Raw genomic sequence first — 71,903 nt, 5'->3', positions numbered from 1 at the left:
CAAGAACCACATGCAAATTACAAATTAATAAGGGGTGTTAAAAAATGAAATTTGTAATTTCTAAGTGTGTTAGAAAAATCTAGAGGAGAGTAAATGAGTTGTGGGGGTTTTCAAGATAGATGGGTCTAGAGAAGTTTGCCTAGAGATAAGTTTAGACTAGAGATAAGCTTAGACTATGACTTGTAAGTTCCAATGTGGAAGTTTCTAGGCTTTGCTAGATGAGCTAAATCCTCTACTATAAATAGAGGTGTTTTGTAATGTTGTTGATCAAGCAAAAAACAAGGTAGAAAAATGAGTAAAAAACTATTAAGTTATCTAGCAATCAAATATCTTGCTCAAGTTATATAAATCCATAATCTTCCTTAGCACCCAACAATGCACAGTAGCCTATAATTTTCTTGGGGATCTAGAGAACAAAGGATTTAGTACAAGGAGATTTGAGGAAAGAGGATGAAGAAACAAACATCTTCGGCGAAAGTTGCTCATTTTTTTCTCTTTCATCCAGGTCTATTAATTGAGTGGGTTGTTTATTTATACTTACATCGGCCGTTATTTCGTTTGATCCAGGTTAGATTATTCACATTAGTTTTCTGATTTGTGTATTAGTTTGACTGTTTTTTCTTTTCATTCAGTTAAAGTTGCTCTTTTTTTTTCCTCTTGCTTAGGAGTTAGATTTCTCTCTTGCTTAGGTGTAATAAAATCTTAAGTGAATGACTTCCGATTCTGAACAACTGAGTCCACTAACAGAAAGAAATGAAACACGTGCAAATATAAGTATAAACATCACTCTATCTCCCCCTCCCTCTTTCCCCCTTTCAGTCTCTCTCACTCACTCTTTAGCTATTAATATTTTAGTTATTGGTTTAACTGGTTAAATTTTGATTGTTGCCAGCTCTCAAATTTATTTGTTTGTACTACGTCTGGTCAAGTTCCTCAAGAAATTAGGAATGTTTGTACTATGTCTGGTCAAGTTCCACATAGAATTAAAAGATTTACACGAGAAGAGAAAGGAAAAAAGAAAAACAACAGATTCTGATGTAAGGATTAACTATAATGAATTTAATTTAATTTATTTTGTTTAATATTACACAATATATATGATGTGAGTTAATTTACATTCAAACATTTTGGTAGGATATTCTGTTATCACCGCACACATTATTCCAACGAAGACGACGTGAAAGAGAAATCTTACAAAGTAGAAACCATTTTCCTTGACAATTCGTGAACCAAACGAAGCATCTGTACTAACTTCCCGAACTTGTATCAACAACGAAACTTTTGAAGAGGTTTTAACTTAAAATTGAAAACACATATATCAATTTGTAACTTTGAATTATCACAATTTATGGCATGCACGTTAGTTACATGTAATTATAAACTTTGTCTTATTTCTTATAGATGATAACAGATTTTCATGTTAATAATGATATTCCTGAAGAGGTGCCGACTATGCATAATCTTCCAAATTCAGAACAAGGGAATGGAATTAACGAACTATCATCGGTCGCCCCTGAATTAAACTCAAGTCCAAATAGTGATGACAATTCAATACCTACTGTTACCCCAAACATCTCCCGAAACTCGAATGAACGTCATTTCCTCGGTGCAATGGACATAGTTTGTCCTCATTGTCAGTCTTTACATTGGATTGACGAAAGATTGGTGAGGTCATTTATTGTTAGACCAAAATTTGGAACATGTTGCTTGCAAGGTAAAAAGACGTCTTCAGAGTCTCTTAGAGCCACCTTTAGCTCTAAAAAGATTATACGAAGGAAATGATCATCTTTCGTCCTCATTCCGATCAAATATACGACGTTACAATGCGGCAAATACGTTTACAAGCCTTGGATGCTCATTGCAGCCGAGAATGCTCGAAAACACTTTACTCGTAAAATCAGGACGTAATAAAACCACAACGACGTTAGCCAAGAGGGATCTACCGCGCATGTAGGTAGCAGTGGGAACCTTGTGGGGTTACAATTAAAATCATTTATGCCAAAAAAAGAATCATTTTAACTCATTTGTTGCTTAAAAATAATAGTGGTAGTTAGCGGGATAAATGGGAAAAATATAAGATCCATAACAAAGTTGTCTCAATGAAGTCCATACATACATATATGTTGTTAGAGCATCTCCAATGCAAAACTCAAAAAAATTTCTATTCGTCCTATTTGTCAAGTTTCAATTAAGATTCTCACTCCTAGGTGTCGAAAATAGAGATCCTCAATTCTGATATGTCTCCAATGCAACACTCTAAACTCTTTTATTTTACTCACGTGTCATGGTTACTTTTGTAAAAAACTAATTAGTTATTTTAGAAATATACGAAGACTTGATTTCACTCTTGAGATATCACATCATCTTTGAGATCTTAGAGCATCTCCAATGCAACACTCAACAAAAACTCTAAAATTCCTAGGTGTCAAGTGCCAAAAATGGATCTCTAAAGTTTCTCTATCTCAGGTGGCTCTTAAGAGATCCTCAATTTAACAAGCTTCTCCAATGCAACACTCTAAATATAAAACTTTTACTTATGTGGCATTTATTTTTCCAATTTAAAATTATACTCACAAAATAATAATTAAAACCTATAAACTAATCCCGCCCAAAAAGAAAAAATCGAACAGTGCTTTGGCGGGGAGGACAACCCAATTTCTTTTGGCGGGAGAACAAAACTTTGTGAGAGGGAACAAAATCTGCAATAAAAGGCATTGATTTTGGTAAGTTTTCCTTGTGGATTCTTTGTAGATGTCTACAAGAAGATTATTCTAGGGTTTATTCAGACTTTTTGCTCTTATTTGCTTTTTATCAGAAGGGAGAATATCAAGTAGCTAGGGTTTTCTTGTTAAAGGAAGAAATTTGATTTTTATCTCAGTTTCTTGTTAATCTCTAAGTGCAAATCATCTCAGGTACTTTGATCTTCTTCCCTAATTTTGTTGACATTTTAATTTGGTTGGTTTTGTATTTAATTGTTCTTGTACTAGATATGTTCATCTTTTTGTTGAATTTTTTTGTCATTTGTAATTTCTCTCTTAGTACTTTGGAATACATGTTTAGTTTGAGATGAAAAATGAATATCAACAACCTTTTAGTTTTATTAATTTGTTCTTGATACAAAAAGTGGAGAGATATCAATGTTATTTATGCATAAAAAATGATAATTGAATATGTTTGACACCCTAAAATTCAATTAGGTTAGCCTTTTGCTTATAGTAATTAGATTCTACCAAAGTCAGGAGAAAGTGAAAACTGATTACTTGTAGAACTTGTCTAGTTGTCTTCATCTCTTCCATTGTCACTAATGGAGCAAGTATATTTTTCAGCAAACTCTATGTAACTTCTATACTTCTAATATCCTTTTCTTTTCTTGTTGCTTCTTTATCTTCCTCCATTAATACGAATATTGCTTCGATGGTATTCTCACAGTCTTGTTGCTTTGATGTTTCTGCATACCCAAGTTCTTAATCATGTAATATTTTGACTTATTATTCAATTATTTTAGAAGGCCATGGAGTCACAAGGCTACAACATCACGGAGTCTCAACTATCCGGTAAGGAGAATGAATGTTTAAATGTTAGCGATTATGCTCACGGAGAGAACCATAACACAAGTTTGAACCATCAACCACATCCTATCCTCTATAATCAGTTGCTTAATTCAAATCAATTGAACTCATCACAACATCAATTTCAACCACATTTTGCCTTGAATAGTGTAATTGCTCCATATTGTCCTCCTGCTGAAAAGTTATATGGTAATGGATGTTCGTTCCAAGGCCTTTTGAACGCTTCGTTACCTAATTTGAATCCTCAAACTTCTATTTCTTCTAAAGGATCCAAAAGAATTAATAATAATTCCAGTCGTCGTTGGACAATAGATGAAGATATTGCACTTACAAAGTCATATTTGTATGTCACCATGGATGCAATTGTCGGAAAGGATCAAACGAGTCAAACAATGTGGAATCGCATCTTTAATGTTTGGAAGGATAACATGGGTACATACGATGAGATAAGAAATGCAAAAGGCTTGCAATGTCGTTGGGGGACCATACAAGGAGCTGTCAACAAATTTCACGGGATATACGAATCACTTGAGAGGGCTCCACAAAGTGGAACCACCATTTCAGATATGGTACGACTGATTTCTTTTCTTTTTTAACTTGTGATTTTATTATTTATGTTAAATGCTATCACTTTAGAGAATGAAACCCCTGAGTACAAAGAAGATTCATATTGTCTTCAACATATCTTCCATTGTGTTTTGCATAAAGTTCATGCGTTTTATAGAAAATGGCAGCAATAGGATATGTGTACTTGTTAATAGTTCTTTGTTAAATTGGTACTTATAGAAACTTTAACTTATAGTATTTTTAATATTTTATTTTATTTTTGTAGGTTAAAAATGCAAAGCGTATGTACGAGGAAATAGGAGATAAGACGCCGTTTAAATTTGCTCATTGTTGGGAGATAATGAAAAATAGTCCTAAATGGTGTTCACAAAAGCTAACAAAGACGAGTTCTTTGAAGAAACAAAAGTCGACTCATGATAGCTTGACTATCTCCCCTCCATTGACGCCTAATACCTCGACGCCAAATATCTCGTCTTTTGTTACTTCAGATGGAAATGATATTATCGATTTGGATACACCAACAACAGAAAATAATGATGTTGATGTGGTTATCCGACCTCCAGGTCGAAAAGGTTGTAAAGAAAAGAAAAGACGATTAGTTGAGCAAAAGGATGTGGTAAACGTGTTTACGAGCCTCCAGTGCACTCTAGAAAAACAATTTGCTTTGAATCAACAAAATGTGGAGGCTCGAGAAATATTATTGAAGAAGGAGATAGAATTTAAAGAAATATACCAACAATTGAAGAAAGAAGCTCAAAAGCAAAGGGAAAAGAGAGAAAAGAGAAAAGAACAGGAACGGATCATGACAACAGATCTTACCAACCTTCAACCTTTGGTACGAACTGCTTATGAAAAAATGCAAGCTCAAGTATTGAAGGAATGGGAAGCGGAAGGTCTTCTTGGAGATATCTCTAAACTAAATTAAAAAATTTATTTTTTATGTTTTCATATTAGGTAGCTCGATCTTTTGAATGTGGGTTTCTATTTATTCTGAATATTATTTGAACGATTGCGTTATTAGGTAGTTTGATATCTTGAATGTGGATTTTGACACTTCTACTTTTTCTATCTTGAACTTCAATCCATATCTGCAGTTTTTCATATCCATACTTGTAACTATGTCTATGTTCTTTTTATTTGTAAGAGTGAGATTTAATAAGAAAGTAGAGTTATGATAGCATGCTCTCCTAATTGACTGATTCATGGAGATAAGGGGAAACATAATAAATGCCAGTCACATCCTTCCTGATCCATACACTAGCATATCTATACATCTTAACCAAATTTGAGTGCTAAAGTTGAAATATCAGAGACGAACTTTGGTACCCAAGAATCTGTTACAAACAGAGGTGAGGGATCAAATGTGTCTGGCACATACCAATCCTCAATACCATCACACCCCTTAACCCAAACACTGCAGCAGGCCTCATGAGCTCAAACACTGTGAGTAGGCCTCATGAACTCAAACATTACAATTAGGCTTCATACCAACATACATAAACTATATCAGAACTACTTAATAGTCCACCGATAAATAAACAAAAAGTAAGGATGATGGTCCAATAAAAAAAATTAATATAAATTCTACTTAAAAAATCAAGTGTAACAATAATACTCAATTAAGTCATTAAAAGTTATATGTCCTACTGAAAAATTAAATAACAAGATAAGCACTGCACTACATTTCTTCATCGCCATAGATTTTCCATAAGTGATTAATAATATCATTCTTCAACTTCTTATGTGTATATGTGTCTCGAATTCGAGTAATTCGATCAATCATATTTGAAACAAGAAACGAGTAATCATGTTCTAATTCAACATGGGTAACGTTTTCATTTGTAGGCGGCTCCCAATCTTCGGGGTCGATTCCTTGATGATGCTCACTTTCAATGATCATATTATGCAAAATGATACATGTCTTCATAATCTTTCCAAGATCCTCCGCCTTCCACATTCGACACGGTCCGTTGATAATATGCCACCTGCTTTGCAAGACCCCGAATGCACGTTCCACATCTTTTCTAACTGCTTCTTGTTGTTTAGCAAATAGTTTTTCTTTGACACCAGACGGCTGAGAATATAGTTTGAATTAGAGTAGCATATTCTGGATAAATTCCATCAGTCAGGTAATATCCCATATTATAACTATTGCCTTCTACCTTAAAATTACATGATGGAGCAACTCCGTGTACAATATCATCGAATAATGGAGATCTGTCAAGAACTGTGATGTCATTGTGTGTACCTGCCATGCCGAAGAATGCATGCCAAATCCATAAACTTTGTGATGCAACGGCCTCTAAAATAAGTGTAGGAACTTTTTTGAAACCATTTGTGTGTGTACCATGCCATGCCGTAGGACAATTCTTCCAATGCCAATGCATACAATCAAGACTACCAAGCATACCTGGGAAGCCTCGATCTTCTCCTTGTTTAAGCAACGTTTGAATATCGTCTTCATTCGGTTTTCTCAAATACTGTTCTTCAAAAATTTCAATCATAGAATCACAGAAATGTTGAAGACTTTCAATTGCAGTGCTTTCGCCAATTTGTACATATTCATCAAGAATATCAGCTGAACACCCATATGCAAGCATACGAATTGCTGCTATCATTTTTTGTAGTGGACTTAGCCCCTGCTTCCCAACTGCATCAACTTTTTGAGTAAAGTATTCATCATGTTTTCCAATCGCCTCTAAAACTTGATTCAAGAGACTGATATCCATTCGGAAACGACGACGAAAATGTTCAGCTGTGTATTTCGAATCCTCACCTTTGAAGTAGTCTTTAATTATTATTTTATGGCGAGACTCTCTATCACGGCGAATATAACGTCTGCCCATAGTAGATCCACCATGTGGACGTTTACTGGGTGTCATAGTAGTTGCCAATAACGGTTGCATATAGATTGCAATTGTTTCCGCCACACTTTGTGTAGTGTCAGTGGATCTTGCGCTATCACACATGTCATCTAACAAACGTTTTGTGTAAGAGAAAAAATCATCACTACAAGAAGAAATATCAGACGTCGACGTTGAATTAGATGAAGTCATTAGGGATACCCACGCGTACCTGTCAACAAAGTTATTCTTATTCATTACGTAGATATCTTATGAACAAATTGAAGATCGACATACTTATTTCTTACAAATCAAACCCAAGACATATGTACAAAATTATAAGTTTCTTATTTACTTTGAATCTTTGCCAGCATATCACAAGATCATACATCAAGACAACAAGAAAGTAGAACAAAACCCATATGGATTACTAAGATGCAACATGTGAATGCTGATATAACAAAATCCAAGTGGGCTTCACCATGGTCCTAAACTCTTGTAAGCTTGCTTTGGGAGCTAGTTCATGAATGGATAACATAAAAATCAAAATCTCACAGCTACCCACTGAAAGTTTGAGAAAATATTCAACAAATTTTTCTTCTTAATTGAGAAAGTCCATTGTCAAACACTAACTGTTCGCCATAAACCACTATTATCATTTGTAGAGTTTGAGTTTTAGAAATCAACAGCTTCAGAGATTGAGATAGGTACTTGATAGTATATACCAACTACATGGATGGGGTTTATTACTTGTCCAGTGTATAATAATATACTAGCCAAAATAAAATTCTGAAATGTAGAACAAACATCAAGACAACAACAAAGTAGAACAAATTTCATATGGATTACTAAGATCCAACAAGTGAATGATGATAAAGATAGGCCAAATTCTTTAATTTTCCTATGACTTCTGGTATTGTTCCAGTTAATTGATTGATAGGAAGATAAAAGATAAACCAAATTTCCAATATCCAAACACCCACCACATTAAGAACTAAACATTTCATTAATTCTACTTCTACTAACACAACATTAAGAAGAATCAAAACTAACTAAAAACCAAAAAACCAATTTAGGTTCTATAGAAATGGATTGAAACTTGAAAAAATCGATTAAGCTTTTGAAGAAATTACTTGTAAGAACATAAAAATCATATAATATTGAGAACATAAACAAATTGGACTGATTAGGGTTCCTAAAAAAATCTGACCTTATTTCTTCAATTGGGCGACTTGCTTCACAAATATCGTAAGAGAGAGAGAGAAATTTTTAATCAGAAGTTTTGTAGGAATGAATTGATGAAAAAGAAAGTGGGAGAATTGTTTTTCCAGACTTTTCATCAGAAGTTTACGATTTTTAATGGAGGGATGTTGGAGATGAAAGGGGATACGGTGAAGAGGTTTTTTATTTGCTTTCCCTAAAAAAAAGTTTGATTTTCTTAATTTTAATTCAAAAGAAATTATATTAAATTGCTGAGTTGGCACTTAGAGATCCTCAAGAGGGCACTCTAAATTTAGAGTGTCCTCCTAAGAGTCTTTAAAATAACCACCGCCACGTCATTTTAGAGATCATAGTTTTAAGTTTTGCATTGGAGAGGGTTTTTAAGCAAAAACTCTAAAACATCCTATGTGGCACTCTAAAATTTAGAGTTTGAGTGTTGCATTGGAGATGCTCTTAGTTGAGTTTTGCATTGGAGATGATTTTTTAAGAAAAACTCAAAAAAGAAAAAGAAAAAAATCGAAAACATGACAATATGGCCTTGTAACAGAATGAGAGGAGCTTTCATCAAAAAAAGAAACGAAAAACAGAATGAGAGGAGTGGTTCACTCACATGAGACACGACCATCGTGCTTTCTTAATAAAAGGTAACCCCCCCATCGTGTAGTTAAAACACTAAACCCTAATTTTCGTTGAAGTAGAAGAGATTAAGGTAAGAGGAAACTACTCCGAGAATAACTCCCCATCACTCCGATCGAGTGAAGGTATTTATCTTCTTCCTCACCTTCTAATTGAACCCTAATTTACTGTGTGTTGTATAAACACTTTTTAATTGAATAATATATGTAGTAAATCCTCTTATATATATATATAAACCCTAATTTTCATTAGAGTGGTTATTAATTTTGAAAAGAGTTATTGTAAGGGAATGCACACATTTCTGTATTTACAATTGGTGTAATACATAAACCCTAATTTTCATGGGATTTTTAATTGATGTTTAGGTTTAGGAATATGTGGAAAGTCATTATTTATTTGGATATAGAAACAAACTTGGAAAACATATAGAGTATTAAATTGATGTTTTTGGGTATTACAAAATTCTAATTTTTATGGGTTTTTTTCACAGAATTATTGCTTATCTTTTTGAATGGACGAGACAAGTATCAAGTTAAAACATGAGATGGGATTTGAAGAAGCTTTCATGAATTCTGTTAAAATAGAAGATGATGATATTAATATGGTTCTACCATTGAAGATACAAGAAGAAGAAAAAACAGAAGAAGAGTTGTTTGCAGAAGGAGTCTCTTTTGTTATCTCCAAATGGACTTTACTTCAGGAGTCAGGAGCAATTAGTGCTGGGATGGATTATGGATATGTAATGAAGTATGTTAGAACTCACCTTTGGTGGGTTGAATCTGAAAAAATGAACAACTATTACACTGATGTCTTCTATTGGTTCATGGATTCAAAAGGTTATGTTTCTCAATTCATTAATTGATGGCTATACTTTTGATTTAAACCATTGAGGTTTTAAAAAAACACTTGATCATACTGTGTTCTTAGAAAGATGCTAAGTTGTCGGTCTCGACTCGAGACTGACTAATGGTCGAGCCTGAGTGTTTTTTTTTTTCAAATAAAAGTGAAAAGTGACACTTCAACTTCTAAGTTAATCTCTACAAGAAAGAAATGTTTCTCTCTTTTTATTTCCTCTCATAGCTAGTTTAGGAATTGACTCTTGTTGAGGTTCATTTGGATGTAGATATCAGTGTTGCCAAGTTATCGACTTATCTCCAAGATAGAAACAGACATATCTTTAAGGGACGCACACCGGGTGGGATCCAGGTATGACTCAACTGCATGTATATGTTAACTCTATGCGTGTTACATGCATAACTTCATTGACGAGAACCATTTTCAAATCCATTTGGTATTTGTGTACATTTCATTGCTTTCGCTATTATAATTCTCGCGGTTTCTCTTTTTCAGATTGCAAAACAATTGATGATTCTATACGAAGTGTTCTTGGAGGGGAAACGTGAATCAAATATTGAAAAACTAAGGGAGTCGGTTAAAAAACTTAGGGAATCAGCCTACCATGGAGCAAGACTCGTGCCTCCAAGCGTTTGGGTAACTCAGTTTGATCATTATAATATCCTAATAATTGGAAAAATACATGTCTGTTACTCATAAAGTTTGTTAATGGTCTCATGTAAACTCGTTGGAAAGTACCTAACTTCAACTAGAATTCAAAAAAATTCCGAAACATGTGAATAAAACTGAAATAACCTATTTATAATGCTGGAAAATAAAGATAAATGTCAGTTTCACTCATTAGGGCTGAAGGTAACTCATCCTTCAACTTCTCTAACTTAAATTCGTCCTAGGAGCTCTTTATATAAATAACTTTATGCAAAACCAATGTATGAAAAGCCCCTGAATGCATGGATTTCCGGCCGAGTAGTCCTCAGTCCCAACTCAGCCGAGTCGACTAGTTCATAAGAAACTAGTCGGAAGGAATTCAGTCCAACTCTTTTTCTGTCTAGAATGAAGATGTTGTTTATTTTTTTTATTTAAAAACTCAAATAAATGTTATTTTTTAGTGTTCCATACTTCATTAATGTTGTAAAACTTGTTTATAATTATATGTATGCTTATTAGGGATGAATTTAGTGTCTATATGAACAGGTTTTGTTGTTTTTCTTGGCTGATTTGAGCCAATAAAACCCTAATTTGACATGTAAATCTTGTTATTTTAGTTTATTAATGTTTGAAGCAAGTTTGTAATTAGATTTATGCTTTAATGTCTATATGAACTGATTTTATTTTGTTTTTGACAGATTTGAGCCAATAAAACTCAAATTTGACATGTAAATCTTGTTTTTACGTATATTTATCAGGGTAAGCATTCTCTTCAGGGTATGTAAATATATCTGTATATATACACAAAATATATAATATATTTATCAGGGTATGCATTCTCTTCGCTAAACGTTCCCTAAAATGAGATTAGGTGCACGAAATAACACTTACAACTATTTCCTGCATAGTTTCAACCGAAATTGTTGGAAATATCGAAATTTCCACTGACATGAGGGCAACTTTGACCGACATAGTAGAAATCTAGCAAAAAAAACCGAAAAAACTAATTACTAGAAACATATCCCTTCCTTCATCATCTTCATTTCTCTTAGATCTCTCTTTATTATTATGTTATGTTTTTCATGGTTTCTAAATCTATTTGAATGATTTACGCTTTCACTTAACTGCCTAATAATATCTTAGTATCGCTCCTGATATAACTGTGTGATTGACGGTACCTTCTCAAACTATTTTGTTAACTATTAACTATTATCAGTAAGAATGTTATCTTTTGGGTGTTCTAGCCAGAAAGTTATTCAATTTACCCCCGGAAGTAACTGTGTAATTGTTAATACTCTTCAAACTAATAGATATTGTTAAACATCATTTTATGCTTCATTATTGTTTAATAATCTTGTTATACGTAATTGCATTATATTTCTATCATTTCTGTAGATCTATAAGATTTCCACACTGACCGAAACATTTCTACGAAATGTTTTCACTTTTGGGCCGACCAGAATTTGTACCGAAACCGAAATTTCATTCCTTGATTTATATTATCCGACTCGTCCCGTGTAAATATGATTAGTAGCGACTAAGCCTAGTCCCGTGTAAAAGATACTTAAAAACAACAATTTATGCCCTGTACATTCGAAAATCATGAGAAACAAAATAATAATTCATAATTCTAATTACATCTTAGTAAGGAAACTACCTAAAATTTATACCAAGTCATTGAGCAATTAAAGATGAAATTAAATTGACTTTCTAGATTCACATCATGGTCCCTTGGGTGTTTATTGATATATGTGATTGAGTTTTGCAGAAATCTGACTTGATCACGAAGAGAAGGGAGATGAAGAGAACTAAGAAGAAGAATTCCAACAAGGTTTTTTTTTGTCCCCTCTTGATGCATGACAGATATAGTTTTATGGGTTTAGTTCACTCTTCTAATTGTAGAACTATTCACCATCGAATTTACATTTACATATACACATACACACACACATATATAATATATATATATATATATATATATATATATATATATATATATATGGTGCTTATTGGAGAGTTATGGTCCTTTCCCGAAATCCACGGGAGGGTAGTCTCCATGGAATTATGAAGCCTAAGTCCATGAAAGTGATAAGGGGGAAAACACGAGAAAGTGGTCTCACTCTAGGCAAGTGAGTGAAAGAGGTGAAGATACCGAACAACTATCAAATTAGAGTTTGCTGTCCCCATCCATCAAAAAGGTATTTCTTTTCTTTTTTCCTTTTCGTTTTTTGTTAAAATAGCCATTTCATTTCTTACATAATGTTAATGTTAGTACAAAAAACAATAGTAGCGAAAAAGGACCAGCCCTTCTGATAAATAGTAAACTGCATGACTTATTTTTTGTATGACATATTTATATTTGTAGGGGAGTTCACTGTTAAAAGTTTATTGTAGATCTCATTTCACTGATTTGATAAAATAAAAATTAATGCCCTAATGAAGTAGTGCTTTCTGTTGTTCTTGTTTTAACGATAATGTGTCCCTTGTCTACTTCCCTGACGGATAGTTGTATTTTTTTCTTCTTTATTCTCTCTCCCTCCTTTCTACTCTCTCTCTAAAGTTTCGGGGAAGAGGAGGACCCCTTCGCCGGAGCACTGATTTCCAGACGAAAGAAGAGAGAGAAAGAAGAAGAAGAGAAAAAAAAGATGGTCGCCAGAATTTTTTCGGCCGGCGACCATCGCTGGAGAAGATGGTGAGATGGCAGGTGAGTGATGACGTGGGCAGATCGGTGATGAGATGGAGGTGAGAGAAGTGTGTTTAGTATTTTAAAAGAAATTCTATTTTGGTCCCAAATTTTTTCTAAACAAGTTAAGTTTATTTGGGAATCAACTCATATTTGTAAGGGGGTCAAATTTGAATTTCCAAAATCTCTTTTGTAAAAAGGGTAATAATGGAAACAAAAGAGTTAACCACTAAAGTTAAATGTTAACAAAAGGGGGGGTCATATTTGAATTTACGAAAACAAGGGGGCCATAAAGGAAGCTGATCAAAGTAGAGGGCAAATAGAAATTAACTCTAACATTTTTTGACTTGACAAATAATTAGGTGATAAACATGGTATTTGCAAGAATAGAAATGGTTATTTGGGATAAAGAATTACTCATAATAAGTGAAAAAACAAGTAAAATTTTATATTAATTGAAAATTGTCAAAATATTATGGGTATTAGTAATCAGGTGGCTTTCTAATATTTTTCTCTCTTGAAAATTGGGAAATTAGAGTTTCTCTCTTTAATATGAGTTTAATTTCCCTCTAAACAACTCCACAATTGGTTTGTTTTTCCGCAAATTTCTTTGTAAGCACAAAAAAGAAGAAGAAGAAAAAAATATACAGTATATATCTAGAACTCTTTTGATTAGCGGCTTTTATTATTATGCCACGAAGATAGAGTTCTGCTATTAGGTATATGTTTCAGTTTCTACTATTGGGTATATGCATATGAGGGTAAATAAGTGATTTTTTTTGCCACGAAGATAGAGTTCTGCTTAAAGATAGGATTTGAAAATTGAGAATAGATGCCATTTGAGATGCTTTAATGTATTAGCTAAATAAGAATAGTAATTTCATAAAAAAAAAAAATAATAATAGTAAAACCAATAATTAATAAACGTTGGTAAAGCAGTGATTCCACAAAAACACCTAACATGCATGAAAAGTTGAGGTATTACTAGAACTCTTTTGATTAGCTTAGAAGCTTTTATTAGTATATTATTAGAAAGTGTCACGTACCTAATTTTCTTTACAAAAAATAAAAAAAAGATAGTTAGACCAACGTAATTATAATTAGATAAGCCCAAAAAGAAAGGTTGATCCAACATGAAAACAATAAGTTTCTTGAAGATGCGATTTATCATTAGCTTCTCAACTCAATGTTATATTCGAATTACAATTAACATCTCACTTATATACTAAAATGTAAAATCAGTTTTTAGAGAGAGAAAGTAATCTTTAACAGAAAGTTAACTAACTAATCTTGAATTAGTTAAACCTAAACTTTGGTTATTAGCGCCCTCTTCATGCGTGCTGCCTTATATAAAACCGAGTGCCACAGACTAAGAGTGAGATCGCCCATATCGAATGTTAGTTAAAGTTGTTAACTTCATCTTCTTCCTTCTTCTCTGTTCAGCCATTAACCCTTCATCCTTCTTTACTGCTTACAGCCCCCCTCAAACGAATGATTCAGTGGAGGAAGAAACATGAGTTTGCTCCTAAAGAAATCAAACTGAGAAGAGAGAATACCCTTTGTAAAAATATCAGCAAGGTTAGCTTCAGATGCCACAAATTGAATCTCCAAAGTCGAACTAGTCACAAGATCTCTGAGAAAGTGATGGTCAATCTCAATGTGCTTGGTTCGAGCATGAAATACTGGATTTGAAGCAAGGTATTTTGCTCCCATGTTGTCACAAGAGAGTGTGAAGGGAACAGTGACCTTAATCCCAAGTTCCTCAAGTAGATAGGACAACCATAAGAGCTCGGATGTGGCCATAGAGAGGGCTCAATACTCAGCTTCAGTAGATGACCTGGAGACAGTAGCTTGCTTCTTAGAAGACCATGACACCAAAGAGGAACCAAGGAAGATGCAGTATCCACTGGTAGACCTTCGAGTATCAGGGCATCCTCCCCAGTCTGAGTCAGAAAACCCTCTTAAAACAGACACATCTGCTGAGTGAAGAGTTATACCAGCCCCAATTATACCTTTCAAGTATCTGAAAACCTTCTTGAGAAGAACCAGATGAGGTGTGCGTGGCTCATGCATAAATTGGGACAAATAGTTGACACTATAGGTCAAATCAGGCCTAGTCAATGTAACATACTGTAATCCCCCAACCATACTTCTATAAAAGATTGGATTATCTATAAGTGCTCCATCAAGCTTAGAGACTCTCTTCCCAACAGAAATAGGAACTAAACTAGGCTTAGAATCAGAAAGACCTGACTTACCCAAGAGCTCCATTGTGTACTTAGTTTGTGTAAGAAGTAAGGATGAATTAGTTCTCTTGACTTCTATACCCAAGAAATAATGGAGATTTCCAAGCTTTTTCATAGCAAACTCTTTAGCCAAAGCAGAAAGTAACCTATCAAGTAAGGCTGAGGATGAACCAGTAAGGATGATATCATCCACATAGAGAAGGAGAACCATCATATGACCAGAAGATTGAAAGACAAACATAGAGGTGTCAGATGCACTCTTTAGAAATCCCCAATTTTGAAGATACTTAGCAATTCTAGTAAACCAAGCTCTAGGAGCTTGTTTGAGCCCATAAAGAGCCTTGTGTAGGTGACACACAAACTCAGGATAATTGGGATTTGCAGACCTTGGGGGTTGCTTCATATATACTGTTTCACTTAGATGCCCATGAAGAAAGGCATTTGATACATCTAGTTGATGAATAGGCCAGTTTTTATAAATGGCTAAGGTAAGAACCACTCTAACAGTTTGAATTTTCACCACTGGGCTAAATGTCTCCATATAGTCAATACCCTCTTGTTGGTTATAGCCTTGAGCTACAAGCCTGGCCTTATATCTCTGTAAAGTACCATCTGAGTTGTATTTCACTTTGAAAACCCACTTACAGCCAAGAACATTCATGTCTGGGTGTTTGGGTATGAGAGACCATGTCTCATTCTTGAGCAAGGCTTGAAATTCTTCTTCCATTGCCTTTTTCCAATTTGGATCCTTAATAGCTACTTTATAACTAGATGGTTCTTCTATAGAGAGCATCATAGGGGTATGCACAGAACTAAAGGCATAAGGAGTAGAGAAATGTGCCACATGGTCTGGAATAGTTTTGGGTTTAAGAATACCACTCTTTAGTCTTGTTTGCATATGGTGTGAGTTAGGATAGGGTATAGGTTCATGTGGAGAGGACTCCACTTCTTCTGGTTGTGTGGTGGATGAGAGAATAGGTTCAAGGTTGGAAGTTGTGTTGGGTTCTGTTGTGGAATCACTAGAAGATGGATAGACCTGATCATCTAATGAATAGGTAGAATGATAGGATGGAGCAGACATATCCACATTAGCTGGAAGAGAGGGTAATTGAAAAACTTGATAGGGCAGAGAAGAGTCCCTCTCTGGACTTGTATGAAAAGAGAGATTGTCAATGGCATAGGGAAAAGTAAACTCATCAAATATGACATGCCTAGAAACATACTCCTTTCTAGTTTCAATGTCTAGACACTTATACCCTTTGTGAGTAGGGCTATAGCCAATGAATATACACTTTGATGATTTTGGACTGAGTTTATCATCCTTAGTGTTTCCTAAATAAGGGTAACAAAGAGACCCAAATACTCTAATCATAGTATAGTCAGGTGGCTTACCAAAAAGTAATTCATATGGGGTTTTGTAAGAAAGAAGCTTACTTGGTGTTCTGTTAATGATATATGTTGCTGTAGCATAAGCATGAAACCAAAACTCCTTAGGCATAGAAGCTTGAAACAATAGAGTATTACCCACAGATGTAATTTGCCTATTCTTTCTCTCTGCTCGACCATTTTGCTCAGGTGTATATGGACATGAGCTTCGAAAGATAATTCCACATTTTGTAAGATGAGAGTGAAACTCTCCTTTACTAAGTTCAGGTGCACCATCACTCTGAAATTGCTTAATTGGCAAAGAGAAAAGCCTTTCATTTTGATTTTGAAAATGCTGGAAGCATTTCAAACTTTCTGATCTAAGCTTCATAAGATAAACCCAAAAGAACCTGCTATAATTATCAAGGAACAGGATGTAATATCTAATACCTGTCTTTGTTGGTACAGGTGCTGGACCCCAGATATCACAGTGCACCAACTGAAGAGGAGCAGAAGTAGAGCTTTCTGATGTGGGAAAGGGTAATCTCTGACTCTTTCCCAATTGACATGAGGAGCAAACATCTTTGAAGTTTTTAGATGTAACCTTGATCCTCTTCTCTCTATCTAGCAACAAAATTATCTCTTGGGTTGTATGTCCCAACCTATTGTGCCAAGTTTCAGCAGTTCCTCTTGCTAAACAGACCATTTCTACATCTTCTCTAGGTATAGCATAGGGATCCATTTCAAAATTTATGCTATACAAGTTGTGTACCATTGGACCTTCTCCTAGTATCTCTTTGGACCATAGGTCTCTGATTAGAAATCCCCATGGAAGAAATTCTACACTACAAAAGTTATCTTTTGTGAATTTTGAGATGGACAGTAGGTTCTTCTGTATAGTTGGAACATGAAGAACCTTTTTGAGATGAAAGGTATTTGAACCAGTAGCTAGGTTTGCTGGACCTGTACTAACAATGTTTAGACATTTCCCATCTCCAATCATAACTCCATTTGTACCTTGATAGGGAGTGACATGATCCAAATTCTCTTGAGTATGTGTCATGTGGCTTGTTGCTCCTGTGTCAACTATCCAACTTTTATCCTTAGATTTTGAAGACAAATAAGCTTTCTCATTAGTTTGTGTGTGCTCTTCTATCTCAGCTCCATAATGAGCTTGTTCTTCTTCTATTTCTTGAGAGTCTAATTCTTCTTCTTCTTCTTCTTCTTCATCTTCAATTTCTTGAAGATGAAGATTAGCAAAGTTCCTGTTGGCTGACTTTGAAGCTTCTGAGGAGAAGTCTTTGAACCTCAATCTACACTGTCTAGCTGTATGACCCCACTTATAGCATATCCCACAAGGTACTGTGGTGAAATCAAAGAAAACATTTCTTGTTTGAGGAGAAGGCCTCACATTGGGTCTGAAAGATGTCTTACCATATTCAACATTCTGGGTTTGATTAGAAAACCTCATAGGTGATGATCTTGTAGTGTTCTTGTTTAATTTCTTCACAAAGTATGATTCACTTGGATCATCATTTAATTCTTGCGATTTCAACCATTGTTCATGGTGAGTTAGTCTGCTCCTTAATTCACCAAAGGTTAGAGCACCCTCTCTATTTTGTATAGTGATTACAAATTGAGAGTATTCTTTGCCTAATCCTTGAAGAACTATTCTTGTTAATTCAGACTCACTAACTTTATCATTCACAACTACAAGTGAATCAGCAAGATTTTTTATTTTACTCAAATATTCAGATATGGAAGATGACCCCTTTTTGAAATTTTGAAGCTTATTTCTTAGTGATGACTTTTGTGCCTCAAATTCTTGAAGAAACACCATTTCTAAATAACACCATATATCTCTAGAAGTCTTTAACCCTAGAATATCAGAAGCAATTGAATGTGTAATTGTTGCTTTTATGCAAGATTTGACAAAACTGTCAGTTTTCCGCCATTGGAGATAAGCTGGGTTTGCTACATCTCTTCCATCCACTACAGTTAACTGAGGGGGTTCACTATAGGTGCCATCAATGTAGCACACTAGATCATTTCCAATCAAGGCATTTTCTACCTGATCTTTCCAAACCAGAAAGTTCGAACCATCTAATCTAGCAGAAATCAAATTCGTGAGATTTGGATTATAAGCTACCTGATTTTGATTCGAATTCATCTTTCAATGGTTGAAGTTGTTTTGTTGATGATGATTATGAAGACTATATCTCTGATTCTTTGATTTGCAGAAGATCAGCTTCCTTCGTTGTTCTTGATTTCAATTTGATATTGAAAATCGATTTTAGGGTTTTGGCTCTGATACCATGAAAACAATAAGTTTCTTGAAGATGCGATTTATCATTAGCTTCTCAACTCAATGTTATATTCGAATTACAATTAACATCTCACTTATATACTAAAATGTAAAATCAGTTTTTAGAGAGAGAAAGTAATCTTTAACAGAAAGTTAACTAACTAATCTTGAATTAGTTAAACCTAAACTTTGGTTATTAGCGCCCTCTTCATGCGTGCTGCCTTATATAAAACCGAGTGCCACAGACTAAGAGTGAGAGCGCCCATATCGAATGTTAGTTAAAGTTGTTAACTTCATCTTCTTCCTTCTTCTCTGTTCAGCCATTAACCCTTCATCCTTCTTTACTGCTTACACAACATAAGGACCAAAATGAAACCACCCATCAAACAAGATGAAAGTCGAAGCTTGGTGGCCTTGAGAATTGGTTGAGGTCTTGAGGAGCAAGGAAGCCCATCTCAGAGTGAAATATATATATTTCGGTACTAATGGGTATAATATAATATGAAGGGATGATAGTGTGGTGGGCGAGGAAAGGTTCTTGATGGTTGGAAATAGTGTTATTAGTAGTGATGAAGAAGTAGATGAAGTTGCACTGGACATGGAAACAATAAACCCTAAGCCAACTGGTTATGCAGAACAAGAAGGAAACCATGCAAAGGGTATTATCTTTACAGCAGGAGCAGGTTCGGCAGGTAAAGCTATGACTAATAAACCTGGAGTTCGTCAAAAAGGCTCGGGAAAAAAGGTTCTGGCTGAAACTATTCGTACAACTCTGATGGCTGGTGCTCTTCGTAACCCATTAGTTGTAGAGTCATATCGCAATCAGCAAGGCAATGGAGAGTCCCGACCAGAAACCCAACCGGAATCCGTTCCTAGGGTTCCGGTAAGGAGGGATGAGACAACAGGAGTTGGCAGGAAGGAATTAGGGTTTACTGAATTGGGCAGGGACAAGGGGTTTCCTAACGGGCCTGTCCAACAACCGAATTGGGCTGCACTATTCAATAAAACAAATGACTCTAACAGCACCCCGACACTAAGTTATACTCCTCCTACTGAGGTGGATGGAGTACTAACAGCAACAATGGAACTTAGGGAGTTTGCTGATCGTATGGAGGAACTTGATAGAGTTCTAATAGGAAGTTTTGTGGGAGAGAGGCTTGGTTACGGTCTAGTTCAGAATTCGCTTAGACGAAAATGGGCTCCTAAAGGAGAAATGAAAATCACAGTACATGGAGAGTCGGCTTTCATCATCAAGTTTGCATCTATGGAAGATCGAAAAAGAGCTTTAGATGAACCAGTATTCATTGCAGGTCGTTACTTTGTGGTTCGACCATGGCGATTATCTATTGAGAATGAATTAAAAGATATGAAGACACTACCAATCTGGGTTAATTTGAGAAATATCCCTATGGTGTTCTGGAACGCGAAGGGCATATCACAAATTGCAAGTGTTTTGGGTAAACCATTGGTTCTTGATTCCCATACACAGACGCAAGAGCATATGTCTTATGCTAGAATATGTGTTGAAGTTAAAGCTGATAGGAAGTTACCAGATGAAATTATTGTGTTAGTAAAAGGAGGGCAGCAAGATGAGAAGGTTCGAGTGGATGTAGAGTACATATGGAAACCGGCTCTTTGTAGTCATTGTACGGTTTTTGGACATCAAGATAATCGATGCCCAACACGTGTCCCAGCTCAAGGGAACCCGAGACCTGGAACAACCCACCAAGAACACAACCATACCGTGCAAGCCATGCAAACTCACGTGAGAAATGGTAGGTTCCCGGTTGAGGGAGGATCAGCCCGAATTGGACAAGGACAAAATAGGCAACAAGAATGGAGACCAAAGGGAGGAAGAAAAAGAGATGCTAGTGGGGTTGTTTCGAGCCAGCAAGATACAACAAACGTCCGTACAACAAATATGGAGGGGATGGCTATGATAATTCGAAACGAGACATTAATAGATAGGTCTGGAGCTGATCGGGAGAGACAGGAGGTTAATAATAGCAATGTGAATTCTAATATGGAGGGAGTGGGACAGCAGGAGAATGATAATCAAGTTAGGTTCAAAGTGGCGCGACGGGGATCTCAACAGCCTGAATCGAGTACAACAAGTAACCAAAATTTCCAAGGTAATAGTTTCTCTGTTCTTGCTTCTATTAATAATACTGAACATGGAATTGAAGACCATACGAATGAGTTAGAAGAAGATGAAATGGACGACTGTAATCAGGAAGGTAAGCTTGATGGTGTAATAGGGACAAGAGAGGATACTAATGCAAAGCTCTAATTGGTTATTAATGGTTAGTATCCTTAGCTGGAACGTTAGGGGACTTAATGATCCCTTACGAGTTAAAGAGGTTCGTGACTTAATTAGACTTCAAAAGGTTAGCTTGTGTGGGCTTCTTGAAACCCATGTTCAGGAATCGAATAAAACTCGAATTCAAAAAAGTATCAACCCGATGTGGCAATTTGTGGGAAACTATACAACAGCGGTAGGAGGTCGAATATGGCTTGGATGGGACCCAAGTCAGATTGAATTTCAGTTAGAATGGGTTACAAAACAGGTAATTGCTGGTCGAGTTAGGCTAGCAGGCGGGGTAATGTTTAAATTGGCTATGGTTTATGGGAGCAATGATATGGTTGAGAGGAGGGTATTGTGGGGAGAATTGCAACAGTTAACTACACTAGAAGAGGCAGCTTGGCTAATAATGGGAGATTTCAATACGATCTTGACTACGGATGAAAAATTGGGTGGTAATTCAAATCTTTCACACGGCCATGTGGAATTTTTTGAATGTACTACAACTGCGGGCCTTTTTGATTGTCCGTATACTGGAAATTTTCATACTTGGTCAAATAAACAAGCAGGTGAGGCTCATATAAGCTCGAAGTTAGACCGAGCCTTAATAAATATGCAATGGCTTGAGCTATTTCCACAGGTTAAGGCAGACTTTCGACCTCCTGGAAGCTCTGATCATTCACCAATACTTTTACCTCTAATCGAACCAATTGTTGGGCTCCGACGTCAGTTCAGATTTCTCAACGCTTGGGTCTATCATCCGACTTTTAAAAAGGCCGTGGAGGAGGTGTGGGCAGTATCTATACGTGGAAACCCTATGTTCCGGCTGATGACTAAGCTTAAAGTGTTAAAAGACAGACTTACAATGTGGAAGAAAACAGATTTTGGTAATGCTCATAATCAGGTATCATCCCTTCATGATAATTTACTTTCAGTGCAGGTATTGTTACAAGCTACTCCAGCTGACCCTAGGCTACGAACACGAGAGAGAGAGGCAGTTAAGCAATACAGGCAGGCAGCTCGGGCAGAACTATTAATCTTACGACAAAGATCGAAGGTTGAGTGGCTCACTTTGGACGACCAGAACACGACCTATTTCCACAACTCAATTAGGGAACGAAGATCGCGGAATCTGATTACTAAGTTAATTGATGCTGACGGAAACACCTTGGAAGATAGGACGCAGATCATAGAGGAAGGGGTGAGTTTTTACCAACAACTTTTCGGGACAGAAGATGTTGGTGCCATTGACGACTCTACTATTCAGGAACTTCAGTTCCCATTCTCTTTATCAGAGGATGAAGGAGCAACTCTTGTCCGAGACATATCCAGGGCTGAAATTGTGGAGGCCTTGTCAACCATTGGCGGGGATCGAGCGCCTGGACCTGATGGTTTTTCTTCGTTCTTCTTCAAATCATGTTGGTCTATTGTGGGTGATGATTTCGTAGCGGCTGTTCAAAATTTTTTCCGATCAGGGAAACTACTACAGGAAGTTAACTCTACTTTTGTTACCTTGATTCCTAAGATTGCTAATGCTTCCTCCATGACTGATTTCAGGCCGATATCTTGCTGCAATGTCATATACAAATGTATTACTAAGATACTAACTATTCGGTTGAAGGCTGTGATCTTTCAGATGATTAGTCCTAATCAATCGGCCTTTATTTCCGGCAGGTCAATTCAGGATAATATAATGTTGGCACATGAGATAGTGCGGAATTATCACAGGAAAGATGGCCAAGCTCGTTGTACTGTCAAAATAGATCTTCGGAAAGCCTACGACACAGTAAGCTGGAATTCTCTTATAACAGTCCTTCGGAAATTTAAAGTCCCTCCTCGATTCATTGAATGGGTCCGAGCCTGTGTCACTACGTCGAAGTTTTCCATATTGATAAATGGGGAAGCTCATGGATATTTTTCCGGGAAAAGAGGACTAAGACAGGGTTGCCCTATGTCTCCATACCTTTTTGTTATGATGATGGAGGTCTTCTCGTCTCTTATTCAGAGGGAAGAGAGTGTTGGTCGGTTCAAACTTCATCCTAAATGTCTTAAACCAAAGGTCACTCATCTTTGTTTCGCGGATGATCTTATGGTTTTCTTTAAAGGGGAAACAAGTTCAGCTCTCGCTCTCAAGGAGGTATTATCGGTTTTATATCATATCACAGGGTTGCAGGCGAATGTTAATAAAAGTACGATTTTCTATGCAGGAGTATCGCAAGATACTAAGGATGCCATTCGTATAGCACTTGGTTTTAGTGATGGTGTTCTACCAATAAGATATCTTGGCCTTCCACTCATTTCCACGAGATTATCTTATGCGGATTGTACACCATTACTAGATAAGATAAGGTGTCGAGTAAAGTCTTGGAACAATCGATTTCTATCATTCGCAGGAAGAGTTCTTTTAATCTGAGTTGTACTCCAGAGCATGCTTATTTATTGGGCAACAGTCTTTATGCTTCCGAAGAGAGTTCTAAACGAAATCAAATCTATTTTTGGCTCGTTTCTTTGGTCGGGTGCAGATCTCCACGGTAATAAAGCAGCAATAAAGTGGGAGGCAGTTTGTTATCCTACAAATGAAGGCGGTTTAGGAATTCGAAACATCGATGCTCTTTTTGAAGCTTCTAATATGCGTCATATATGGGATGTAATCAGTGATACCAATACTTTGTGGGCACAATGGGTTCGCACTAACCTTATTAAAAAGAAAGATTTCTGGACTATGGCCATACCACATGAGTGCTCATGGGGTTGGCGTCAAATCCTACGTGGCCGTGAAAAAGCAAAATCTATGACAACGTCCTTAATAGGTAACGGACAATCCACTAAGTTTTGGACTGACATTTGGCACCCACATGGTCTTCTTCGAGATGTTATAGCTGGCGACTTTCGGTATGACTCATATCTCAACGACAGAGCAGTTGTAGCTAATTTTATTGGTGAGGCAGGTTGGCAATTTCCATCTCATATTGCGGAAGTTATAGGAGAGGTTGTTACCACAGCACAATCATTAACGGTGGACATAGACTGTGAGGATGAACGAATTTGGATCCCTAGTGAAGATGGCGCTTTCAATCTAAAGGTAACATATGAAGCTTTGCGACCGAGAGGCCCAACTCTGGACTGGACTAGTCTAGTTTGGTTTAATTGTAATATTCCGCGTCACAGTTTCATTACATGGGTTGCCATGAATCGTCGACTAAAAACTAGAGTTCGACTTGCTGCCTGGGGTGTTGTTGATGACCCAAAATGCGTGTTATGCCATAAGGAGGACGAGACAGATTATCACTTATTTTTCGCCTGTGCAGCTACGAAACCTATTTGGCAGAACTTGATTCTTCGATTAGGCTATATACACCAAAGCGCTGCTGACTGGGGAACCGAAATCCAATGGTGGTTGACGAACTTTAAGGGCAGCAGCTTGAAATGTAATCTAGGTCGACTGGTGTTTGACGCTTGTTTCTATAACATCTGGCGGGAACGCAACCGATATATTTTTGAAGGGCATACTCGACCAGTTCAGGAGGTTACTTGTGATATTGTCGAAGCAGTAAAAGTCAAAATTAGCTCGGGACCAAAAAGAATAGAAGATACGTCAGACAATAATTCGTTGGTTGAGAGATGGAATCTGGGCATGTCCCTTACTCAACCCAAGTACATTTTTACGAAGTGGGTTGGGCCAAGTCCAGGTAGCTATCAAATCAATACAGATGGATCACTGGATTCCGAAAGTGCTGGGTATGGAGCTTTAATTCGTGACTCTTCCGGAAAAGTTATAGTAGCAGCCACGGCTACGACACCAAAGCGAACTATCTTTTATCATGAACCTCAAGGAGTGGAGTTAGGACTTCGACTGGCTTTGGAGCGTGGGCTGGATTCGGTTATTATAAAAATTGACTCTATGAGTGTTGTTGGGATGTTAAGAAAGTCGAGCCAAACAGTGCCTTGGAAAGTGAAGAAGTTGTGGAGACGTGTCAAAAGTTTGAAAGAGCAGTTTACTAGTATTACAGTGGAGCATACGTATCGAGAGACGAACCAAGCGGCAGATTACTTGGCTAAAATGAGACTAAGTATGGGCGAATCGGTTTTAGCAACGGATGGACTTCCACCGGAGTTAGTTAATATTGTCTCCTCCGATACTAGGGGTTCAATTAGGCAGAGGAAAGGGTGGGGCTAATGTAATAATTTGCTAGTGTTTCTCTGTGTTCTCTCCTTTATTTGATTGTCTTGTTCTGGGTCTGGGCCCTTTAAACCCTGCTTATCATTACAAAAAAAATAATATAATATGAAGGGTAAATAAGGAATAAGTCATTCAACAATTTAGTGATCCCAATTTACAAAGATAAGAATTTTGGGTAAAAAGTATAGTAAAACGAAAAACATAAGTTAAGAGTAGTGATTCAACAAAAGGAGCTAACATGCATGAGTAGTTCAAATATTACAAAAGAAAATGCAAAAATTGCAACAAGGAGTTTTGAACTGCTTACCAATCTTCTTTACAATATTTTTTGGGTTGTAGGTTCTTTTATTAGTGATCTAATTTAGACAGTTATCGTGCACATTACATCGTAGTTAATTTTTTCAAAAAAGAAAAGTTAGTGGAATACTATGGAGTAATATACGTGGCTAAGAGGACACTTGTTTAACATACAAGAATAACAAAACTCACGTGCCACTCAAACCAAAAGATCAATTATCGGCCACCCATTAAATCGTAGGAGACGGACAAAATCAATAATCAAACGAAAAGGAAAGATGAAAAGTAGATAAATAAGTGAATATATAAAAGGGCAAAAAAGGTACTAAAATAAATTTAGACTGCCTTGAGATTAGATAAGATTTTCATTTGCTTTTAGAAGTATATTTTTGTTTCCAATTTTTAAGGGTGGCTCTAAAGGCACCTGGCCAAAAGACTGTTAGCGAGCTACCATTTTGTTAGCTCGGGGCAGTGACTATTGACCCGAGTTTTTTATAAGCACCCGGTCAACTAATTTGGGGGTGAAGTTCACCTTCGTTTTTTTCTTTTATCTTCTTCCAAAACGAAATTCTTTTTTTTTTTCAAACCAAAATCCTAGGTTGTGCACTACTACCTATATTCTCTAGCAACGACATTGACACCTACCGGCGGCCACTCAAATAAACGGAACCATCAATCCGAGTGAGATGTTCATCTTTCAACTATGTTATATCATCTTTTTAAAAGAAGTAAAAGTTCACTATCATCGATATTCTTAGGTCCCAGATCAGCTGATCCGTTTTGTCTTCTTAGGTTCTGGATTAGCTGATCCATTTGACCTTCTTAGATCACGGGTCAGCTGATCCGTTTGGTCCTCTTACGTCTCGGACTGGTCCAGTCCGTCTGATAGATTTTTAGGGCAAATTAAAATGTTCATCTTTCGTCACTATCCGTCTTCACCAAATGATTTGTTGATTATAACACTTAAAGAATGAATGGATTGATTGAGAGCAAAATTTGAGAGAGATTCGTGAGATTATGAGTAATTTGGGGAGGAAAGGTGCGGTTACTCCAAAATTAGAGAGAGAAAATCTCGATTTGAGAATTTCATTTGGTTTTGTGAGAAACAGATGGAGGCGTTAGGGTTAACTCATTTGGACCGTTGCTTACAGATGTGGACGGTGTTAATAGATGAAAGAGTCGTTGGGCCTATTTCTAATAGAGGAAAGAGTTGTTGGGCCTGGTGCTAATAAAGTCGCCCGCTAAAAGCTGTTTGGCTTGGTACTTATAGAAGCACCCAATTTTTAATTACAATGGGCCTTAGACCTTATTTCTTATTTGGACCCTTTATTTAGACTTTTCTCCAATTTTTCTTTAGCTTCCTCAATCATCACAATTCTTTTACTGGTCTAACTCACCCAAGTTTTTTTTTTTGCATGGATAGCTCTTCGATAACAAAAAGAACTAACCTAACTGTTGGTAGAAAAGTGATTGCCCACGTTTTAACTGTGGGCAAAAACTACATAATTATGTGTAAACTTCAACAAGAAAAATAAAATTACTATTGTGTGAACTTCAACCGAAAAGAAAAGTGAATTTTGTGTGATTTTTAGGATGATAATTGCTGGATATAACACATCCTCCATTTTTGTTGGCCAAATCAGAACCATTAGATTTATGATTTTATGTCAATCTTGGAGGCAACAAAAAAAATATAACCTAAAAGCAATTGCAAATTTTATTTAACATCACATATAAATAATATACATTACCCTCATTTCTTCTGGTACCAAACTACACAATGAGTTCTGGATGCGATTACAATCTTGGTAACTATAACAAAAACGAAGTAGAAGATGGTCGTCAATCCGAAGATGATACTCTTGATGTTAGTAATAATGATAATAATGATAAGCCTGAAAGTGAGAATGATAGTGAAAGTGAGAGCGATAAAGAACCCATGATCGACTACATTTGCAACAACTGTCATGTTACAAACAATGTGTGGAACGATAATGATATAATTTGCCACCAAGAAGCTTATTATGATGAGGTTTAAAATTTATTTTATTATATAGTTTGTTGCTTTATTAATCATATAATGATATAAATATATAATTTAATCTAATACTACACTTGGTTAATCAAATTTTAGTATGTCATTGATGAAAATGATGTGAGGTATTATCGATTCGCTGATGCTTCACTCCATCTGCTCGAAGCTGGGGAAGAGACTGAATTTTTTTTCCCAGACGAAGTAGTAGTCGAAGAAGAGAAGGTTGACATATTGATCATGCACAGAGGAAAGATTTTACTATGCAACAATTGTGAATCTTCTTTCGGTATTGTTTTACTTAAAATTATAATTTGGTGAGTACACATTTTCATTTACCGGAATCCAAACTCTGGTGAGTACATATTTTCATTTACCAAGAACAAAACTGTTTCCTTACCTAAAAATAATTTACCCGTGCCATTGATATGAACCAGTAACAAATGTCTAATAAGTATGTGGGGAATTCATTACATATTGTTGTTTGTTGTGTACTGATAACTATCCCTTATTTTACGGTAAGTAAAAAGTTTTCTGGTTCAGTATACATGAATACTTAAAATTTTGATGAGTACATATTTCTGTTTACCGTGAACAAAAATATGGTCAGTAAATATTTTTGTTTACCGAAAACAAAACTGTTTCCTTACCTAAATTAAATTTTCTCCTGCCAATGATATGTTTTTCTTGTATTGATATTTAGTTTATTGTTCTGATTTATCCGAAAACAAAAATATTGTGAGTAAATAGTTTTGTTTTGTGCATCCCACGGGATTTTTCAAGAAATTCCTCTCTCACGGTTGAGGATGCATCTACTGCCATTGTCAGGGCTGAACCTCTAAAGTTTGCTAGCTGGCCTGAGGTGTTTACACATTTGGGGCAGGAATTCCCTGGAGGCACCAACGCCTTTCGAAATGCACTTGGACGATATTCCATAAAGCACGGGTACAATTTTAATTAGTTGAAGAATGATCTTGATCGTATTACTTGCGTATGCAAATCCCCAAAATGTTCTTGGACCATTCACGCTGTGGCTCCTCTGAAGTCAAGGTCAATGTTTGTTCTAAAAGCTTACAACCCTGTGGACACATGTCAAGACTTTATAATGTCAGAGAATAAGCCAAGATTATCAACCGAAACTGTTAGCTTATTAATAGTCGATGACATTAGGGAGAATCCGACCAAAAGTACTAAAGACATTGTCACATCTTTCAAGAGAGACTATGGAATTCAACTCAGCTACTACTATTCATATAAGGCTCGAAACAGGAGTATTTCTTTGGCCTATGGGGAGGAAGCTGATTCTTATACCAAACTCAACTGGTATGTTGATGCCCTATCACGTTCTAACCCTAATAGTGTAATTGATCTTCAAGTTGATAAAGATTCCCACCGTTTTGTTCGAATATTTATTGCTCTTGGAGCATGCATCTAAGGTTTCAAGCACTGCCGGCCATTGATATTTGTTGATGGTACTTTTGCGAAAACGAAATACAATGGATGCATTCTTGTTCAGAATATATTTTTTCTAAGTCAAGTCGAGTACATATTATTATTTACCGAAAATTATTTAATGTACCGAAAATTGTTTTTTTTCCCTGGGATTTTTTCTAAGTTTTGTCCAGAACATTTTTTTATTTACCGGAAATTATTTTTTTCCCCAGGATTTTTTGGGAAAAATTTCTAAGTTTTGTCCAGTACATATGGATTTTCCGAAAATTATGTCCAGTACATATGGATTTTCCGAAAAATTTCTAAGTTTTTTTGGGAAAAATTTCTAAGTTTTGGGAAAAACAATCTTCTGCACAAGCTTGGGCATGTGGTGTTTTGAGTAAAAATATGTACTGAAAATATTTTTTTCTAAGTCATGTCGAGTACATATTATTATTTACCGAAAATTGTTTTTCTTCCCAAGATTTTTTCTAAGTTTTGTCTAGTACATTTTTTTATTTACCGGAAATTATTTTTTTCCCCGGGATTTTTTGGCAAAGATTTCTCAGTTTTGTCGAGTACATATTTTTATTTACCGGAAAGTTTAATTTTTCCCGGATTTTAGAATATTTTTTCCTAAGTTATGTCAAGTACATATTTTTCTTTACCGGAAATTCTTTGTTTTCCCGATATTTTTTATGGAAAATTAACAAGTTTTTTCCAGTGCAAACATATTTTTGACTAACAAAAGTTTCACATAAACACAACCATAAGTTTCACAACCATAAGTTTTTTCCAGTACTTAGTAAAACTTAAAAAATTTCACAATAAAAAAACTTTCCAAGTTTTTTCCAGTACTTAGTAAAAGTTAAAAAACACAACCATAATTTTCACATAAACAACTATTTATGACCCTTCATTTATCATCCTTCTCCATACCTCCTTTGATTCATCCAAAATTTTGAATGTTACTTCTACCCTCTTTCTTCTTGCTTTGTCTGCATAAGTTTCCAGCTGCGAACAGGCCCCCGGAAAATTGGACTGGTTGCTTATGTTGATGATATCCTCCAACTGGAGCATTACGTAGAGGCCACAGTCTGGACTGTTTGATTCAAAAATAAAGTGTGAGTTTAAAGAAACTTAATAACTACTAAAGTAAGGAAGCAAATTTTAGACTCACCTATCCCCTTCTGAGGGCAGTCAACCTCCTTTACATAGGATATCTTTTTCGTCATCCTTTCTTTAGCGTAAGGCCCACTTCGTTTGCGTGTGCACTTCATCTTTATCAATGTTTCTGCCAGTTGCGATGCAAATTTCTTTGCATTATTGTTGCATTGGTTAGCCAGGTTAGTGTCACGCTGCAAAGATTTGTAGTGCTTCCATTCATTCTCTTCGAATTCATAGACAAGCAGAGTCCAGTGATGACCCTCGAATGAGTCATCTGTGTACGGAGTATTCAGTGGCGCACACAAGGTTGTAGTATGATCTTTGATGTATTGCGCTTCCAGCCGCTGATTTAAATTGGCCTCAATACTTGCCTGACTCCGCTCTTGTTTGATCAAGGTCTGCAAATCGTTATATATTTTAGACTACTATTTACTCAACACCATTTAAAAATTTATTATATGTTTGACAAGGAAACTTACAAAAAGCAATGAAGATAGGAAAATAACTTCTTTGTTCACGTCTTTGGCGTCCTGTGCCAGGTGGTCCTCAAACCAGTCTATGATTTGCGAGTCACATCCCCGATTCATCATAAGTTCATCCAAATCTTTCACTTTCAGGCAATGTTCTTTGTCCTTGTTCCACACTTCGAGGCTGTACATAGAATTCAATCCAGCCACACAATTATTTTCCATAAAGATATACATTTACTACACAAATTGTTTACCATACATTTTTTTGTTTACCAGACATTTAATTATTTACCAGTTACTGAGTTATTTACCTTGTCCACCCGTATGTCATGAATTCTAGCAGTAGTGATTTTTCTTTCTCTTGGACGTAGGGCCATAACCCTCCCTTTTTCCAGTTACTTATTGGTTCTTTCACTTGTTTCTTCATTGTTATCGACTCTATATCAATCACCGGGAATTTAATGGCAGCTGCTGCTTTGGAACAATTCACGATCCTAAGATCTCGAGCTCATAGGATTTTTGAAACGATTCAGGGACTTAATATTTATTTGGGCATTCCTAAAGAGAAAGTTCATACAACTCTTTATAAGGTCGCCTCGAGAAGAGGAAACGTTACCAGGTTGGACGGCTATCACAACGTTTATCGTTGGTCGTCTCCAGGAGTTGTTTGATCGTAGTACTTGGACGGAGTAACCCTCATAAATATTATAGTTCAAGCTTCGTTACGAAGTAGGAGTTGTCTAGATTTGTAGGGTGAATCTGACAAACCTGTCTATTGTCTAGATTTTGTTTAAGTTGCTTGGTGGAGTCAGCCTGATTGTGTTTGCTTTCCTATAGGTTCCTCGTAGTGATTCTTTGGTTCGAATATCCTTGGTCGTTGGGCTCTAGTTTATGCCCAATAAATATCGTGATAAGAGAGGTCGTTTCATCAGTAGAGAAGCACATTTAAGTAATCTTTTAGCAAATCTCTCTTTGAGTGACACTATGGGTGAAAATCTAAACCAAGCCAGGGATGGAAATCAGCCTATGACACTCAGGGATTACATGAATCCCACTAGAACGTGTCAACCGTCATGCATACGGTTACCCCGATGCACGACTCAATTCGAGTTGAAACCGAGCACAATTCAAATGCTCCCTGTTTTCCGTGGGGTTGAGAACGAGAATCCCTACTACCATGTTAGGGATTTCGAAGAAATCTGTGGGACTATGAATTTCCCCAATATGCCTGACGAAATATTGAGACTTAGGTTGTTCCCTTTCTCACTGAAGGAGAAAGCAAAATCTTGGTTGTATGCCTTACAACCCCATTCCATTACTACATGGGAAGAATTGAGCAGTGCATTCCTTCTGAAATTCTTCCCGAAACACAAAACTACCTCTTTAAGTCAAAGTCTTAACAGTTTTGTGCAGCAAGAAGGAGAGTCTCTCTATAAATATCTTGAGAGATTTAAAGAAATCTTACTACAGTGTCCACACCATGGTTTTGAAAAAATAAGATTAGTCCAGATTCTCTATGACGGACTAGATTACCCAACTACATCCATGGTAGAATCATTCTGTAGTGGCGGGTTCATCAGTAAAACCGCCGATGAGTGTAAGGCATTTCTAGAAGAGTTGGCTGAGAAATCCCAGCAATGGAAAACTTCTAGAGGACCTCCTACTAGGGCTAATCCTACTCCAAATAAAGCTGGCATCTATAGAGTTGATGAGTCAGATCTTAAACTCGCCGCCATGACGAGAAGGATAGAAGCCCTAGAACTTGGTCAGCCTAAAGCATTCAGGGAGGATCCCACTCAAGCCATGAGTGTTGGAAATGAATCCATCTCTTATCCGTGCTCGGTCTGTGGAGACCCATCTCATACTGGAAATAAGTGGACCCTATTCTTTGTTCCTGACGAAAAAGAGCATGCTAATGCTCTTTATCTAAACTTTAGGCAAGATAACCGTCTGAAATATGATCCTTATTCGAACACTTATAATCCGTGTTGGAGAAATCACCCCAATTTTTCTTGGTCAAAGGGTCAGGGTCAGGGTCAGATTAGTAGTTCAATGAACCCTCCTGGGTTTAATGCTTTTAGGAATCCTTATGCTCAAAACCAGGGTCAATCTAGTACCCAATATCCTTCTCAGAACAAGGAGTCTTTAGAGGAAACCATGAAGCAGCTAGCTAAGGCCTAAATGGAGTTTGCACAACAGACCAACCAGACTATATCTAGTCTAAGAACCGAGGTAGGTCAACTTACAGAAGCCCTTAGGCAGAGAGAACAGGGTATATTTCCTAGTCAACCAGAGCCAAACCCGAAGGGTAAAATGTCGATGGACCAGGCCAATGCAGTAACCACCCTTAGAAGTGGTAGGACAATTGACAATAAGGTAGGAGTTTCCGAAGATAGTGAACCACACTCTGAACCACCAACCTTACCAACTAGTACCCCTAGTAAAGAGCCTGTGAAGGCTCCTGAGTCTGAAAACCTACCCATTGTGCGTAAGCCATATGTTCCTAGAGTCCCTTATCCTCAGCGTCTGGTAGAACCTAAGAAGAAGTCTCAGTTTGAGGAGATAATGGAAATGTTCAAACAGGTTAGTATTAACATTCCATTATTAGATGCTATTAAACAGATCCCATCTTACGCTAAGTTCACATATGTACTAGAAAGCGTAAGATGAACGTGCATAAGAAAGTCTTCTTGACTAATCAAGTGAGTTCTATTATCCAACAAACCCTTCCATCTAAGTACAAAGACCCAGGAAGTCCTACATTACCATGCACAATAGAGGAACATGAGATCGAACGAGCATTATTAGATCTAGGTGCTAGTGTTAACCTTCTTCCTTACTCGGTGTACTTACAGTTAGGTTTAGGAGAAATAAAACCCACTCCTGTAGTTCTCTAGTTGGCAGATCGGTCTATTATGCGACCACGTGGAATAGTGGAAGATGTTTTGATAAAAGTTGGTGAATTCATCTTTCCTGTCGATTTCATCATCTTGGATACCGACCCTGTTCGTGATACCCAAAGTCAAATTCCCGTCATTTTAGAACGACCATTCTTAACTACATCTGATGTTGTCATATATTGTAGGAGTGGACTCTTAAAATTGTCTTTTGGAAACATGACTGTAGAGATGAACATCTATAAAGCAGGATGATGGGCCTAAAAGGTTACCCTAAAAAATCTCCACCAGCAAGTATACGGGCGTCAAGTAATAGTTCCGGTAAGACCGGTTCGTTCCTCAGAGACTAAGTTAAACTAAATTCTAACCTTAAAACTATTGAGATTTAAAAATAGTTTGATGGTGGTAAAATAAAAATAAAATATAAGACTCAAAAATAAATAAAGAAATAAGTCGGTATTCAGAAAAAAAAAAGGGAACCTAGGGTTTTCGAATCCGTCTTCCTAACAATTCTAATGACAATTTAATTTTGATCTAATTAGAGAGTTCTTTGTATAACTCAGGTTTTAGTCCATGAACGGTCTAAGAACCCGGAAGATTTTATCGTTAAAATAGTAAAAACTTTAATAAATTTATCGAGAAAATAATTATTATGACTTCATCTAAAACCCTAGATAGAAAAGATTTAGCTACTCATGCTAGAAACGATAAATATTTGAGTTAGTATAAGAAAAAGAAGAAAGAAACTTAACTTTTCTGCGATTTTCCCACCAAACAGAGCCTAAGGAAGTGATTTCCTTCTGATTTTCAGAGAATTCTGCCAAACGCACCCCTAGGGAAAACGATTTTCTCGTCTTCCCGGAAATATTTTCCTCTCTGAGAAAATTATTTTCTCACCTTCCTTAACTCTCTTTCTCTCTCCAAACTTTATGTTTTCTCTCTCTATTCTTAATCTCTCTCTCTTTCTCTGTAATCTCCCTCTCTCTCACTAAGAAGTCCAAAACAATAAGAAAAATAAAAAGCAAGAAAATGATAATATTAAAACCGAGTTTCTCTCTCTAAAATATCTCTTTGTCTCTCTCTCTCTAACTTTCTCTCTTCCTCTGTAATCTCTCTCTCTCTCACTAAGAAACTAAGATTACAAAAAGAAAAACGAAATCAATAAGCTCTCGGTTCTCTCTCTCTCCCTCTTCCCTGTTTTCTTCTTTAAAACCCGTCATCTCTCTCCTTTCTGTTCTCTTCTAAGAACTCCTTCCTTCTCTGTTTTTCTGTTCTATAAAACTGATCCTCTTTTCTTCTCACTCTCTCTCTCTGATTTACTGTTTGTAGTTGAGCTTGAGAGGAGGATGATGCTCCCAGCCGAGTTGCTCCACCAGTTCTTGCTCTCTGTTTTTTATATCCCCCAGAATTTGTTCTTCAGCCGAGAGAATATCTCTCTCTCTCTCTCTCTAGAAAATATCTCCAGCTCTTGATTTTATTCTATCCTTGGCTTCAACCGAATCCCTGCTTTTAGCTTTCAATCCAACCAGCCCCAGCTCCCTTTTTAAAAGAACAAGAAAACCTCGCCTAATCTCTCTTTAGTGGTTTATAAGATGGAAAGATAAGGATGGAAATAATTAATACGGGCCACTAAATATTAAAAGAAAAGGGTGATAAGGATGGATGGGCACTTCCTGTTTTGATTCTTTGGCTATGAAGAGAATTATAAGGTGTAACGTGGGACATTATAAGAGATTACCACGGGACCCACTGAATCAGCGCCACGTGTCCTATAGCAAAAGGTCAATTAATTTCTTTTTGACCTAAACTTTGACTAGTCATATTTTGCTCATCCGAATCCCAAATTGACTTCCGTTTTCGCCGTTTGGTTCGTTTCGGACTCTTCTTTTCAACTGAGTACTAAAAGTTCCAGAACACCATAACCTCCAAATGACTAAAATGCCCAGAAGTATGTATTCTTTCCGACTTTATCCGTTTTGCACGCGTAACTCTGTAAAAAGGTACCTGAACATAAAAGAGAGTAATTCGTGAGAGTAACTGCTCTAGAGAGACTAACTCGTCTAAATTAAGAGACTCAGATGGGAAATTTCCATGTCTCATCAAACATCCCCAAACTTAGATTTTGCTAGTCCTCGAGCAAAACAGAAAAATAAAACTAAACCCATTTCACCACTTTCGTAGGGACCCACGATTGCACTTAGCACATGCAACAAGCCGTTAAACCTCTAGGTTACCCCAGAGGACGAGTTTTGTCTCGTGAGGGTTTGCAGTGAATATACCCACAAAATTCAAAGATCAAAGATGCAAAAGAGTCTAAATATGATGTGGACTACAAATGTTCATCCGGTAGATTTTCGAAAGTTAATAGAAATTAAATCCAAATCAATCGAACCATACAAACGCTAAAAATCATTTCACTAGTAATCAAGACTCGAAGTGCACGTGACCAGCCAATATAAGTATCATTTCGGTTCTGAAAAGACAAGACCTCGATTACCGTCCCGATACATTTCGCCTTCGACTTCTGCCTCACGGTCATACACTCAAAAGTCAAAGTCACTGAAGAATGGTTCACTCTATGTGTTAGTATGAATATGAAGGAAAACTCAACACATGAAAAAGACGGACTAAAATTCTGTGGACGACTGATCTCAAAGAAGGAAACAACCACTAATACAGGATGGGGAAGCTAACCAACTCTTCTCACCTGATCTACTATCTAACAATGCTTCCTAGAGGTCGATAGACACTAATAAGGATCTGACTAGAACTCCTGAGAACTCGACGTCTTCAAATCTTCAAGAACAACTTCAAGGGATAAATACTCAAACAAACTACACAAACTCTTTTTTTCTTTTTCTTTTCTCTTTTTTTTTTTCTCTTTTTTTTTTTTTTTTTTTGAATACTGACTCTGGTAATAAAACTCAAGATACATAACATACTTTCTTCACATTATTCTTTCCTTGGATAAAATTCTATTCACTTTGCTTCATGCCTTATTCTCAGGGTTCTAAATGATGAATTTCCTATCTTCCTAGAGTTGACACTGTTTTCAAGTTTCTCAGACTACAAGAGAAGGTTGGCATTCCTGATGACATCCCTAGTGGTTGTGAAATTTGAACTCAAGAGATCAACTGAGTTCTAATGAATATTGCTAGGTTGAGTAGCTCTTCATTCTACTCAGAACTAGCTCAGAAGAGATCACTCAAAGCAAAAGAAAGGCTCAGAATCTCACATGGGTTAAGTCTCCACTAATGATCGATTAAGTTCTCTCAGAAAAGTCAACTCTTCACCTATCTAACACTCACATGTCTAGTGCACAGACAAGACTCAAAATTCGTGGAAAAACCTTTAGCAAAAGCATAGTACAACCAACTAAACTCTATAGCTATTAACAAAAAACACTAGACTCACATTTCCAATCCAAAAATTAAAAATTTTGAACCCTTTTGAATTTTTGAAATCAGGACTAAAAATTCAATCCCCCATCCCCAAACTTAAACGAAACATTGTCCTCAATGTTCTGAAGACTATGCAAAATAACAGGAATAGGGAAAGATGTTACCAGATTCAGGAGTCCTATGCATGGGTTGCCTCCCAGAAAGCGCTAAGTTTAACGTCTTCAGCCAGACGAAACAGATGACTTGAAAAATAGAAAGAATTATACCTACTGGATTACAAAAGTGTAACTAACTATAAACCAATAATCGATACATCTGTGGGTCCACCCAAAACACAAAGTTTTCAGTGAACGATAGTCTCACATTTTCGTAACTTGGTGATAGTGTAAGTGAGACTATCAAGAAAGAAGGGCAATCCCCAAACTTAGACGACAATAAGGTTATTAAGTTTGGCACCGCACCCGAGAGAGTACATACTGGATAGAATGGGTCTTCATATGGATGATTGACAGAAGGAGTGAGTGCTTCAAAATCTACACATGGTTTTGAGGGACAAAATGCAAAGTAATCTAGAGGACTATCAATGACACCCGGACTTAAACTAGGGTTCTCTAAAACAGGTACTTCGGGTTCCTTCAATGGAGAAACCCTACTATCAGACTCACAATCCCTAGAAGTCGAGTTGGATAGTCCTTCTATAATTTCTTTTATCATGTTATCATCGGTGTCCCTAAAGAATTCTAAATCTTCGCCTAAATCTGGCGAGTCAATCCTTTCATTTAGCAAATTGGTCAACCATGATTCATCATCCTCAGTTGAGTCAAACGACTTCAAATCATCTTCAACTCTAGTGAACTCTTCATTATGGTCTGAATGGATTTCAAGTTCGATACAATGAGAGGATATCTCAATATCGGGCTCCATCGTTTCTGAGATTTTAGTCTCAATAACGATGTTGTCGGGAGAACTGTACTCCTCTAAAATTGTATCCTCGTCATCATAGTACACAAGACACTGTGGACCGTACTCTACATTCTCATGGTGATCTTCTTCTATAATACTGGTTGTTATTTCTTGTAGAGGTCTACAGATATTGTCAGTCTTTTCTTCTAAATTCTGACAAAACTCGAAAGTACTCTTTTGAAGATCACTAACAGTTTCGGCCAACGAAGATGATCCTACATATGGAGAGTCAACCTTTTCACTGTTATCCCATTGAGGTTGAGACAAGTGTGGAGCAGAAGACTCTCCATTAATCCTCCTTAGCGCACTAATAGACTCTTTATGAACCTTCTTTAACATACTCATAGTTTCGGCCAACGAAGGTGATGCTGAAGATGAAGGATCAATAGTTTCACCGTTATCCCATTGAGGTTGAGATACGTGTGAAGCATAAAATTCTTCGTTATAATACATGTAAGATGATCTGTCAGGATATCTATAAGATGGTTCATAACCTTCTTGAGGTTGATAATAATCCCTACGACCATCATTATGCACATTGTCTCTAGGATGACTACTACTATTCTGCCCATTTGCTAAATACCACCATGGTAGATTTGAAGAACTCTCATCCCTTCTGCCATTATGTTGGGAACACGATCTATCCATCTCTCAATTTTATTTTATTTTATTTTTTTGGAGACCGAAAACCGAGGAAGGCCTACGAAGATCTTATAGGAAAGCAAACACAATCAGGCTGACTCCACCAAGCAACCTAGACAAAATCTAGCAATGAGTGGGTTTGTTAGATTCACCTAAAAAGCTAGACAACTCCTACTTCGCCACAACACTTGAACTTTTACTGTTATAAAGGTTACTCGATCAGAGTAGTCGGTAAACAATTCTCCAGGAAGACAACCAACGATGAACGTTGTGACAGCCGTCTTCCTTCGGCAAACGTTTCCTCTTCTCGAGGCGGCCTTTTTGACAAGAATTGTTTACAAACTTTCCTCTGAGAATGCCTAGATAAAAGTCAATTTCCCGAGTTGTTTTTGAAGGGTTCTATGAGCTCGATACCTTAGGGGCTGATGTCTAAATAATATTTTAGCTTTTTAAGTGAGGTTTGGGTTCGTGAATGTTGTTACCTATGTGGGCAAGAGAACGGTGATGAAATCCGTTTCTTATCTTGTAACTGGGTTAGTGCCCTTACTAGAATGATTACACTAACAGTTCGATCAAAGCAATTAGGCACACGAATTCACACAAATACCCACTGACAGGAGATTCGTGGGTGTTCAAGAAATTTACCTCCCGTTCAAGACGGGCGATGACCTTTGTAGATGATCCGCGAGTGTTCCAACCTGAGGCTTCGTTTTGGTTTTCGGTTACAATTTAATTAAGCCCTCCAATTTAGGGTCAAAACTTTAAAACCAAAAATAAAATAAACTAGAAAGTCTAAAAGTCTCTCTCTCACCAAAAAAATAAAATAAAATAAAAATACTAAAAATAAAAATACTAAAAATAAAATAAGTCGGTATTCAGAAAAAAGGGAACCTAGGGTTTTCGAATCCGTCTGCCTAACAATTCTAACGACAATTTAATTTTGATCTAATTAGAGAGTTCATTGTATAACTCAGGTTTTAGTCCATGAACGGTCTAAGAACCCGGAAGATTTTATCGTTAAAATAGTAAAAACTTTAATAAATTTATCGAGAAAATAATTATTATGACTTCATCTAAAACCCTAGATAGAAAAGATTTAGCTACTCATGCTAGAAACGATAAATATTTGAATTAGTATAAGAAAAAGAAGAAAGAAACTTAACTTTTCTGCGATTTTCCCACCAAACAGAGCCTAAGGAAGTGATTTTCTTCTGATTTTCAGAGAATTCTGCCAAACGCACCCCTAGGGAAAACGATTTTCTCATCTTCCCGGAAATATTTTCCTCTCTGAGAAAATTATTTTCTCACCTTCCTTAACTCTCTTTCTCTCTCCAAACTTTATGTTTTCTCTCTCTATTCTTAATCTCTCTCTCTCTCTTTCTCTGTAATCTCCCTCTCTCTCACTAAGAAGTCCAAAACAACAAGAAAAATAAAAAGCAAGAAAATGATAATATTAAAACCGAGTTTTTCTCTCTAAAATATCTCTTTGTCTCTCTCTCTCTAACTTTCTCTCTTCCTCTGTAATCTCTCTCTCTCTCACTAAGAAACTAAGATTACAAAAAGAAAAACGAAATCAATAAGCTCTCGGTTCTCTCTCTCTCCCTCTTCCCTGTTTTCTTCTTTAAAACCCGTCATCTCTCTCCTTTCTGTTCTCTTCTAAGAACTCCTTCCTTCTCTGTTTTTCTGTTCTATAAAACTGATCCTCTTTTCTTCTCACTCTCTCTCTCTGATTTACTGTTTGTAGTTGAGCTTGAGAGGAGGATGATGCTCCCAGCCGAGTTGCTCCACCAGTTCTTGCTCTCTGTTTTTTATATCCCCCGGAATTTGTTCTTCAGCCGAGAGAATATCTCTCTCTCTCTCTCTCTAGAAAATATCTCCAGCTCTTGATTCTATTCTATCCTTGGCTTCAACCGAATCCCTGCTTTTAGCTTTCAATCCAACCAGCCCCAGCTCCCTTTTTAAAAGAACAAGAAAACCTCGCCTAATCTCTCTTTAGTGGTTTATAAGATGGAAAGATAAGGATGGAAATAATTAATACGGGCCACTAAATATTAAAAGAAAAGGGTGATAAGGATGGATGGGCACTTCCTGTTTTGATTCTTTGGCTATGAAGAGAATTATAAGGTGTAACGTGGGACATTATAAGAGATTACCACGGGACCCACTGAATCAGCGCCACGTGTCCTATAGCAAAAGGTCAATTAATTTCTTTTTGACCTAAACTTTGACTAGTCATATTTTGCTCATCCGAATCCCAAATTGACTTCCGTTTTCGCCGTTTGGTTCATTTCGGACTCTTCTTTTCAACTGAGTACTAAAAGTTCCAGAACACCATAACCTCCAAATGACCAAAATGCCCTGAAGTATGTATTCTTTCCGACTTTATCCGTTTTGCACGCGTAACTCTGTAAAAAGGTACCTGAACATAAAAGAGGGTTATTTCGTGAGAGTAACTGCTCTAGAGAGACTAACTCGTCTAAATTAAGAGACTCAGATGGGACATTTCCATGTCTCATCACAAGACTTTTTCCAGATGATGTTGAGGATTTTAGCGAGTTGAATGTGATAGATATGTTTGTTCAGGATTCTTTACCTGAAACTTTATCCGAGGATCCCTTAGAAACACTGTTGGCTCATTTTGGCTTAGACTTTGATGAGGAGGGAAGTATCAATGAGGTAAATGCTATGTTGGATTCTACCCCATTACTGGATACTGATAAGTGGAAAGCGAAAGTTGAACCCCTCATTTTGTCAGAGCCAATTGACTTGCCAACTTTAGAGACAAATCGACTATCATCTACCAATGAGTCCAGTGGTCCTTCTATCCCTGAGTTGTCTACATCCACAGAAAAACCACCTTCCTTAGAATTGAAACCCTTGCCTGACAACTTAAAGTATTCGTTTGTAGGCCCATCTGAAACTCTACCTGTCATTATTGCTTCTGAGTTAGAAAAAGAACAGGAGAGTAGACTGTTAGATGTCCTTAGAAACCACAAAGAGGCCTTAGGGTGGTCAATATCAGATTTAAAGGGTAGAAGTCCTTCTGTTTGCATGCACCATATCTATCTACAGGAAGATGCTAAACCGTCAAGAGAAATGCAACGTAGACTTAACCCTCACATGAAGGAGGTAGTTAGAGCTGAAGTCCTGAAATTATTAGGTGCGGGTATCATATACCCTATTTCAGATAGTACTGGGGTCAGTCCTGTTCAAACTGTACCCAAGAAATCAGGCATTACTGTAGTCAAGAACAAGTCAAATGAGTTAATACCCACCAGGATGACCACTGGGTGGCGTGTTTGTGTTGACTACAGGAAATTAAACACGATCACGAGGAAAGACCATTTTCCTCTTCCTTTCATTGATCAGATGTTAGAGAGACTAGCTGGGCATAGCTACTACTATTTCTTAGATGGCTATTCTGGCTATAATCAGATTCCAATAGCCCCTGAAGACCAAGAGAAAACCACTTTTACCTGTCTATTTGGAACTTATGCTTATCGTCGGATGCCTTTTGGGTTGTGTAATGCACCCGCCACTTTTCAAAGATGTATGATGAACATATTTTCAGATATGGTAGAGAGGTTTCTCGAGGTCTTTATGGATGATTTTTCAGTCTTTGGCTCATCATTTGATCAGTGTCTGCATCACCTCACACTCGTGTTTGGTTCGATGCAAAGAGAAGAACTTAGTTCTTAATTGGGAGAAATGTCACTTTATGGTTCGCTCAGGAATAGTCTTAGGGCATGTCATTTCTAACAAGGGCATTGAAGTAGATAAAGCAAAAGTTGAGTTGATAAAAAGCCTCCCAGTCCCTAAAACGGTCAAAGATATTCGATCGTTCTTAGGACATGCTGGATTTTATCGGCGGTTTATCAATATTTCATCAAGATATCTAGACCTCTTTGTAATCTTTTGGCAAAAGAGAACAAATTTGTCTTTGATGGTCCTTGCTTAGAAGCCTTTGAAAAACTTAAACTTATGCTTACTTCCGCCCCTATTGTTCAACCTCCCAACTGGAGTACTCCATTTGAGATCATGTGTGATGCATCTGATTATGCCATTGGAGTCGTGTTAGGTCAACGTGAGAATAAACTTCTTCACGTTATATACTATGCCAGTAAGACGTTGAATGATGCACAACTAAACTACTCTACCACTGAAAAAGAGTTGTTAGCTGTAGTGTATGCCTTAGAGAAGTTCAGATCATATCTCGTGGGGTCTAAGGTCATCATATTCTCTGATCATGCTGCATTAAAATATCTCCTTTCTAAAAAGGATGCAAAACCTAGGCTGATTAGATGGATACTACTGCTACAGGAATTTGACATAGAGATTCGGGACAAAAAGGGTTTCGAAAATTTAGTAGCAGACCATTTGTCTAGACTTGTAGTCGAGTCTGTCAAAGACAAGTTACCCATGAGAGAGAGCTTTCCTGATGAGCAACTCTTTAGTGTCTCCCGATTACCTTGGTTTGCTGATATAGTGAACTATCTTGCTACTGGTCAAATACCCAAACACTGGACCAAGCAAGATCGTGATAAATTTTTAGCTGAGGTGAAACGGTTCTTCTGGGACGACCCATACTTATTTAAGTATTGTCCCGACCAGATCATTAGGAGATGTGTTCCTGATGAGGAACAATTGAGAATCATTTCCTTTTGTCATGATCATGCATGTGGAGGGCATTTTAGTAGTAAAAAGACGGCTGCCAAAATTCTACAATGTGGTTTTTACTGGCCGTCTATATTTAAGGATACCCATGCATATTGTTTGGCATGTGAACGATGCCAAAAGTTGGGAAGCATTTCACGTAGGAACATGATGCCCCTTAATCCTATTTTGGTAGTTGAGGTCTTCGATGTGTGGGGCATCGATTTCATGGGTCCCTTCCCAAATTCATTTGGAAATCTGTACATCCTAGTTGCAGTTGACTATGTGTCTAAGTGGATAGAGGCGGTTGCTTGCAAAACGAATGATCACAAAGTTGTGATCACTTTCTTAAAGGAAAACATACTTTCACGTTTTGGTACACCGCGGGCAATTATTAGTGACGGGGGCACACACTTTTGTAATAGGCAGTTTGAGCTTTTAATGAGTAAATATGGTATTACCCATAAAGTGTCTACCCCATATCATCCACAGACTAGTGGTCAAGTCGAGGTGTCGAATAGGGAGATTAAACGCATTCTGGAGAAAACGGTTAACACCAATAGGAAGGATTGGTCTTTACGACTAACCGATGCACTATGGGCTTACAGTACAGCGTTTAAGACCCCTATTGGAATGTCTCCATATAGACTAGTGTATGGTAGAGCATGCCACTTACCCGTTGAGTTAGAGCACAGAGCATATTGGGCTATCAAGCAATTGAATTTTTCGCTTGACAAGGCGGGTAGAGAGAGAAAGTTGCAACTCAGTGAGTTGGAGGAGTTGAGAAATGATGCATATGAGAGTGCTAGGTTATATAAACATAAGATGAAAATGTTGCATGATAAAATTATTTTAAGAAAAACATTTTCACCGGGTCAGAAAGTTTTATTATATAACACACGTTTGCATTTATTTCCTGGTAAACTCCGTTCTAAATGGTCAGGGCCTTTCACGGTCAAGTTTGTGTATCCTTATGGTGCAGTCGACATTGAAGACAGAAATGGTAGTGTGTCCAAAGAGAATGGACAACAGCTGAAACCATTTTTAGAGATGTTGACCGATACAGAAGACGATCCTATCGAAGATTCTGTCTATCAAAACTGATCCGCTATGATCAGTTTCGTCTGGCTAAAGACGTTAAACTTAGCGCTTTCTAGGAGGCAACCCATGCATAGGACTTCTGAATCTGGTAACATCTTTCCATAATCCTGTTATTTTGCATAGTCTTCAGAACATTGAGGACAATGTTTGGTTTAAGTTTGGGGATGGGGGATTGAATTTTTAGTCCTTATTTCAAAAATTCAAAAGGGTTCAAAATTTTAAATTTTTTGGATTAGAAACGTGAGTCTAGTTGTTTTTGCTTGTTAATAGTTATAGAGTCTAGTTGGTTGTATTATGCTTCTAAGGGTTTTTCCACGAATTTCGAGTCTTGAAGTTGTCTGTGCACTAGCCATGTGAGTGTTAGATAGGTGAAGAGTTGACTTTTCTGAGAGAACTTAATCGATCATTAGTGGAGACTTAACCTATGTGAGATTCTGAGCCTTTCTTTTTGTTTTGAGTGATCTCTTCTGAGCTAATTCTGAGTAGAATGAAAAGCTACTCAACCTCGTAGTATTCATTAGAACTCAGTTTTGATCTCTTGAGTTCAAATTTTACAACCACTAGGGATGTCATCAGGAAGCGAACTTTACTCTTGTAGTCTGAGAAACTTGAAAACAGTGTCAACTAGAGGAAGATAGGAACGCCATCATTATTTAGAACCCTGAGAATAAGGCATGAAGCAAAGTGAATAGAATTTTACCCAAGGAAATAATAATGTGAAGAAAGTATGTTATGTATTTTGAGTTTTATTACCAGAGTCAGTAGCAAAAAAAAAAAAAAAATGAAAGAAAAAAGTGTTTATGTAGTTTTGTTAGAGTGTTTATCCCTTGAAGTAGTTCTTGAAGATTTGAAGACGTCGAGTTCTCAGGAGTTCTAGTCAGATCCTCATTAGTGTCTATCTACCTCTAGGAAGCATTGTTAGATAGTAGATAAGATGAGAAGAGTTGGTTAGCTTACCCATTCCATATTAGTGGTTGTTTCCTTCTTTGAGATCAGTCGTCCACAAAATTTTAGTCCGTCTTTTTCATGTGTTGAGTTTTCCTTCATATACATACCAACACATAGAGTGAACCATTCTTGAGTGACTTTGATTTTTGAGTGTATGACCGTGAGGCAGTAGTCGAGGCGAAATGTATCGAGACGGTAATCGAGGTCTTGTCTTTTCAGAACTGAAATGATACTTATATTGGCTGGTAACGTACACTTCGAGTCTTGATTACTAGTGAAAAGATTTTTAGCGTTTGTGTGGTTCGATTAATTTGGATTTCATTTCTACTAACTTTCGAAAATCTACCGGATGAACATTTTTAGTCCACATCATATTTAGACCCTTTTGCATTTTTGATCTTTGAATTTTGTGGGTACATTCACTGCAAACCCTCACGAGACAAAACTCGTCCTCTTGGGTAACCTAGAGGTTTAACGGCTTGTTGCACGGGCTAAGTGCAATAGTGATTCCCTACGAAAATGGTGAGATGGGTTTTAGTTGTATTTTTCTGTTTTGCTCGAGGACTAGCAAAATTTAAATTTGTGGATGTTTGATGAGACATGAAAATGTCCCATCTGAATCTCTTAACTCGGGTTAGTTAGTCCAGTTAGTGCAGGTTACTCTGATCATTTGTTTGGTTTTCCTTCTCAGGTGTCTTTTACGGAGTTCGGTGTGAAAAACAGTTAAAATCGGGAGAAAGACACACATGAGGGGCAGTTTGGTCATTTTCTGATTTTGGAAATTTTGATGCTCGGATGAAAGTAGAGTTCAAGACGAGTCCAGCGGCGAAAATGGGAGTTGAATTGGAGTCTGGAGGAGAGAGTTAGCCCAAGTCAAAGATCGGAGTCAAAGATTGTAACCCAGTCAACTAGATGACACGTGGTGCAGATTTAGCGGAAGGCGGAATAATCTGGTCGTGAGCGGTATTCTTTCGGTATTAATATTGGGACAGGTGGGTTAAATACGTGATTGCTGTTCGGGACTGATTCAGTGTTCAGACACAGCTGACCCTCGATGCTCCACACGCGATCCAGTCGAAGTTACTGTGGCACGTGTACAATAGTTCTATCCGATGGACTGTCTCAACCTCTTTATGTAGCTCGCGATACACCAGATCGATCTCACACCAGGCAGCCATATTTGAAACAGAATTTTCCTTCTCTCTCGGCTTCATTTGGAAACTGTTCAAAACAGTTTTAGAGAGAAAACGAGAGGATGGATTTTAGAATAGAGAAACAGAAAGAGAGATCTCGGCTAGCAGGAGATAAGGATGAGATTGGACTCGATTGGTATTTAGAGAGAGAACCGAGAGATTCGATTCAATTGGAAATCAAAACAGAAACAAAGGAGATTTCGGTTGGTTTTTTTTAATTCTATAAAAACAGAAGAGCTCGGCTGAAGAAAGGGGGCAGGTTTTTCAGAGAGCAAAAAGAACAGTAGAAAGAGAGAGAACCGAGAGCTTATCTTGATTTCTGATTTTTGTTTCTCTTTTTGTAATCTTAGTTTCTTAGGGAGATAGAGTGAGAGATTACAGAGGAAGAGAGAAAGTTAGAGAGAGAGACAGAGAGATATTGTAGAGAGAGAGAGAGACTCGGTTGTGATAAAAGTTTATCTTTATTTTGTTTTAGATTTTCATTTTATATTCTGTTTTCTTGGTGAGAGAGAGATAGAATACATAAAGATAAAGAGATTACAGAGAGTTATAAGTAGAAAGAGAGAGAGAGAAACAGAGAACTTAGAGAGAAAATACAGTGGGAAAATAGTTTTCTCTCGGAGAATCCATTTCCGGGAAGACGAGAAAATCGTTTTCTCGGAGGGTGCGTTTGGCAGAATTCTTGGAAAAACAGAAGGAAATCGCTTCCCTAAGGCCCTGTTTGGTTTGGAAACAGCAGAAAAGTTAAGTTTCTTTACTCTTTTATTTATATAAATTATAAATGTTTATCTCTTCTAGCATGAGTAGCTAAATCTTGTCTATCTAGGGTTTTAGATGAAGTCCATAATGAGAATGTTATCGATTTGATTTATATGCAAGTCAATTAATGTTTAGATTAAAATCTTAGTATCTTTTAAAAACTTTATTGCTTTTAACGATAACACTTTCCGGATTTTAGAGCGTTCATGTTATAGAATCTGAGTAAAACAAAGTACTTAGTTGACTAAGGCAAATACATCGTCTTTAGGATTGTCATGTGGACGGATACGAAAACCCTAGGTTCCCCTTTTTTGAATATCAACTTATTTGTTTTCTTTTGAGTTTATTTTCTATTTTTATTTGCTTGAATCAAATAATCATTACTCAACTTTTGAAATCATCATAGTTTTAAGATTAGAATTGAGTTTGACTTAGTCTCTGAGGAACGAACCGGTCTTACCGAGAAATTACAACTTGATACCCGTGCACTTGCGGGTGTAGACCTATTTAGGAAACTTTTTAGGCCCATCACTGTTCAATCTTGAGAAGCAATTCATCTACCACTTCTGTGTTCTTTGGGGCTGACAGCAACTCTTTTTCTTGATCATTTGGTGGGTACACAAATAATTCACTAACCTGATTTAATGTACAATAAACAAATTTATTTACCAGGAACTAAACATTTACTAGGAAATATTTTTATTTACCAAGAACAAAACAATTTAAAGGTTCATTTTTTATTTACCAGAACAAAACAGTTTCCCATTAACACTGATCAAATGTATACCTGTTCTGCAGTAAGATTTGTAAGCTTCTGGTCAAATGTATCATCTATATTCGTCAAAGACCACCTCACGATCCTAGGCACCTCATCCCTAAACCTCTCTTCTCGATCAAAACATAGAGTATGCTCGCAAAACCACAACTATAAAAAACATAGAGTATGAGACACATGAAGTTAAGTTTGAATTTAAATGATAAAAAAATACAAGGCACCCTGAAGCTTTCAGTGGGTCGTTGGGGTACTTATTGATTCGATCGATTAGGTATGAGTGCACTGCTGTTGGCCAACACAAAGTTTGAATTGATTCCATTGTTTGCAAGTTGAATAGAATATGCACTAGAACCGCGTAACCTGATAGCGGAGCAAATAAAACATTTGCAGAAATAGACATGATGATCAGCCTGATCACATCCATGTCATCTACCTCTCCGTTGACAGCAATTCTCAGGGCATTGGATATTTGTATGCATGATACCGATCCAGGGATTTCACCGAAGTACTTCATACAGAAATCTATTTCTGGCTGCTTTAGTGATCTATTTTTAGGGTAGATTTCTCTCACCTCTCTTGACAATGGCATACCTAGAATTAGGGCCACATCTTCAGGTTTCACTTGCATTTCTTTCCCCGCCAATGTAAACCTTTCTGTCGAACTAAAATAGAGGCATAGAATTTCAAAGATAGCCTTGTTGGGTTTGTTTATGTTATCCCAATCTATTTTGTCTTCAACAAAAGCCATCACCAAATTTTTGAATGGAGTAGCGGCTAACAACTCTTTCTGTGTAGTCGACATCTTTGGATAAGTGGTCTTCAATTGTCTCCATGTATTTCGAAGGGCATACTTGTAAGCCTTCGGCACCAGTGCTGCAAGGTTTGGTGGTCTATTTTTTCGTTCACTTGTTGAGCTTCCAACTTCAGTTTTTGATTTCTTTCCTTTCTTTTTTTGGCTGCTTTCTTCTCTTTCTGGTGCAGCTTTTCTCTTGCCTTTTGCATTGTCTTTTACTTCAATGCTCTTAGTAGTTTCGACCTGTAAAAAATTTACCAACCAGGAAAGACTGTTGTGTCACACATTACAACAAACACTTCAAATGCATGGTCATCTTTACCAGGAACAAAAAAATATTTTTAAGGAACAAAACATTTGACAGTATACAAAATGATTTACCAGGAATAAAATAATTTACTGTACAAAACATTATTCCCATGAACAAATCCCTATCACTTGGAACAAAATAATTTCAGTACAATAAAATATTTTCAAAGAACAAAACATTTTACAGTAAACAAAACTATTTACCAGGAATAAAACAATTTACTGTGCAAAATATTATTTCCATTAACACTAGACAAATCCAAATCACAGTAAAACAAAATATTTTCAAGAATAAAAAACATTTACCAGAAATTTATTTATTTACCAGGAACAAAACAAATTATTTTTTTTTTCAGTTACATACCTTCTTCTTTCTTGGACTAGTTCTTCTAGCCAGAATTTCTGCTATAGGTCTTTCCTTTGCTCTGGTGGAAGTTGGTTCTTTGATAGTCACACCCTTTTATTTCTTCGTTGTATTGTTACTTTTCACCATATCTGCGTCAAAAAATGAAAAATCATTCACAAATTTTTGGGTTTCTAAAAACTTCTATCAAACAAACAATAAGAGATTATTTCTATAAACTTTTAGGGTTTCTAAAAACTTGCGTCAAAAATGAAAGATCAATCACCATATCTGCGTCAGAAATTTTAGGTTTTCACAAATTTTAGGGTTTCAAAAAACTTTTATCAAACAAGTTTAGGGGGATGAGATAGAATTAAAACCTACTTGAATCCCTTCACAAACTTGTAGATTTTTTCTTCAAACAGACTTGAATCCCTTCTTAAAATCTTGTAGATTTTTTCTTCAAAAAAACTTGAATCCCTTCTTCAACTTAGGATTTTGGCTTTTTCTTCAGAACTGTTCTTCAGAAGTAAAAATTGAAGGAGGAAGATGCAGGAGGAAGATGAAGGAGGAAGATGAAGGATGAAGGATTTTGGAGGTTGGAATTTCTTGAGAACTAGCAAAATTACCTGGGAATAGGCGTGGGATGGACTCGGCGTGGGAAGAAGTTAATGTGGAAGTGACGTTTCCTGCAAACGGTCACTTCCGTCCCTCCAATTAGTCAGAAATCGCGCCAAAAAATTCGCCAAATCCCGGTTAATTTTCAATGGCACGGGTCGTAAATTTGATGAACTCGGAGGTTGTTTTCGTCATTTTAAGTCCATGCCTGACAAATTGGACCTCTCGTTTATTTATGGGCAACCGTGGACGTCCAGCCCATTTTGGGCCTCGTTTTGGACGTCCAGCCCAATCCCTCAATAATAAAAATACTTAAAACATAGAAACTCCTAAATAAAAGAAATACCAATTTAAGGTAACTTCCTAATCTTATACTAACTAGGACCACTATTGTGGCCGACCGGGATGTGGGCCCACGTGTTATGCGCCTGCATCAGCTCCCCTTTCCCCAGAAGGTTCGTCCCGAACCTTTTCGATGAAGAAAACCTTTTGATGCACCCGCATATGATGAACTTCGCCATACCGATCCTTAATTCCCACTTTTCACGAAATTTGCTGAAAATCCGTAGAAGACAAATCTCGACCATACCACCAACTATAAGCTGAATCATATATTACCAAGATACTCACAAAAACAATGCCAACGTATAAACGCCCAATAAATTTAGACATCGCCCGTCGTCCTTTAAATCGATGAAAGAACCCACATATACTACCTTAGCCGATATATGACAAAATTTCATTTTTGTAGCGGAAATATTTCGTGTAGCACTAGAATATGTCCTATTGACTTCTTTCTTGAATGGAAACAAACGAGTAGCTGAAAATCCCGTGAGGGACATTTGATCGAACACGTGATGTGCGTCTTCCACTTGGTTCCATGAAGAAAACCAAGAACTTGTAATTGATTCATGATTATTCCCAAGAAACACCTTAGCCATTCGTGGGAATTGAGTGTGCAAACATAGTTTTTTCAACCAGAATTCTTCAATTGCGTCTTTAATTTCCTGAATTTGGTGTAGTAGGGTCGGTTTGAGTTTTTCTCGGCATTGGAGTGGGTTGTGGTCACTAGCTGCTTTCTTTTCTACTTCCACTTCCATGTCATAGTCATCATCTTCTTCTTCCTTTTTTGATTTTATTGATTCTTTTTCTTCCATCTCTTCTTCATCTCTCTCATTATCAGCCCAATTCTTCTCAGTAATCCCTAATCTTTGTTGGTCACCTCTAATTTTAGCAACCAAAATAGCTTCTTCAGACTTCTTAATCAACGTATTAAACAATCTCTCCTCTGGCTTATCTCTACCCCTTCCACTTTGATCCCGAAACTCACCAATATACTCATGATGCAAATAAGATTCTCTATTTCTCATCCCATGTTTAGAGAAGTAATTTCCCTCAATTACCAACTCGTCCAAATCGGCTCGTTTTTTATTCCTCACTGCAACCGACCTAGATAGAACTTCATTAGTAGTCGGTTGTTTTAAGCTTCTGATATGATTTAAATGCCGATTGATTTCGTAATCCTCTTGTAATGCATCGAATTCAGAAAATTCATCGAGATTTAGTGGAGATTCGTACTGTTCCAAGACGACAACGGTGTCGCGGGAGAGAAGGTCGAGAGGAGTGGGTTTTCTTTTGATTTCATTAATGGTTGTATCATGGAATGATTGAGGAAAGTAGAGATTATCGAGTTCCATTGTTGACCTACTTAGTTCCTTCGTCCTTGTCTCCTCAATCATCTCTTCTTCTGAGTTCTGGATGGTGACGAGAGATCTCGCCGTTGCGGTATCCATTGAAGGGACATGGGATATTCCACAGTCATCTTCTTCAGAAAAAACACTAGCGGCTTGGTCCAAATCGTCAACCCTAGTAGTCGTAGCAATTGAATTAATAATCACATTGTCTTCCTGATGGAAAGAGAAAATAGGCGATTGTGGTGGTAAGATTTCTGTTAGGAGTTCTCTTTCAATGTTCCCTCTTTCGTTTTCAAAAGTTGTAGTAACGGTTGTAGGTGTAGAATAATATGATGAATGAGGTGGTGGTGAATAATAAGAGTACGGAGGTGGTGGCGAAGACGGTGGTGAATACGGTGGTAAATCCGGTGATGAACACAATGGTGGTGTATAATAAGAGTACGGTGGTGGTGGTTGTGGTGGTGGTGGTTGGTATTGACAAGTAGAAGGTTGTGGTGTATAATTAGAAGATGGAGGTGATGGTGAATATGGCGGATTTTGCATTGAATATGGTATAGGAAAAAATTTATGATTCCAAACAAGGATGTCTTCTCCCGGAATTGCATATGCATCAAATAATTCGTCCGAACATGGTTTCTTCACATCACGAATAGAAGTTAGGTTTGATGAAGAAAATTTACTTCTTTCTTCTTCCTCGGTCATTGAGAGAATTTTGTTCCTTTTTCCTTGAACTTTTCCTTCAATATCATCGATCTTAGTGACTGAAGTAACTTCGGAGAACTGTCTTCTCAATTCAATTTTTGTTTCTACACATGACAAACATTCATCAAGAGGAAGAAAACCATACCTGAAAATACTTTTCAATGTATCCAAATCATCAATGATCGATTTTCCTTGATCAATAAGTCTCCATTGCATGGCATTGAATTGTTCATAGAATCTTTCGGACATATGTTGCTCAACCAAAAAAACCTTATCTTCGTCGGGAACGTCTTGATTTCTGAACCAATCTTCCATGTGTTGAATCCAGAAATTTATATGAAATTGACCTTCGAAGAGTGGAATTTTAGAAACTTGATGAATTTTTCTTTCATCTTCTCGATCAATATAAAATTGAGTTGTATCTCGAATAGGATCCCAATAAACGTGGAAAAAATTTCCAACATTCAAGAGGAGATGTATCCATAGATATTATTATTTTTTTTTCTTTTGTAAATAAAAAATCCAGAATTTTGATGGCTCTGAATACCACTTGATGTAGACGCATCGGAATTAAATAAGAACAAGAAAATAAACGAAGAACGGTAAAGAAAACGATAAATAAACTAAAACTTAATTAACTTCAATGGTTTTTCTCTTCAATATGAATAACAAAATAGACTAGACCTCCTTTTATAGGATAATAGACTTTCCTAGACTCAAACTAGGATTCCTAAATAATAAAAATACTTAAAACATAGAAACTCCTAAATAAAAGAAATACCAATTTAAGGTAACTTCCTAATCCTATACTAACTAAGACCACTATTGTGGCCGACCGGGACGTGGGCACGCGTGGACGTGGACCCACGTGTTATGCGCCTGCATCACCCTCCTTTTAAAGCGCCTCCCAAATCTCCTATTTTGGTTAGAAGGACCCCTCCAGAAAAAGGCACTCTCCCTTCTCTAATTTGACCTAAGGGTAAAGTTAACGCCGTTAGTTCAAAATTATTCAAATCAAGAAAAAGTCCCTTGACCGATCAAAAGCCCCACCGCTCTTTCATCTTCCTTATAACCTCTGTTTCATCTTCTTCTTCTTCTTCAGCTTATCTTCTCTCTCTGAAAAATTTATCACCTCTTTCACTACCGACATTTTCATCTTCATCTCTCCCTCATTCTCTATTAATTTCTATATCGTTCGCTCTCTGTTTTCTCTTTCTTTCTCCTTCTTTCATCTTCCTTATGACCTCTGTTTCATCTTCTTCTTCTTCCGCAATCTTCTTCCTTGTGTTGCTAACCAGTAGATTCAAGTATTCAGACAATGTAATTTCAAAGAATCGAGAAACACTAAAATCTATCACCTCTATCACTACCGCCATTTTCATCTTCATCTCTCCCTCATTCTATCTTGGTTTCTCTCTTTTTCTCTTTCCCTCTTTTCATCTTCATCTCTTCCTCTTTCATCTTCCTCAAACCCTAGGTTTAGTTTTTTGAAAGTTTGGTTATCACCAAAGTGGAAGAAGAGAAATATTTAGGGATTTGAGTTTTGAAGAGATCTAGGGTTGAGATATGTAGATTGCTAATGTGGGTGATATACACTCTTCAAGTGGGTTTTTTTTTAAACCGTTGTTTGGGAGGCCCTTTAACCAAACAAGGTCAATGACTATTTACCATGTCAATGAATTTCATGGGGAGGCCTTTTAACAAAAATGGGAGGCCTTATAAAACTTTCCATATTATATTGGTTATTAATCTAGGGATGTCCTGTATATTAGACTAATGGATATTTGATGTATATTTGATTAGTAGACTAATGGATCCGTATATTAGACTTGTTGGTGCTTCATACAAACTGATATGGCACCAACAAGTTACATTCATCTGCAGGAACTCTTCCAATCTCCAGAGTAACTTCAAAAAACCAGTCCATGTTCTTATTGCGGGTTTGGCCCTCTTAATGGTTATCTCTTGGTTTTTTCTATTTTGTGTCCTTTCATAATAATCTTCTTCTTCTCTCTCTAGGTTTGTTTTTGTTTTTTTTACAGAAAAAAGAAAGATTGATCTAATATCTTAATCGTTGTTCGATAATTTTATCCTTATACCACGTGTTTTTAAACTTATAACGCCATTAGCGCAGAGGTGGACACCTAGTTATGGTAATAACCAGAACAAAGAAAAGCTATGCATTCTTGATATTTCGATAAATACTGAACTTACATGAACAATGTGGTCAGTATAGTACACTTTTTGAAATACGAAGTATATTCTCTTATCATCTTTTCTGTATTCATGAACTTGTTAAACTATCGATCTTCGTTGAGATTTGCCCTTCTTGATAATTAGTATCAGCTTTTTGATCAGATCGAGCTGAGCAACATTTGATCATTACATACCATCCAGTCATTTGAGTCTGAGTGTCGGTAATGTTAACTGCTCCTCGTAGTAGGAAAGGAAGTTCCGTCATTGAGATGACCAACTGAGGTGGGACAAAACCATTTCAACATATTCGGACCCAATACCTGAACAAAATGATGGAGTTACCATGAAATCAGACTTATTCTTTACACTAGTGTCACCGAAATGAAAAACAAGCTCGGATATGAAAGAGAAAAGAGATGAAGTTACCGAAATGATGTTTCTGTAAACACCAACGTTAAAAGGATGGCGATAGGTTTGTCCTGATTTCCTAGCTAACCAAATTGCCCTTACTCCTTCATGATACTGATATAATTGAACCCATCAGTGGAAATACAGGTTAATAGGAAGATAAGTGGGGAAAAGTAGATATCGTTGTCGTGCCCGAGTTAATTAGCATGGCCCCGTTTACCCACTCTAATAGGAACCATTAGTAGGCTAACCCGGGCTAGCTTTCACACTCTGAAAAATCGACCTACGTGATCAGAAATAATAAATTGAAATGCTACAAAGTTACCTCTATAGTCGTTGTGTTTTGAGAAAGAAGGTATGTATGCCAGATTAGAAGAGTTCCCAAAGTCACGCTTAAGGCAGCAGTGATTGCGCCACAACTGACCTGATATGTAACTTCACCATTAGAAGTTCCCTAAAATCTGAAAAGCTAATGATCTAATTCTGTTGAGTAATTATAAAAAGGCAAACGAAGATAAGACGTACTAATGTGGAACAGGAAAACAAGTTGTTTAGTGGGTCATGCCATGGACCAGGACTCTCAGAAATGCACGAGTTCAGCCGTAACCTTGGTGCAGAAAATAACCTTTGTGCAGAAAGTTAACTCTCATGCGTGCGTGTGTGCGAGTGAGAGAGAGAGAGAGAGAGAGAGAGAGAGAGAGAGAGAGAGAGAGGGCTACAACAACGCTAAACCCTTAGGAACTAGCCGAACAGTTACGAAACTTACGTATAATATCTTCAGACCAGTCACTCCACTGAAACCCCAATCCTTTCGAAATGAATCAGCGATTAACATAACCTAAAACCGACAAAGAAAGCTTCTCTTAGTTTTAGTTATATAATTATATCGTTTGCAAAAAAGTGAAGGGGAAAAACCGGGTTGATGGCATACCATGGAGTAAATACTAGCTGCAGATGCATACATAACAAGGATAAAAAAGGTTTTATAATTTGCAAAACCAACACAGTTGTTTATCCATAGACAATGGTGATCCTGCATGTGGCATTTGAGATTATAAGAGGGTGAAATGACAGTGCAACAAAATCATAACGTTTACGAACACTAACAGAATGTAAACGCTTCCAACAGAGAGACTTGAGCTTAATGGCAAGTTTCAAAAAAGAAACTTGAGCTTAATCTTCTCATGATCTCATAAATCAAAATATGCTTTATTGCTTTGAACAACTCAGTATAAGTAATAAGGCTGGGGCAGTCCTGGGTAGGATGGAACTGGGTCCCGACCAGGAGCAAGACCGAGCTGAACAAGCCAACACAAGTTGAGCCCAGTCCCTCCCAAGATATTATTTAGAAACTTGAACATTATGTATGTAATTTATACATATATACTTGCAATACTTCATCCTCTCTCTACAAACCTTAATCAAAGGGGAAATGTTGGGTAGTTCAGCAAACTTGGCTCGACTCAGTCTGTAGCAAAGTCCACGTAATCCGAGTACACTATACACAGCATAAAGTCGTGAAAATACCTACCATTTTGAGCACACATCTTCTGCATATCCGACAATGATGAGTTCTGGGAGGCTTGTGCATCGAACACTTATCACAAAATCTTGAATTTGCACCCTATCGAAAATCATGCAATTGTGATTCAGAACCACGCAAATAAACAAAGACTAGTGTTTCTTAACAGTGATTATCAACCACGATATAAGAGATAGAAACGCTCATATTGGAAGTTCTATCATCAACCTCACACATCAAGATTCTGCAATCCTTTCCTCAGTATTCTATCTATAAAGAGGTTAATGAAGTGGGAGCACCTAGTTTCATATTTTACGAGATTGCATTTGAATTCATTTTAATAACCACAAATTTTATAGATTTTCTTACAACATTGCCTTTTGATCTAATCCAGTTTCCACCTTTCTTTCCAAACACCACACTTTGAAACTAAAGGGTTTGATGATTCAAAATTCAAAATTACCGAATATAAATAGCAATGAAAGAAACTCAGATCCAAATCAGGAATCTAGTGTTATTCCGTTTAATTCAGCTTGAGTGGGTATATATAGTCTTACTATTCTAGAACTGAAAGGCAGTCCGCAGTAAGCAATTGATGGTTAGTATCGAAAAGAAATTTTAGGGTTTTAAGCTTTCCTTACCAACTTTTAGGGTTTCCATTTAATCCAAATATAATTACCCACGAGAATACACGTCTAATATGGAAATTCAAACAAGAAACAAATAAAAGATCAGAGAAAGCTTACATTTTTCTTCCTTCCTTGATCGAAACCTTCTCCACCTTCAATTTCAGGAACGAATGAAGAAGGAACTTGACCTGGATCCGTAAGAACACAAGATACGAAAGAGACAAAGAACATTAGGGCAAAACAACTGAAAACAAATGAGTTTAAGATCCCATTAGAGCTATTCAAACCGAATCGATCCTCAATAAATATGAAAATTGTGGTGTAATAAACAAAACCCATCACTAGAAAAACTGCAAGAACTGGAAGTGAAAAGAATCTTGATATTTTCATCGCTAAAAACCCACTTTCTTGCTCTTAATCACCCAAAAAAAAAAATCGAGTTCAGTCAAGAACTTGAAAAGGGAATCGATGAAATTAGGTTTTCTAGATGGTGTAATTTGAAATTCAAGATGGTGTAATCCGAACACAGATCTGAGTAATTAATAGTGTAAAAATGGTTTACTGATTTCAGACGAAGATGAATTATTCACAAATCAATAAATCTTTTGTTTCACTTTATCTTTGTTTACACCACATTTACACTACCACATAGATAAATCTGAACCAATACTTCTTGGATTTTTGAGTAAACAGTCCAATTTTTGGGGGTAAAACAAAAAAAATCCAAACTTGCCAAAATATTGAATGCAGGTCCAAATGTCAGGGACAGCTCATTATTCCCTGGTTTTTATTTTTTTTCTCCCCTTCGTGCTCCTGGACAGAAAATTCTGTTGTTTTCTGAAACTATAAAGCGGGAAAGTAAAAATTTTTGAAAATTTGAAATTTTTGGCCGAAATTTTGGCTCGTCCAGCAAACTCTGTCTTTTCGTTTTCTTTCTCTCTCTAAATCACTACTTTCGTTCCTTCCCTCTTTCCATTCCTTTCTCTCTCTGAAATTTCCATGTTTTTCTCTTCCATTATCTCTCAAATTTTTCCTATTGAGCCCATATTTCCCAGAAATTTTGGCGAAATTGTAGGATCCCGCCAACAGATTTTCGCCAAAATCTTTATCTTTCTAGATTTATCTCTCCCCCTAATTTCTTTCATAATTTACGGTAAATTTATCTCTCTTTTCTGAAGGGTTTTTTTTAAATCTCAAAAATTTTTTTAGATGGATTTCATTTTCAAATTTTAGATTTATCTCCAGATTTTCCTTCTCTCTTTATCATATTTCTCTCTAGATTTTTTACCTTTTGAATCAAATACTTTATTTTTCAAATACTTTCATTTTATTTTACACTTTCTATGTAAACAATAAAATTTCCAGAACATAAGAAAATTTCCTACTACAAAAATGTCTAGTACATAACCCAATTGGTAATATACAAAACAATTCCCGGTACATAATTTAATTCCCAGTTCGAAAAGTGTCTAGTACACAATACAATTCCCAGTAAATACAAAAATTCCCGGTAAACAAGAACATTTACTGTACAAAAGTGTCTAGTACACAAGAAAATTCCTAGTAAATAAAATAAGTTCCGGTACACAAGATAATTTCCCGGTACAAAAGTGTCTAGTACACAAGAAAATTCCCAGTAAATAAAGTAATTTCCGGTAAACAAAAAAATTTACCAAGAAAATTCCCAGTAAATAAAGTAATTTTCGGTAAACAAAAAAATTTACCAAGAAAATTCCCAGTAAATAAAATAATTTACCAGAGAAAAATTCGAAATTTGAACCAATCTAAAAAAACTCGAAATTTGAACCAATCTTGAAAAATTCGAAATTTGAACCAATCTGGAAAAATTCAAAATTTGAGATAAGAAACGAATCTTAAAAAAAAATAATTTTGAACCAATCTATAAATATTTGTTGAGATTGGTTAAATTTGGAGAGAGAAAAAATCTAAGTTAGTTAGAATTTGATTAAATTGGGAGTGAAATTAGGATTTGGTTAAATAAGTAAAGAGAAATAAATCTGGAAAGAGATTTAGAGAGAGAAAGTAAAACGCAGAGTAGAGAGAGAGAGAAAGTAAATCCCGTGAGTTTTCAGAGTGGCAATTCCGTAATTTTCTGGGTGGCAGATTCCGTAAATTTGATGAAAAAACAAGGACGTTACGGTACTTTCGCGTGGGCCTCTGACTATTTGGACCTGGCTTTCATTTATTGGCAACCCAGGATGGGAATCCTATTTACTCCCTGGTTTTGGACGGTTCACCCAATCCCCCATACTTCTTATTTCTTACCTTATCTGAGGTTGAGGGAAGTCTCATGTGTTTACACCACATTGACTCCGAGTTATTTCGCGATATTAACACTACACCCAAAATGAAAATGTGTATGGCATTGATCCCCATTTTCGAATTTTCCGTTAAATATTTGTTAAGTGGTTCACATGCCAACCACATACGTGATTTATGACAAATATACTCTTCACAAAATATTTAGATTTATTGCACATTGGCCCCTAGTTAATTAGAAATTGGGTTATTTCTCAAATAGCCCCCAACTTTATGACCAACTTCCTGTCTAGCCCCCTACTTTATCAAAAATATTCAGATGACCCCTTTTTCAATTACAGTTATAACTCCGTTAACTAGTCATCACTTCTTTCTCCTCCATCTCATCACCCCTCTCTGCCACCTCATTCTTTCACAACCTCGTCGTCTTCATCGGCGAAGGTCGCCGACCGGTCAATTTTCCGGCCGACGACCTTCAAATTAACATAACAAAAACCCTTTTTTTCTCCTTCTTCTTCTTCCTCTCTCTTCTCTAACTAATCTTTCTCTCTCTCTAATCTTTCTCTCTGTAACCAGGCTCGGATTCATGGACCTTCCAAAGATTCATCTTATGTCCATTCTGTTTCATCAACCATCTAATATTTCCCACTTCTCCAATCTCACCTTGAAAACCCTCATAAAAAGCTACTTTGAAAACCCCCAAAATCTGAGTACAGAAACCCTAAAAAACCTTAGCCGATTCATCCGCATTTTTAAGTTCAGAAACCATAAAAACCTGGACAGGTCCATCCTCCTTCGATTAAGCCTTCTTCTCTTAACCTTTCATTTGATTCTATATCTTCAACTTCTTCTTTATTAACAAATCCATCATTCTTAATTTCTAATTTTAGAAGCCTTAGCAAAAATCAATCAACACTAACAATTTGTCAAAAAATCAAGCAGTAAGTAAATCTTCAGATCTAATATGAGGGGTTGAGAATCCCTCTCTCTGTCTTTGCGATTTCTAGGGTTAGGGTTTCGTTTTCCCGTGTTGGATGCTCAGATAAAGAAGAGGAAAAAGAAGAGGAATGAAAGGAGCAAACACTTATTATTTCTTTTCCAACAACTTTCATGGCTACACTTTTACCAGATTGTGAATTTCTAGCATGATACACTTTAGCAAAACTTCCATAGCCGAGAAATCAACCTAATTCATATTTTCCTTTCAACACATTTGAACTGTTACTACTGTTGTTCTTATTGTTGTTATCAACTTGATTATTGATCTTCTTCATTGAAGATGAATATTTGAATCTTATAGAGAGAAATAAGAGAAATAAGAAGATGAATATATCAAGAAGTAGAGGAAGAAGAACCTATCCGTCTTCAACGTGTTTACCATGACAAGTTCTACCTTCGTTGATATTTTTTTTTTGATCTTCCACCACTAACATCAGATTTTGACTGAGACTGTTGTTTTCTCATCTTGCTGCATTCCCAATCTAGTAAGAGAGAGAAGAGAAAGGGAAGGAGAGAGATTATTTTATATTTGAAGGTCGCCGGCCGGAAAATTTGTCGGCCAACGACCTTCGCCGGTGAAGATGATGAGGTGGCGATAAGATGAGGTGGCAGAGAGAGGCGATGACTACTTAACGGAGTTATAACGGTAACTGAAAAAAGGGGTCATCTGGGTATTTTAATAAAGTAGGGGGCTAGGCAAGAAGCTAGTCATAAAGTTGGGGGCTATTTGGGAAATAACCCCTAGAAATTTTAGGACTACACCCCAAAATAAAAATATGTATGGAATTAACTTCCATTCTCAATTTTTCATACACCTCCCAAAATAAAAATATGTATGGAATTAACTTTCATTCTCAATTTTTCAATCAAACATCAGTAAAGTGGGCCACATGACAACAACATGCATTAGTTTTTATATCATAAGTAACAAATCTAAAACTAACTACGGACTATACGGACTAGACTTTGTATTTAACGATTATATAAATGAGATCTTCTCTAATCAATTAGACTTATTAGATGACCAGTTATGGTGGTAAACCTTTTTTATATGTTTCCATAGTTTACCTAATATATGTAGCCAGATAGGTCGACCCCGTCTTTGGCTTTGGGTCGCCTATTTTCCTTAATATTCCTGACTTATTGCAATCAAGTTCTCAGAAGAACTCGAAGTCCATGGACCAATCACTTTCTCTAGATTATGCAATTTCAGATCGTAGGTTCTTATGATGTCAGATTAGGATGAATTTTCCACCACAAAACTATCTCTGAATACCTATAAAAATTAAAGGGATACGAAACCGCATGCGAATTATTTAATTGGCATTTGACGAAAAAATTGAGGATGAGAGTCAACCGTAAACAAAATTTTTTTGGGAGGGGGGGGGTGTGTGATGGGCCTAAAAGGTTACCCTAAAAGGTCTCCACCCGCAAGTATACGGGCGTCAAGTAATAAGTCCGGTAAGACCGGTTCGTTCCTCAGAGACTAAGTTAAACTAAAATCTAACCTTAAAACTATTGAGATTTAAAAATGGTTTGATGGAGGTTTAATGAAAATAAAACAAAAAAAATAAATAAACAAAGAAATAAGTCGGTATTCAGAAAAAGGAAACCTAGGGTTTTCGAATCCGTCTTCCTAACAATTCTAAGGACAAATTAATTTTGGTCTAATTGGATAGTTCTTTATATAACTCAGGTTTTCAGTCCATGAACGGTCTAAAAACCCGGAAGATATTATCGTTAAAATAGTAAAAACTGTCATAAATTTATCGTTAGAATAATTATTATAACTTCATCTAAAACCCTAGATATAAAAGACTTAGCTACTCATGCTAAAAACGCAAAATATTTAAAGTAATAGAAGAAAAAGAAGAAAGAAACTTACTTTTCTGCGCTTTTCCCACCAAACAGACCCTTAAGGAATTGATTTCCTTCTGTTTTTCCCGGAAATCTGCCAAACGCACCCTCTGGGAAAACGATTTTCTCGTCTTCCCGGAAACGGATTCCTTCTGGGAAAATTATTTTCTCATCTTCTTCAACTCTCTTTCTTTCTGTTTCTCTCTCTAATCTTTACTATCACTTGCTGTAATCTCTCTCTTCTTATGTATTCTATCTCTCTCTCACCAAGAAAACAGAAAACAATAAAAGATTAAGGAAAACAGATTGGATTAAAATAAACTGATTCTTTCTCTCTCTACAATCTCTCTCTCTTTCTCTGTTATCTCTCTCTCTCTCTCACTAAGAAAAAGAAACAGGAAGGTTCTCTTTCTCTGAATATCTCCCTCCCTCTCGGTTTCTCTCTCTACTGTATTTCTTTTAATCAAAAACCGAGAGCCCCCAGCCGAGAGATTCAACTCTCTATCTCTCTCTCTCTTTCCAAAACTCCTCAGCCCGTGAAGATACCTCCTGTTTTATAGACCCAGCTCTCCTCTAACCATATCCTTTTTCTGTTTTTGATTTCGAATCCTCTTCCTTCTCTCTCGGGTTTCTCTCTCTAAATATTTTTTTGTTTTCGGATTTAGAGATACATCTTAAAACTGTTCAAGAAGATAAGAGAGAAGGAAGATTTCGAATCATCTCGTATTGGCGGTTCAAAACCAAGCCTTTCTGTTGCGCGAACCATGGATACAATGCAGTGGGACGACCATTGATCTGTTCGCTTATGATCCCTATCCGTCGGATGTTGAGAATGCAGGGTAATCTCATGCACGCAGTTGCACCGAATCGAGGAACCCTGGGAATCCTGAAGTACCACCGTGTGTGACAGAAAGTAACCCGAATCCATCTGAGCCGTCAGTTTTGTTTCCCATCTGCACGCCACGTGTCATATAGTTGATTTGGTCAACTAATTTACAATCCGACTTTGACTGGCTATAATACTCTCGTCCGGACTCCGTTTCGACTTCCGTCTTCGCCATTGGGTTCGTCTCGGACTCTACTTTCCATCCGAACACTAATCTTGACCAAGAAGTCTGAATCAACAAATGACCAAAATGCCCTTAGTCTGTATTCTTTCCAACTTTATCCGTTTTGCACGCGTAACTCTGTAAAAGGGTACCTGCACATAAAAGAGAGTAATTTGTGAGAGTAACTGCTCTAGAGAGACTAACTCGTCTAAATTAAGAGACTCAGATGGGACATTTACATGTCTCATCAGTGTGTAGTCCTATTATTATTAAATAGTTGGGGTCAATGTCTAAATAACCTGAATATTTATGAAGGGTATTTTTGTCACAAGCCACACATGTGGTTGGCACGAGAAACACTTAACTGATATTTAACGGAAAAATCGAGAATGGGGATCAACGCCATACATATGATCATTTTGGGAATGTAATCCTAATATCCTACATTAACTGGGGGCCAATGTCTAAACAACCCTTTTTTCTTTTTTGTTGCAAGACTTGTTCATAATTGAAAAGGTGGGAGGTATTTTTACCATTTTCGTTTATGATGGATGTTTGGGAGGATCTAAGGGATTTGATCCCTAATTGAGTTTACCCTCGATAAAATATGTAACACAAAATATTTTTTATATGATAAACTTTAAGTGGAGATCTCATTTCATGTGCTTCATGTAAAAATAAAACGTCTGATACATGTAAGTTAGTTAAAAGTTTGGAAGTAGAAAGACATTCTATATAAACACTTCAAAATTTCTCAGGTTACGTGGAGGAAGTTGCTAACAATTATTTTAATATTTAAATTAAACGGTCAATAATTTTAAATTACACAAATGTCCATCTTCATCTCAGGGGTCGGAGTTAAGTTTGTAGTCATCCAACTTAAAACCAATTGCCAATGAGTGGAGAGGGTCTATACATTATATTCTTGGTTGCTAGCCACCCCTTCTTCCAAGGGACTATTCTCACACGCCCCCTCATGTGTGATGTGGTTAGCTTCACATGTATCTTTTTTTGCTTGAGGTGGAACATGTGTGGTTTTTAAGCCTATCATATGTAAGCCTAGCTCTGATACCATGTTAAGTTTGTGCTAATTCAACTCAAAACCAATTTTCAATGAGTGTAGAACACCTTTGCATTATATTCTTGGTTGCTAGTGACCCCTTTTCCCATGTGGGACTATTCTTACACCCCCCCTCACGTGTGGGGTGGTTAGCCTAACACGTGTTTTTCTTTGTTTAGGGAGACATTGAGCACTTGTGGCTTTTAAGCCTATTTTACGTGTGGCTTTTACGCCTATTACGTGTGGGCCTAGTTCTGATACCATGTTAAGTTTGTGGTCATCCAACTCAAAACTAATTGGCAATGAGTGGAGAGGGTCTATACATTATATTCCCGATTGCTAGCCATCCCTCGTCCCATGTGGGACTATTCTCACAGTCCACCTATGGCCAAAATCACCAAAATGGTGGATATGGTCCCCCAACTTTGGAGAACACGCCAACAACTGGTAGCCTAGTTGATAAGTGCATCTACTCAGCAATACGGAGGTCTCAAGTTTGATCTCTTTGAAGTGTAAATCCAGGAATATTGAACTTGGGTATAAATAAAGTAATATCTTTTGGCCTTAGGCCATTGATTTCGTCGGACTCGAGGCCATTAGTTTCGTTGAGCTTTAGGTCAGTAGTAACTCGGCAGTTATCGTGCTTATCACATCTTATCGATGTATCAATGCCTTTGTGATGACCATTGTATTCAATATTCAAACAAAAAAACTTTTGGAGAACTCAAGAGGCCCCCGAAGAAGGAAAAATATATTAAAATTATAAATAACAACGTAACTTGTTGACACTTGGCTCAATTGGTAAATCTTTATTTTAAAAGGTTTTGGTTTCAATTCCCATTGTCTTCATAATTTTGCTCCCTTTCTCAATTCCTTTATTTCATAGAAATCCTATTTGACTATTTATTTTATAAATTATCTTGATCATGTATTTCTCGTGGGTATATCTTAATCATCAATACTCATCAAATTAAATTTTATTTTTAGCAAGTAATTTTTGTTAATCAAACCATTTATATTGTATGTATATCAACATTGGCATGCCACATTTTACGTTCTTCTTTCGTGCATCATTACTTGAATTTTCAAGTGATCAAAATATTTACAAACAACAATGTGCTACATAATTGCAAATAAAGTAGTGATCCAAATTTTATTTTTGGGTTTGGGGTCCAAAAAACAACATCTAATCCCACATTACCTCTATACTATTAATATAGAATAAAAAATCGAAACAATAAGCAAGATAGAAATCTAGTCCAGAAGTTCTCATCTCCATACAAAACACAAATCTCTATGATTTCTATTTTATCATAATACCTTTTATAACCTAATATATATAGGATCAAAATCTTAGGCGATTAATAAAGGGAGCTGGAGATTGTTGTTGGGGAGCTGTAGTACAAAATCAATTTTTTGTACTACAGCTCCCTATACCAATTTGGTATTAGGAACTATATTTTTGGATCTGAAACTAAATAATGAAATATAGAGGATTAGAAAAAAAATATATATAATTTAAAATTTTAATTTGATTGTAATTTTTCTTTTCTATTCTTCCTTAAATCTTAAATATTTCAATAACAATACCTCTCTTTCTTCTCTAAAATCAAGTTACACAAGAATCATTACTGATAAGCAACTAATTTATTGATTCTCACTCTTTTCTCTGTCGGATACTAACGTTTATTATGTCTCACGATATTTATGATGTTGCTTCTTTAATGGAGGAAGAACATATTTTTCAATTGAACAACCAACCACCAACTCAATCAAACATTGTTATTATAGATGAAGATCTATCTCAAGATGTAAGAAATTCCCAAGACAAATATTTTGGTTAAATTTTATTTTTCTTTCTTCCTTCAACTTTAAAAATTTGCCCAAAAAGTGGCAGGACCGTTCGGTTCGTTCAGATATTTCCTTGGGGAAATGTTTCAAACATTTCCCCTCAGCTAAGGGAAATTAGGCAAACAAAGGTGAAAACAATAAGTTTTCCCTAGAGAACCACATATTCATGATATTTTCTTTAACAAATTTCCCCCCAGTTGAGGGAAATTAGACAAACGGTAATGCTACTGTGCCCAGCTGGGTGACCAGTAAATTGCCCAGTCCAGTCACCCTGCTGACGTGGCACAGTAGTTGAATTTGTTGACCTAGATATTGGCCGTTCAATCTTGAACAGTTTTTTTTTTAAAATATTTCAAACCCCCCCCCCCCCCCCCAAATTAAAAATCAGACTCGGGCTGCCTCTCATCTCTCCCTCCCTCTCGTCTCCTCCTCCCTCTCTTCTCCCTCTCAATCTCTAAACAAATTCGAACCCTAACATCAAAAACTTACTCATCTCTCCTATCTCTCTCTCTATTTTGAATTTTCTTACACAAACTTTGATGTATTGTTCTCAACTCAAATTCAAAATAAAAAACCCTAGATGACAACTTCTGACTTTGAACCTGAAAATCAAAGGGAATCTCTATTATTTGGAGGTGAATCTCATAGATATTTATCGGATTTTGAAGATGAAAGGTTTTCAAATGGTGGAAGTGAATATGAAAAAGATTTTTCGAATTTGGGTTGTGAAACTCAAACACCTAACTCTGAATTTGAAGGTCAGTAAGCATCATTATTTTTCTTATTCATCATTTACTTTTTAGATTGATATATATATATATATATATGTGTGTGTGTGTGTGTGTGTGTGTGTTATAGTTATCTTGTTTAAGATTTTATTTGACTTGGTTTGTTCACAACTTATTTAGGGGTTGTTCATAACAAATTGATACATAAAGATTCAGGTTTTGATCATACCATTTAAAAATCGGGGTTTTGATCATACCATTTATGATCTTAATTGATACATAAAGATTGGGGGTTTGTTCATAACTTATTTAGGGTTTGTTCAAAACTAGTTAGGTTGCTGCCATGAGTTTATTTTGTATAATTTCTCTTATTTTTGCAAGGTTATTCAAGTATTTTATTGTTTATAGTACAAATTTATTGAATAATACTTGGTTAAAAAAACATGTTGATATTCTTTTAGGCTTGAGTTCCCGGTGCTTCATAACTTGAACAGCAGCATGCACTTGTATTTGACCTCCTGCCGATATTACATACAATGTGCGAGTTCTTACAAACCTATAGTTCATAACTTGAACAACAACGTTTTAGCCAATTTTCCTATCTAATTTGGTTATCTATTTGACAGTTTCCTATTAGTGGAGTTATTTGCTTATATATTGTCTTTTAGGGTGTTTAGATCCTGGATGTCCGCATCAAATGTAAGATGCGATGTTCATAGGAAGATTGTGTAGCTATTACATTTCATTGAAGAAAAAAACATATTCTGCCTTTGATTTCCTAGGAACTTTTCTATAGTTAAAGTTGTTTAGGTTCCAACTATTACCTGTAGGATTACTACTAAAGTGTAGGGTAGTCTTTTTTTCGAAAATCAAGATGGATGTGGCTATAGTTACTAATTTTTCTATTTTGTTCGAGTCGTTTATTCACATTTCATCCAAACTACCAATAAAAAGATGCTGATTTGCACATTCAATTTTCTTCCTTGCAGGGCTATCTTTCACGCAGCAAGTACTGCATCGTTTTGGGTTTGCCTATTTTCCATCCTAATCGCAGCATTAGTTCCTCATTTCGTTATAATGGCTATCAGTCAATATGTATTTCCGTCTGATATTCAAACTGCCAGAGAAGCTGAAAAGTATAACCGTCAAAGATAATCTACACAAGTAGAAGTAGAAATGAATCAAATCTCTAACCCTCCACGATAGAAGAAGATAAAGTGTTTTTGTTCCTTTACAAGTTTGAAAAATTCTTTTGTTCTTTGTTAGATAATGTGTGTATAAAAATTCTTTTGTTCTTTGAAGATAAAGTCTTTTATTCTTTTGTTGTAAATTCAATGATAATCAGCAATATTTATACCATTTGGAAGCAGAGATACAGAACTGTTGCATGGTTATGTATTAGATATTACAATTTCTCTCCGCTATTCTTTGTTCTCATTTCAAGGAACCTTCAACTCGGAAAAAGTTATGGAGTCTATGAAAAGAGTAATGGGTTTTTTTGCTGCTCAAATAAATCTAAGTTACTCTGGAAATCATGAACACTAGAAACAAATTAGGGTGAACATTCTTATGTGATGCTTAATATATTGAAATAGGTTGTGATGCTTAATATATTGAAATACCCAGTTCTTATGTGTATGAGTGAACATTCTATTTCACCTAAACCTGAGTCATTTGTTGTTCTAATTCCTGATTAGAACTTTCGGTACCGAAAGCAAATAAAATACGACTGCATAAACATCAGGCATCAGCCCAATTGCGACATGCTTTGGTATCACAACCAAGTATATAGCACGATCCTTCTCCTTCCAATTCTCAGCTGCTTTGGTATCACAACCAAGTATATAGCACGATCCTTCTCCTTCCAATTCTCAGCTGGATTAGAAGCAAATGCAGCCAACATATTTTTTATCTGCTCAACCATGGAAGTAACCTCGGTTTTGTAATTCAAATGCAGCCAACATATTTCAACATGATCCATATCAAATAGCTCCAAAATAATTGATAAACACATTGATAAACACATTCAAGCTTTGACAATTGATAAACACATTGATAAACACATTGATCGAATCATTGAAATGCTCAAGACAATTGATAAACACATTCAAGCTTTGACAAAATTCGACGGTTACAGATCTGTTTTCAACACAAATCAATCTCAAAATGCCAAGTTTTAAAGATAAGTAATTGATGTATAAAAGATATAACTAAATAACTTCTGTTCAGCTAAATAACTTCTGTTCAGCTTTGACAAAATTCGTTTTCCTCTTTCTTTCAGTTATAGACCCCCATGAATAACTTAGTCCTGCATTAGTATATGAAAGAACTAAGAAATTTTGTAACAAGTTCAAATAATACAAGTTGAAATGAAAGTGAAAGAGTGAGGAAGTTTACATAGTCCTCAAGTTTCTGTGATATTTTTTCATCTCCTTGACTCATCTTGCTTCGAAGATTCACCTGGCACATAGAAAATCATAGACTTAGTTTCATAAACAAAAAAAATTGTCCAAGTTCAAATATACTAAGACAATCACAAAAAACAACTTACAAATATTCTTGTCCACCGGATCATTGGGTATTTGGGAGAGTGTCCCCCTTTGTTGTTTTCCTACTCGTCCTCTTTATCGGTTTTAATCTTTTTTCTCGTGGACGTCCTTTGCGAGTAGTAACTACTGGATCATGGATATTAATGTTTCCGTTACTTTCTTCAAATGGCTCATCTATCTTCTCATTCACACTTGAAGCAATTGGTTGACTCGTCTTATACATCTCCAACGCATTATCAACCCATTCCGAAAGACTCAAGAAATGGTCTTCATGCTCAGAAGCAAAGTCTGCAAGTTCATTAAGTTTGCGACACAATATATTGTATCGCAATTCCTCTACAGTCCCCTTTTGACCATCCACTTCAATCACCATCTTTGTGTGAGACCTACGTACATCTTTTCTCCATCGTCTAACAATATAAATTTCGGGTAATAAAGAGATTCGGTTTTGTTGTAACACTAGAAGGGCATGCCTACATACTATCCCCTTGAACTCGAACAAATGACAAGAACACCGAACATCAGTAGTAGGTTTCATGAAGAGCACAATAAATGTCACATTCTTTGAATAACCGCCCACCGAAATTTCCTCTTCTATCTTATGCTCTACCCCTATGTGCGTCTCACGGGTTGAAATCGAATAACAATATATCTTTCCAGTAATCTCTGACTGAAACTCTTGAAATTTTGCTATAGTATATACATTTTGAATTTGTTTCTCCATTGGTAATGTAGTCAAACATGGAACCATTTGCGAGAAAGACTTGAAGTCAGCAAATTTCTCATTTTCAATTTTTTTCTTGGAAGCATAAACACATTGTTCCACAAATTGTTTTAGTGTCGTCTTTGAGTTTAGATAGCCATAAAAAAAAGCATTAATTCCCTCACTTCTCTGAGTGCTAGACATACCTGCCCAAAAATATGGTTTCATAAAGCACGGAACCCATCTTCGTCTCTCTCCGTATAATCCTTGTAACCATTCATTATTATGCAACTGAAAGGTATTGATCATCTCATACCATTTTTTCTCAAACTCTTCTACTATTTGAATGTCAAATACCAATCTTTTTAAAGCTGTAGTTATTGCCTCGTAATTGGTGTAACTACCAAACTTGTTAGGCAATTTTTTCATTATATGCCACAGACACCATCTATGTCTAGTATTGGGAAATACTTTCTCAATTGCGAGTTTCATAGCTGCATCCTGATCAGTAATGATACCTTTAGGGGCAACATTATCCATACACTCAAGCCAAGCGGTAAAGAGCCAAACAAATGATTCAGTATCTTCTTTTGTGATTAAGCCAAAACCAAAAAGGATCGATTGCCCATGGTGATTAACCCCTACAAATGGCGCAAATGGCATCTCATATTTATTTGTCTTGTAGGTGGTGTCAAATGTGATAACATCACCAAATTCCTTATATGCTTCTCTACTTCGCCCATCCATCCAAAACACATTTTTTAGCCGACCATCTTCATCCAAATCAGTTTGGAAGAAGAACCCATTTCTTTGTTCAACCATTTTTAAGAAAAAATTGTTTAATGATTCTGCATCACCTTTACCAAATCGTTCCCTTCTTTTTTTATCTAAGTAATTTCGAACATCTTTTTCTGTAAATGGGACATTATCGTACCCACCAGCTTCAACAACGAGTCGATGAAAATTTTTATTCGCTGTGATGCCTGCTTTATCACACAACTCAAGTTGTCTTTTCACGGGATTACTAATAGTTCTATTACATTTGAAGTACCGAGATGATGTAGGAGTAATGTCGTGGTTGTGGTCTAGCTGAACTTTTGAAATCTTCCAAAATCCGTTTAATTCAAATTTTGCACATATCTTAACTTGACAACCTAATCGACAACTTGGCCTAGGATTCAATGACTTGGTAGTCTTAGCATTTTTGCTGCCTTCTCTACAACACGAAATTGTTATATAAGTGGCATGCCCATCGAGGTTTTTCACTTTTGATCTCTTCTTAATTGAAAATCCTTTTATCTTAGCATATTTTTTGAAAAACTCGAACACCTCATCTTCAGTACTGAATTTCATTCCAATTTCAGGTGGAACTATTGGTTCTTTGTCTGTGGCTTGTTCAACATGTTGATCAGTGTGAAACTGTAACACCCCAAATCCAGATTTCCACGTCGGCCGCCATGAAAA

The 71,903-nt window shown here is 36.5% G+C and overlaps 4 protein-coding genes and 2 long non-coding RNA genes across 8 annotated transcripts; 2 read left to right on the top strand and 4 right to left on the bottom strand.

Moving 5' to 3' along the window:
• The first annotated feature begins 2,624 nt into the window (after positions 1-2,624).
• LOC147568145 (uncharacterized) lies at positions 2,625-5,175 on the top strand. Of its 2 annotated transcripts, XM_086654581.1 has the most exons (3): positions 2,737-2,912; positions 3,509-4,138; positions 4,402-5,175. In XM_086654581.1, exons 2-3 carry the CDS (start codon positions 3,512-3,514, stop codon positions 5,059-5,061), a joined length of 1,287 nt encoding a protein of 428 aa, XP_086510707.1. In that variant the 5' UTR covers positions 2,737-2,912; positions 3,509-3,511; the 3' UTR covers positions 5,062-5,175. The 2 variants fall into 2 exon arrangements, with proteins under 2 accessions (XP_086510706.1, XP_086510707.1); XM_086654580.1 differs by having other exon boundaries at positions 2,625-4,138.
• A 25,218-nt stretch (positions 5,176-30,393) lies between these two features.
• On the bottom strand, positions 30,394-31,260 carry LOC147568144 (uncharacterized). The gene is made up of 3 exons (XR_015238093.1): positions 31,129-31,260; positions 30,827-30,998; positions 30,394-30,745 (listed from the first exon to the last, which is right to left on the bottom strand). It is a non-coding gene; the product is annotated as an uncharacterized LOC147568144 (long non-coding RNA).
• A 541-nt stretch (positions 31,261-31,801) lies between these two features.
• Positions 31,802-44,477, top strand: LOC147568143 (uncharacterized). Its single transcript, XM_086659057.1, has 3 exons — positions 31,802-32,626; positions 32,693-32,921; positions 44,317-44,477. Exons 1-3 carry the CDS (start codon positions 31,802-31,804, stop codon positions 44,475-44,477), a joined length of 1,215 nt encoding a protein of 404 aa, XP_086515183.1.
• A 10,299-nt stretch (positions 44,478-54,776) lies between these two features.
• LOC147568142 (DHHC-type zinc finger family protein) lies at positions 54,777-58,023 on the bottom strand. 2 transcript variants are annotated; one of them, XM_086654576.1, is made up of 7 exons: positions 57,481-58,023; positions 56,744-56,836; positions 56,144-56,245; positions 55,979-56,050; positions 55,538-55,636; positions 55,231-55,326; positions 54,777-55,124 (listed from the first exon to the last, which is right to left on the bottom strand). In XM_086654576.1, exons 1-7 carry the CDS (start codon positions 57,751-57,753, stop codon positions 55,032-55,034), a joined length of 828 nt encoding a protein of 275 aa, XP_086510702.1. In that variant the 5' UTR covers positions 57,754-58,023; the 3' UTR covers positions 54,777-55,031. The 2 variants fall into 2 exon arrangements, with proteins under 2 accessions (XP_086510702.1, XP_086510703.1); XM_086654577.1 differs by lacking the exons at positions 54,777-55,124; positions 55,231-55,326 and having other exon boundaries at positions 55,347-55,631.
• An 11,332-nt stretch (positions 58,024-69,355) lies between these two features.
• On the bottom strand, positions 69,356-70,250 carry LOC147568141 (uncharacterized). The gene is made up of 3 exons (XR_015238089.1): positions 69,739-70,250; positions 69,585-69,647; positions 69,356-69,495 (listed from the first exon to the last, which is right to left on the bottom strand). It is a non-coding gene; the product is annotated as an uncharacterized LOC147568141 (long non-coding RNA).
• Positions 70,251-70,635: 385 nt separating this feature from the next.
• LOC147568140 (protein FAR1-RELATED SEQUENCE 5-like) lies at positions 70,636-71,792 on the bottom strand. Its single transcript, XM_086659046.1, has 2 exons — positions 70,756-71,792; positions 70,636-70,645 (listed from the first exon to the last, which is right to left on the bottom strand). The coding sequence occupies exons 1-2, from the start codon at positions 71,790-71,792 to the stop codon at positions 70,636-70,638; spliced, it is 1,047 nt and encodes a 348-aa protein (XP_086515172.1).
• Positions 71,793-71,903: the final 111 nt, after the last annotated feature.

Source organism: Eschscholzia californica, unplaced genomic scaffold (genome assembly GCF_041429995.1).
Source record: "Eschscholzia californica isolate CP2 unplaced genomic scaffold, dmEscCali1.0.p SCAF_1, whole genome shotgun sequence".
Classification (NCBI taxonomy): domain Eukaryota; kingdom Viridiplantae; phylum Streptophyta; class Magnoliopsida; order Ranunculales; family Papaveraceae; genus Eschscholzia; species Eschscholzia californica.
The sequence above is the reverse complement of the archived record's forward strand: the minus strand, read 5'-3'. Positions and strand labels throughout refer to the sequence as shown.

Excerpts from the sequence above, each read along its gene's own strand:
- LOC147568145 (XM_086654580.1), top strand. The coding sequence starts at position 3,512 with ATGGAGTCACAAGGCTACAACATCACGGAGTCTCAACTATCCGGTAAG. Across the intron at positions 4,139-4,401 it reads GAACCACCATTTCAGATATG|GTTAAAAATGCAAAGCGTAT; the intron begins GTACGACTGATT and ends TTATTTTTGTAG.
- LOC147568142 (XM_086654576.1), bottom strand. The coding sequence starts at position 57,753 with ATGAAAATATCAAGATTCTTTTCACTTCCAGTTCTTGCAGTTTTTCTA. Across the intron at positions 56,246-56,743 it reads GAAGATGTGTGCTCAAAATG|GATCACCATTGTCTATGGAT; the intron begins GTAGGTATTTTC and ends TGCCACATGCAG. Across the intron at positions 55,327-55,537 it reads AAAACACAACGACTATAGAG|TATCATGAAGGAGTAAGGGC; the intron begins GTAACTTTGTAG and ends CAATTATATCAG.
- LOC147568140 (XM_086659046.1), bottom strand. The coding sequence starts at position 71,792 with ATGAAATTCAGTACTGAAGATGAGGTGTTCGAGTTTTTCAAAAAATAT.
- LOC147568143 (XM_086659057.1), top strand. The coding sequence starts at position 31,802 with ATGGGTGAAAATCTAAACCAAGCCAGGGATGGAAATCAGCCTATGACA. Across the intron at positions 32,627-32,692 it reads ATCCCACTCAAGCCATGAGT|TGGACCCTATTCTTTGTTCC; the intron begins GTTGGAAATGAA and ends ACTGGAAATAAG. Across the intron at positions 32,922-44,316 it reads TCCTTATGCTCAAAACCAGG|GGCCTTTCACGGTCAAGTTT; the intron begins GTCAATCTAGTA and ends CTAAATGGTCAG.